At 42.5% G+C, this 72089-nt stretch overlaps 1 protein-coding gene, 4 long non-coding RNA genes and 1 pseudogene across 10 annotated transcripts; 1 reads left to right on the forward strand and 5 right to left on the reverse strand.

Moving 5' to 3' along the window:
• Positions 1–14838: 14838 nt before the first annotated feature.
• On the reverse strand, positions 14839–15636 carry LOC128445884 (uncharacterized). Its single transcript, XR_008339521.1, has 2 exons — positions 15328–15636; positions 14839–15146 (listed from the first exon to the last, which is right to left on the reverse strand). It is a non-coding gene; the product is annotated as an uncharacterized LOC128445884 (long non-coding RNA).
• A 2107-nt stretch (positions 15637–17743) lies between these two features.
• LOC128445880 (uncharacterized) lies at positions 17744–20418 on the reverse strand. Its single transcript, XM_053428768.1, has 4 exons — positions 20118–20418; positions 19772–20012; positions 19302–19439; positions 17744–18963 (listed from the first exon to the last, which is right to left on the reverse strand). Exons 1-4 carry the CDS (start codon positions 20384–20386, stop codon positions 18694–18696), a joined length of 918 nt encoding a protein of 305 aa, XP_053284743.1. The 5' UTR covers positions 20387–20418; the 3' UTR covers positions 17744–18693.
• Positions 20419–21340: 922 nt separating this feature from the next.
• Positions 21341–22914, reverse strand: LOC128445883 (uncharacterized). Its single transcript, XR_008339520.1, has 2 exons — positions 21846–22914; positions 21341–21664 (listed from the first exon to the last, which is right to left on the reverse strand). It is a non-coding gene; the product is annotated as an uncharacterized LOC128445883 (long non-coding RNA).
• A 156-nt stretch (positions 22915–23070) lies between these two features.
• LOC128445882 (uncharacterized) lies at positions 23071–28104 on the reverse strand. Of its 2 annotated transcripts, none has more exons than XR_008339518.1 (3): positions 27036–28104; positions 23576–26854; positions 23071–23394 (listed from the first exon to the last, which is right to left on the reverse strand). It is a non-coding gene; the product is annotated as an uncharacterized LOC128445882 (long non-coding RNA). The 2 variants fall into 2 exon arrangements; XR_008339519.1 differs by having other exon boundaries at positions 23576–26892.
• Positions 28105–28260: 156 nt separating this feature from the next.
• On the reverse strand, positions 28261–42411 carry LOC128445881 (uncharacterized). 5 transcript variants are annotated; one of them, XR_008339516.1, is made up of 5 exons: positions 42082–42411; positions 39817–39943; positions 38336–38432; positions 32224–38139; positions 28261–32042 (listed from the first exon to the last, which is right to left on the reverse strand). It is a non-coding gene; the product is annotated as an uncharacterized LOC128445881 (long non-coding RNA). The 5 variants fall into 5 exon arrangements; XR_008339515.1 differs by having other exon boundaries at positions 28261–32080; XR_008339517.1 differs by having other exon boundaries at positions 28261–30352; positions 30496–38139.
• Positions 42412–44266: 1855 nt separating this feature from the next.
• On the forward strand, positions 44267–54417 carry LOC128446516 (transmembrane O-methyltransferase homolog; annotated as a pseudogene).
• The last annotated feature ends 17672 nt before the right edge of the window (positions 54418–72089 follow it).

The raw sequence follows: 72089 nt of genomic DNA on the forward strand, positions 1-72089 counted from the left end.
GACCGTTTTTTTGTCACTAAAACTGCTCTCAAATCCCCAAACGGAGGTCCTCAGACATGATTTTTATATATTTGAGGTGGTGAGATTGTTTCCTTCGCAGACATGTCACTCTGAAATGTCTCGGACCTGTGCTTATATCCGCATCGAAAAATCAAGGAATTATTTCCGGATCCTTCTCCCATTGGAGCCCCATGTTAATTCTTAACAGAGAGACAACTATGCATCCAGAGAATATAGACTTAAAGAACGTGATGAACCCAGAAACACAAGTGAAGAAAACGTGCTGCTGCGTGAATCGCACCCTTGAGAGCCGATCCAGACAGCCAGCAAATCAACAAAGAAATAAAAAAAATCGGCATAAAATAGAACCATCGATGAACCCAGAGAAAATAACTATGCAGCCAGAGAATATAGACTTAAAGAACGTGATGAACCCAGAATCGCAAGTGAAGAAAACGTGCTGCTGCCCGAATCGCACACTTTGGAACCGATCCAGACAGCCAGCAAATCAACAAAGAAATTAAAAAAAAAAAAAAAAAAAAAAAATCGGACAAGAAATATAACTATCGATGAACAGAGAGAAAACAACTATGGAGCCAGAGAGTATAGACTTGAAGATAAAGAACGTGATGAACCCAGAATCGCAAGTGAAAAAAACGTACTGCTGCCCGAATCGCACCCTTGGAAACCGATCCAGACAGCCAGCAAATCAACAAAGAAATAAACAAATCCGACACAAAAGGCTAAAAGATAAATCAAATGACTTCTGGCTTGTATGGCTGTCAAGTGCCATTTAGCCCGCTCAGCAGTCCTCCTCATTACCTCGTCGCCCTCTATGAACGATAAATAGAATTATCGATGAACCCAGTGAAAATAACTAAGCATCACGAGAATATAGACTTAAAGAACGTGATGAACCCAGATCTAAAGTGAAAAAAACGTGCTGCTGCCTGTATCGCACCCTTGGAAGGAAATCCAGACAGCCAGTAAATCAACAAAGAAATAAAAAAAATCGGCATAAAATAGAACTATCGATGAACAGAGAGAAAACAACTATGCAGCCAGAGAATATAGACTTAAAGAACGTGATGAACCCAGAATCGCAAGTGAAGAAAACGTGCTGCTGCGTGAATCGCACCCTTGGGAGCCGATCCAGACAGCCAGCAAATCAACAAAGAAATAAAAAAATCGGACACAAAATAGAACTATCGATTAACCCAGAGAAAATAACTATGCAGCCAGAGAATATAGACTTAAAGAACGTGATGAACCCAGAATCGCAAGTGAAGAAAACGTGCTGCTGCGTGAATCGCACCCTTGGGAGCCGATCCAGACAGCCAGCAAATCAACAAAGAAATAAAAAATCGGACACAAAATAGAACTATCGATGAACCCAGAGAAAATAATAATGCAGCCAGAGAATATAGACTTAAAGAACATGAACCCAGAATCGCAACTGAAAGCATCAGTTATGCTGCTGCTTTGTAAATCTGACAGTACGCAATGGCTAACGATAAAGAAAAAATAAAACACAGGAATTACTCCTTTAGAACATTGTGGCACTCTTAATTATTAGCTGTATGTATTGGCTGGTAAAGTTATCACAGTGTTAAAACACAGTATACTGGATTGTGATAACTGTAATACGTTTGTAGGACACCAGATTGGAGGCAGTTATGTGGCTGAGATATGTAAATGTGATCTAGGAGTGTCTGACCGTCAGTTGTTGCAGCTGTGATAACTTGTTCATAGCCTCTGGCCTGAAACAGTTCATGAATAGCCTTCTTTCCTTTGCGAAGGAGGTCTTCGTTGAAGTCTCCACACACAATGACAGGCTGGTGATTCATAATGGCTAGAGAGTCCAGGAGGTTGGTCAAGTTTGGCAAAAAAACTCTCGAGGCTGAACTGGGGTGGTCTGTACACAGCTGCAATCAGTGCTTGGAACGGTTTCTCCACTTTGAGGACGACAAACTCCAGATCAGTCACATCTTGATTGAATCTTCGGGCCTCTGCTTGAATGTGGCTCTTAAGGTACACTGCAACCCCACCTCCATCTTTTCTTGCCATGTCTGGATACTTTGTGTAGGAAACATGTCTGCTGCGTGTAAACATGTTGTATCCTTCCAACTGGAACTCTGGGGACTCAACTGATCCAGACAAATGCGTTTCTGTTATGCACAAAACATCGGCAAGTCTCAGTTCATGGTGGCACTTCATGTCCTCAATGTGAGAAGGAAGTCCTTGTGCATTGTGGTGGATTAGGGTCATCGTTTGAGCCGTTTCATCTGCTACTTTGATGTTTTGCAACAGTGGCCTTGTGGTTTTGAACGATGCTTGTGTCATTTCTTGCATTGAAGCAGTGATTTGAGGAGCAGCATACATTTTCTTTTCATTGAGGTCAGTGATGTAAAGTCCTTGCAGGGAGGTGGTCCGACTGAGGGCAACATAGGACATTCCAGGCTCAAACACGCGCTTCAAGCCCACTACTGCAGACTGCATTGTCATGCCTTGCACTTTGTGAGCTGTGCAGGCAAAGGCCAGCTTCATTGGGAACTGCCTTCTAACCATTCCTTTTCTGCTGCTGTTTTCCTCACGCGTCTCTATGTACACCAAGTCATCTGATGTCCCTTTTATCTTTTAACGGAATTTGCGTCCGGCGGTTGGATTGTCCAAATTAAGTCCAACCAGTTTCACTGTGGTTTCTCCACTTTTCTCGGCTGTCACGATGTTGGCAATGGTTCCGAATGTGCCATTAACGAGCCCATCCTCCACATCCAGATTCCTGATGAGCATAACGCGTAGGCCGTGCGCAGCTTGTATGTTGTCAAGTAACTCTCTTTTGCCTCCTTTGACAGTTCCTATCTGGATCATTTGACCGGTGGTGGGGTCCTTTAGATAGTCCTCTGCCTTAATGTTTACAAAGTCAGGGTGGAGTGCAGTTACAGTTGCACAATTGTGGGCATCAACCTCTTTGTTCGTGGCAAATATATGCAGGACATTGGGTGGACAGTCTTTGATGTCAGTGACAGCCTGGTTGAGCAAAGCTTTGTCGTTGTTACAGAGTTCTTCTGTCTTTTGCTTAACCCGTATCCTGTTCAGGAGCTCTGCAAACACGAGATCATCTTTTTGACGCATGATCTGTGTCAGGTTGACCATTAGAAACTGGTCTTTCCAGAGGTCAAGCACAGACCCCTCGTAGACACAGAGTGGTTTGGCTCGACCGAGGGGCGGCAGTTGGTAGAAGTCTCCAACTGCCAGGACAGACATCCCTCCGAAAGGTTTCTTGTTTCCTTTGATCTGCTGAAATCTCCAGTGGACAAAGGAAAACAGCTCTTTTGAAACCATGGATATTTCATCTATTATGAGAATGTCTGCATTGGATAGCGTTGCTCTCATTTCATCCAGTGCATTTCCAAGTCCTTGATATGGTGGTTTCAAAGATCTTGGCAGTTTGAGGATGGAGTGCAACGTTTTTCCAGAGATGTTGAATGCTGCTGTGCAGGTGAATGCAGTCAGTAGCACTGCGGGCATGGACATGTCCGCGTGGTCGCGGAATCTGGGGAGTTGGCGCAGAATCTTCGTGGCCTCCTCATAGATGCACTTGATGACATGGGATTTTCCACAGCCAGCTCCCCCGGTGAAAAAGTAGAAGAACTGTTCTGGATTGTGGCCCCAGACACGCTTGAGGCACCACTCGCGAACAGTGTAGAAGATTGATGCCTGGGTTTCATTGAGACTTTGGTACAACTTTCTCACAAAGTCTGGGCTCAGCTTGGTGCCTCTATTGCTGGTACAGCTCCACCGCTGTCACGAGCGATTTCGTAGTCTGGCACATTGTCTCTCTCTTTCTCCTCATTGGGGTCTGATGCTGGTCGCTCGGCAATGCACTCCAAACGTTCCAGTTCGACCTCTGGTGCACAAGCCCTCCATGCATTTGAAAGTGGACCTCTTTCAGACACCTTTTCCAGGGCCTTCTGCATTTTTTTGCCATGGCCTTCGTATCGCTTCTTCATGGCATCGACCACTTCTTTTACTACGTAGTCCGATTTGATAGCACATTTGTAGTACTGCTCATATGTAGGGTACTGTTTGGTTTTGAGGTCATCGTTGCATCTGTGTGGCAAGTACAGTTTGAGCAATCTGCAGTAAAACTTCTCTGGTTCTTTCTTTTCTGAGAAGCGGGGAAATCTGATGATGGCAGGTTTTCCAACACTTCTTTTTTGAATGTATCCTCTGTCATTTAAAAGGGGAATTGCATTTGGGCCTTCAGCTTGTCGGCCATAGAGTATCCTGTACTCTGAAGCAAACTCGGCCAAACACGTGTTTTCGAGAGTCTTAGGTCTGTCTGCATATTTCTCCGGTAATCCCGACATCCAGACTTTGTCCGCATCAGGATCCATCGACTGTAACATGCTCATGGGAAGACTCATCTTCAGTGCGTTTTCGTTGGTCTGTACGAACACCACACTACGTGAACACTTTTTGAGTGGCAAGCTGCATGTCCGTGCCACAGACTCTTGAGCGCTGACCTCTCTGTGTTTGGAGTACGCCTGCATGATCTGCTTCATTTCGTCTTTCTCATTGACGTCTTTTTTCCGCACTTTACTAATGGCTTGATTCAGCGTCTGAGTCATCTCATGTTCCGGCTTGGAAATGTAGGACAACATGTAGGCGATGCAGCAGTACTCGTCTTGAACAAACTGAATGTCCATGTTAGCGTTCCAAACCCTCAGCAAATGGATATTGTATCCATTGACCCAACAGTCGATTGGACGACGCTTCATCACAATGACAGTGCCAGTGGTTAGATTCTCAACAATTGTCCTGAATTCTTGGTAGGTCATGTTGAATTTCACCAGCAGCTCTTCCAAAGAGAAGGGTGGGTTCTTGGATTTGTTAAGGAAAGTCCACAGTGGTCTGATTTTGTCCATGGCCTCCATTTGTATCTTCCGAAGAGGTCTGTTTTTAGAGTTGGACTTTTTGCCTTTGTGGTTTTTCCCACTTGTACTTTGTTTTTTCACTTCACCATCAACCTCATCATCTTCACGGTCGTCTGGGCAAGTGATGATGGTTTTGTCCATGGGTGTTTTAGGAAAATCAAATCTGCACACGTGGTTGCCTTTTCTGCACGATTTGGAATGATTTCGGCTGTGAACCTGAACCTCAGACACGATTTTGTAGAGCTCTGGGTCTGCATCTGGGTCAGGCATCTGGCACGTTACGTACTTGTCGATGAACTGGCACACTACATCGTCGACTCCAAACTCGGCTGCATCCTTAATCCAAACCACCAAGTGGATATGTGGGCTTCCTCTTGCTTGAAACTCCACTCGATAGAAGAAATCTTCTACTTCACCGACTGGCTGTCCGTCTGACAGTATCAGATCGTTCATTAGTACGTCAACCCTTTTTGCAAACATCCGCATTACGGTGACAGGGTTGCTGCGTAGAATGTCACATTTTGCATTCCAGTCGAGCTGGGAAAAGTCAACACTTTCACCTTGCTGAGCTTTGATTATCTCTATGAACTCTGGCCATCTCATCTCAGCAGCAGAAAACGTGATGAAGAATGTGGGCTTGCCCACCTGTCTGACCATGGCATAGAGATCTTTCAGTGCCTTTTCCCAATAAGCTGGAGTGCCTCGGAGAGGTTGCATGAATCGAGTTGCGTCCTTGTTCGTTATCAGTTTTTGCACCTCGTGATTATCTTGGAGCATGCGGTTGGAAATTTTGCGTCCATCTCTTGTGAATGGTTTTCCTTTCCGCAGTTGTATTGACATGCTGTTTTTTGCCATGTGGGTTTCTGTCACAAACTGCGAAAAGAACAGGTAACTCTGGTCCATTGCAAACCTCCTATCTGCTGAGAAGAGCCTTGCATTGAAGTACATGCTTAGGGACAGTTGAATTGGCCGGATCTCATCTAGTGTGTTCTGTCCAGTTGGGAACAGAACAGGGAAGGCCATGGCTTCTAGTTTTGGAATAGCGAAGAAGCCAACGGGTTTGTTACCTTGGGCGGGCGCAATGCTAAATATGCCATCGCCGTATGATAAAAGTTCCTGGGCAATGTCAGGTGGCTGCATGCAGGTGTCCAGGGCCAGACCAGGTCTAAGTTCCTCTTTTTCCTTCTCTGGGTCTGATTTTGACTGATCAGCCTGTTCACCGTTTGCAGCTTTGTTGGTTTCCATTTCTGGGTTCTTGGGCTGCTCAGCCCATTGGGTCTCATCTGTAGGTCTAATTTCCTCTCGGTCTAATTTTGATTCATCAGCCTCCACTGGCTGATCGTCTGTGTTGAATTTGGCACTCTCATCAATTGTAATGTCTTTATATTCCGAGTGCATCTCTTTGAGTGTTGCTAGTCCTGCCAGCACATTTTTCATATTGACAGTATAGAAGTACTGATGTCCTTTGTACTTGATGTTCCTTTTCAGTTTGACCTGCAACAGCTGGGCTTCACCGCTGGGTCTTGGGAGACAGTTCACTGTTGCATTTACTTCTGATGGCACACACACAATGGCGCCATGTACTGCTCTTTGCTGTCCTTTTGGTAATGCAACAATTTTGGCAAAAGGCAACACTTTGGCAATCAGCTGCCTTTCAAGCACATTTAATTCACTCAACTCTGGTGGGATGGTTGAAAGTTCTAATTCATTTGCCACTGCAATGGGTGGCATGCTTCCTCTTCTCAGGTGGCTGTTGCACGCATGGCAAATCCATTCCTGCTGTCTTTCTTTAGGGACAGTGCAGGTAGGCAAACATTCAGAGTCACAAACATGAACATATTTTCCTGTTAGGCAAGCTGCTACCACATGAGGTGTTTTGACAAATTTGGACCTGTTGCAGTGCACAACTTGATTACAAAAAAGTGCCCTGTGGCACACTGTACAGATATAGGTTGGGCCATCCTTGATTTTTTCACAGAACAAAGTCATTGCAGCTTGCAGCACCGGGTTGATCTCTGGCTGGGGTTTCACCACAGCCTGTGGGGTTTTGTGCATTACAATCCGTCTGTATTTCCTTCTTATTCTTAGTGCACGCTGCAACTTGTGATGAATTTTAAATTCAGCACTGGTAGCCAGCTTGTCTATTTTGTGGCGAGTACAGCGCAGGATGTGATGCATTCTGAATTCTGGGTCCCTGCGATAACTGGTTTTACCATGTTGTTTTTGTTTCTGCCTGTAATCCTGGTCACGTATCTGGATATGATGTACATCTTCTTAGTTTCTCTAAGATCAGAGTCTGTGGTATATCTCTGGGCCATGTATTTTTTCCGTCTGCACTGAAATTCAGGATTTGTCTTGTATCTTTTGACAGTGTATGATATCTTCTTGCCTCTAACACGAGGATCTACATAATGCTGTTCGGATGATAACAGCTTTTGTTTCCGGTAATGGTAGTCTTGGGTATATTTCGTTCTCAAAGCCTGCAGTTTCTTGATCCGGGTTTCTGAACGGCTGGCATACTTGGTTCTTTGATTTTGGTTCATGGTAATGCTTGCTAGTTGATAGTTAGTAGATTTACTTGCACGCCTTGCTTTTCTCCGACGTTGTTTGTTCAGTTTTGACACATTTCTTCCTGCTTCCAGATCTTTGGGTTGTGCTTTGAATGCATTGTTCTCTGGGCTTTTAGCTTCCACAATTAGTTGAGCTTGTGAAACATTTGGAGAAATGTTGAGCATATGCACATTTTGAACAGAGATCTCAGGAGTTTCAGCTTCTGGTATGTTGAAAACTGCTTGTGTCTTTGTTTCTGGGGTTTGCGCACTTGTGTCTGGATACAGTACAGCTGTAGCACTTTCTGGGGTTTCCACATCAGCTGCCTGCCCAGGACGTTCACTGGAATTGTCCGATTGAAAAGAAATGGGCACAAACTCATAGCTGGCATAACAACCACGGTCTTGAAACAGCTTGTGCAGGTGATTGATCAAGTCACTGAGATGATTGAAAGTCAGCATTACTGCAGTTCCTTCCGGGTGGGGAAAGCCTCTTCCACTTCTTGAGTGAGAGTCGAAAAGTCCAAAGCGTCCTGATCTGTCACGGAAAACTGCAAAGCACTCTGGAGATACAAAGAGTGCAGCATGGCTGACTTCTGCTGTCAGAGCCTCAAGTGTCTTGGCAAGAGGCAACCAACCAACAGGGCTGTGTTCTGGCACCTTCAGGCATCCACATCTCACTGAAGACATATGAACGCTGTAGATATTTGTGTCCGTTAAAACTTGCTTTGGCATTTCCTCTACCGTCAGATGGTCACTGACGTAGCTTTGGTCCAATAGAAGCTGGCGTTTGATTCCAACATAGAGTGAATCTCCCTGTTCAAGCACTCTGTCAAGGTGGGTCGTGTTGAACCGTATTCCCTCGTTGTGGTAGGCCAAAAACGTGAGAGCCATACAGGTGCACTGATGATTTCTTGAGAATGCACTGTATCTGTCATTATTCTGACTGTGCGTTGCCCTCACTGACCAAATGGCTCCTCTTTGTCTGGTTGGCATCTCGAACTGTGGGTCTTCATCTTCCCAGTGGTCAACCTGATCAAAGTATGAAATGAAGGATTGTAAACACAAAATGATAGCTTTCATCAATATCTTTAGCAAAACCACCTTCATTTTTAAAAGTCTGTCTCTGTGCAAGAGCATTAGCAAGTAGAAAAATTAAGATGGCATGCTGTTAAGACTACACTACAGGGGCGGTCATCCTTCCCCCCCCACCAGATGTGAATAGTATTTGTCATCGATTTAGTCAGAAGTGGAAAAATACTTTTAAGTCATTATAATTATGTTTTAATAACTAAGTAATTGTATTTCCCCCATTAGTGTGTCACTGAAAGGCCCTGAAAACTTAAACCAATGACTTTCTGGCTAGAAGCACTAGTCTCCTACATTCATATTTTATGTACCACAATTTGAACAATGGTTAGGGTCACAAACTTGCTTTTTATAACAGCTTTTGTCATGTTAGATTATGTTTCCAAAAATACATCACTGTCAATCAATTTATAAGATACCACAATCAGTTTACAGTTTGTACTCTAGAACATCAATTTGAGACTTTTTGGGGGAAACTTTGGTGTGTCTAGAATATTAAGAATGTGCATTATTAGGAGTTGAATACATATGTTCCGGGGAACCGCTGCGTTAAGACACGATAACATAAGCATTTTGACCCGCTGGGTGTCACTTTATTCAGCAAAAACTATCGCGTCATCAACATCCTTTTTCTGTTAGTTGCCATCGTTCACTGTGTGTGAGGAGCCGGGAGGACGTAAATAAACCAGCGTGGACTTCTTCTATATACCTCATGAGGTAGGCTTGTCTAAGCTCGACTTCCGTTGCGCCATCTACTGTTCTGGCGGTGAATTGTTTTCACAACAAAAAGGCTCGTAGAACTATAAATCAAAAAGGGTCCGTCCGATCCGTCAGTCATGCCGCAACGGACTCGGAGAAGCATACTGAGGCCTTTAGGACAATCACATCAAACATAGCTACGTATTTATTGTTTAGCTACCTCGCAATCAAGAACGGGTGGGCCGAGTGGGGTTGGATCAGCCAGGTCGAGCTTGGTCCAGCGCAATCATCTTTCCCTTCCTCGGCATCTCTGAAACAATTCCGGGATCAAAAACAATTGCCTTTTAACAATTTAAATTCAGAAATGTCAGTCGAAATGATGTATGATATTTAATTATTATAAATACCTTCAAACTAGTTTGTCGGGCCTGTATCCAGTAGATTGATGATCACAGTGAGAACAGAAAAGTAGTAATGTAAGGAGAAAAGGAGCAGAATAGTACAGCAAGGTGGATAGTTATAAATCTATGCAGCAAACCTACTCACCAAGATAAAAATATTTTTCCAGACGCTGGCCTTCCTAATCACACGTTAGCCTGCCTTGGTCTTGCTCGTCACATACACCGGCCTGCAATTTTCAGGTACAAGTTAAGAGTTTGTGTAGCCTGACAGGTGTGCTTTCTCCATTTAACGTCCTTTGTGCAGTACATGTTCTCGTCTACTCTAACTTACCGTGAAAATCCAGAAGCTGTGAAGGATGCCTAAACAGAGACTCAAAAAATATGTTAATTTCAATAATATGAACTTACAAATGCTTTAAACAAAAATGATTCTTGCTTTATAACTACAACCCTACACTAGCCCAACACTCTAAACTAAATGATATATCTAATCTAAACCCAATCTAATTTAATACTTCCCTCTAATCCCCAATTATAAATGTAATAAGAAACTTGTGATGAGCCTGTCTTGAAGATGCTGGACACAGGAACCTGAAAAGGACAGTACAGGGAATTACTGCTGGGTAGATATCATTGATGAGCAGATACGACAAAGAATGACAATGTGCCACACTCACACTGCTGAAGGTCGATGAAGGGCTGGAGATCGATGAAGAACTGGAAGCAGGAGGTCAAGAAGGGCTGGATGAAGGTCAATGAATTGAGTCTTTAAAAACAAATTTAAATAAAAAGACACGCGAGTATATCAGACTTGTTACTAAAATAGTTGGACCAGATGTATCAAAATCATTGATTATTATTTAAATTCATTATCATAAGTACACAAGTGTAGGCAGGATTTTCTGAATATATTTTACATTGATGTTGAATGCACTACTTGTAAGTCACTTCGGATAAAAGTGTCTGCCAAATGACATGTAACGTAATGTACATTGAAGAAATAATTGTCTGCCTTCAAAGTGAGCGCTATATCATCGAATCACCGGTCATGATTGGATGACTAATAAAATGAATAGAAACAGTCAAACAAGTCTATAGAAGCATGGACAATTGTATTGATTTAATACATATAAAGACAAACATTAATATGCATTTTTATTAGTATTTTATGTAAGTGACAGTATTCAACCAATACTCACCGGTAAAGCACTGCTGAATAGCCGTGAATCTGTGAGTGAAATGAATTATTAATGGAAGTGTAAAATGACATTAACACATACACATTCAGTGCTGTCAGTCATCTCAAAAACAATCTGAGCAATGCTGGCACACACTGTGCGTTAATGTTACTTAATATATAATTTTATATATATATATATATATATATATATATATATATATATATATATATAAAATCACATAGTGGTCTGGCCTACACATTTCTGGTAGGCTCTTTCACACCTACACTAACAGCAACTACTGTACATTTTAGTTAAACATCATTGAGAGCAGTGAAATCTTAAAATCATTCACCAATCAAAGCAATCAATGCAAATAGCAAGCAGGACACGCATTTAGTGCCAAGTAAAATACTGTGTTGCAACAATGTCCCCACTTAAGGTTCAGTGTGTAGAATTAAGTGACAATTAACAGTAAAGTTGCATGTTGCAGCTCAACACCCATTGCCCCACCCTCCCAAATATAAAAGAGAACCCGTATAAAACTTCAGCAGTCATTCAAACTCAAAAAAGTGTTTAGTTGGTTCACTCTGGGTTACTGCAAAAACATAGCGGCCCCCATAGAGAGGACCCACTCCCAATGTAAATACGTGTTTAAATATAAGGTATTTAAATATAAAGGGCTCATTCTAGAATAAAGATGACAATTTGTGCAATTTAGATGAAACAGTGAAAACATCACTAGGATTATCTAATATTCAATTTCTGCCAATAGATCCCTTTCATCTAAATATTAAAAACCTTATTTAGCAAGTCAGTGCATTAATAGCTCAGATTAAAATCACAGAACATGCACCTAAAACAATTATTTCACATCAGTTTTAGCAACGAGCAAGCATCAAGGTCCCACTTTCCAAGCAGCAGTTTTAGAAAATGTATCCAAACACACGGCAGAAACCCACAAAATACTCTTTAAAATATGCTCTCAGTAACACACATTGCAAGAAATAGTTTGCACCAAAAAAAATTACTAATTTCACACAGACTTGTGAGCACACAGAACTATAAGTTAGTATTACACAGACTATTATTATTAATTATACAGGTGAAATGGATAAAAATATACATAATTTAGAAAGTCATTGTTTGGTCAAACTACAGCTTTGTTTTATTCTATGAAGTGTTACAGTTTTCCGACTGTCCCTGAAGGCAGCACCAAACAAACTGTATCCGGGTGGGGGAATTCTGATCCCGTGTGAAAGATTAGTCATCAGCGTGAAACAGTTGCCACTGAGCAGTAAGGGTCGTTTACACACCTCCGCCGGAAGTGTATAAAATAAAATAATCTTTAGGGCGACTGAGGCATTTTTTGGTCACGTGCACACAAACATTTTAAAACAGAAATCCACACAATCATAATTAAACCAAAATACCAAGGCTCTCAGTAACATTATGTCAACACCAATGAACAATAAAACCAATAAACATAATTACACAAAAATATCCAGGCTCACAATAACACTATGTACACACCTATGAACAATAAAACCAATCACCCCGCTAGATTACTTGCTTTGTGAATGAGTTTTAAAAACACTTTAAGCATTAAACTACAACCCCAGCAGTTATCTGGTTCTGAAGTCCAACCCATCTTGGCGCTAATGCTCGGCTAAACAGGCTCTCTGAAGCTTCTGTCGGCCGAGAGGGACCAGGCTCCTTGCTCTCCCTTACTTGCAGGCCCACAGCTCCGCCTAATAGCTCCGAGCTAATATGCTAATGTCCCACGTGCGTACATTAGCATATTAGCTTAGCCTCCCGGTCAACTCATTCTCAAACTCTACAGCAACCAAATAAAACTCACCAAACCCGATTCGGTTAGTCTCCATATTGTTTCATGAAGCACTCAAACTGACGTCGGGTCGAAATAAACCCCATAATTCAGTGATTTAGATGTGGAAAATAGGATTTTTTCCCCTCAATGGCTCGTCTGACTGACATGAGCTAACGCTACTTAGCATCAAGCCAGCTACTCTCATTCATTTAAATTGCAATATATAATGACAAAAATATCACAGGAATCAATTTTTAGCAGCAGCAAACACAATACAATCCAGCAACCTAATTCTCATATTTGTCATGAAAGCATCAACACACAAACAGCACACAAACCCGCACATTACCATCATTTAGAAGCAGGTAACACAGGTAAATTATCATGTTACAGTATATTCATTTTAAACTTAAATTATGAGCCTGAAAAGTTAGCATTCTGGCAACACTTCAAGAAAGCGATCTTTCACTCACCTCAGAAAAAATCAGAGAGGCGGTGCAGGCGTTGAAGTTCAGTTTTGTGTGCAGTCAAGAAGTCACCAGCCAATCAGCTCCAATTATTTCATGAAATAACTAGAAAATTCCTCCTGCCGAGAAATTTCGAATGGGTGCCTAGAATTTGCCGGTTCCAGACTAAATATTTTTATTTTTTTGGGAAGAGAGACAGACTGTGTCAATTTGAGAGAGAGACAGAGAGAGACCCAGAGAGAGAGAGAGAGAGAGAGAATGGCTGGTATAAAGAGAGACAGAAAGACTGGCTGCTTTAAGAGAGAGATAGTAAGATCCAGAGAGAGAGAGACTGGTTTAAGAGAGAGAGAGAGAGACAGAGAGAGACTGGTTTAAGAGAGAGAGAGAGAGAGAGAAACTGGCTGGTATAAAAGAGAGAGCGACAGACTTGATCAGTAGCTTGCACTATCGCTAACACTGCATACACACTCACCCTCTGGGTCTCTATCCCTCTGCCCTACTGACTGGACCACCTATATTAATTATTAACACCTGTGCAGTAGTTTATTTATAGATCTCACTCTCCCCTTTCCCCTTTTGGCCTCCCTCCTCAGCGTGGGTGACTCGCTAATTACCGCAGGTGTGCGAGAATGAGAGGGAGACATCAGACCTCAGGACAAGGTCCCGAACAAAACGCTCTAAATCAAAATCTATAACTCCTACCCGTGAAATGAAAACACCGTAAAAATTACAAGGCTTGGACGAACAAGTACATATCTATATTATTGTTTAGAGCCAACAAATGAGGCCGTAAGAGCATTTTAGAAACGTACTTCTCATGTCATAATTCTCCTCCAAACAAAACCTTGTTACTCAAAAACTATAAGTCCTATCTGGAAAATGAACACATTGACTTAAGATATCATTGACAGTTGATTATTTAAAGAATTCAACAGTTCCCCCCTGAAAGACAAAGAAAAAAACTCAATGTTTGTGTCTTACCCACTTGGACTGGAACAAGCCATGTTGAGTTACTGTCCCTCTGCTCTACTAACTGAACTACCTGCAGTGCTGATTAACACCTGTGAAGTCTAAAAATAGATCTCACTGTCCCCTTTGGCCCCCCTCCCTCTGCGTGTGTGAGTCACTGATTACGACAGCTGCGACGTGAGAGAGGGAGACATCAGACCTCAGGAGAACGTCCCGAACAAAATGCTCTAATTCAAAAACTATAACTCCTATCCGAAAAATTAAAACACCGTGAGAATCACAAGGCTTGGACGAACAAGTACATATCTATATTATTGTTTAGAGTCAAAAAATGAGGCCGTGTGAGCAGTTTAGAAACGTACTTCTCATTTCATGAATCTCCTCCGAAAAAGTACATTGACTTCAATAGAGCGATTTATTTTCACACTCTAGCACTGTCATCAAACAAGTACTTGTTACTCAAAAACTATAAGTCCTATCTGGAATATGAAAACATTTTGAGAATCACAAGAGGTTACACTACAACCAGATATATTTTTTAGCGCGCCGAACTTTTAGGAAGAAGAAATAAGAATAATAAGAAGTATACAGAATAGTAATATGTAATGCTTTGCATGGCGCGTTGCTTAAGGGTCCAAGCAAGGGTTCACGCTTTGCAGGGCGAAGCCTGCAAAGCGTGAACCCTTGCCTAGACCCTTGCCTAGTGGTGCCAGCCATAATAACATTTATTCAAACATTAATAAGAGCGCAGAGACAGAGATGATGAAAAGTACAGTCAGGTGCAGAAAAACCTCAGCATCCTCTGAATATTTTCATAATTTAAAACATAATACTCAGAATTCAGTAAAGATTTCACTGATTCAAAACTCTGTTGTCGTCTTAACTGGATCATCAGTTTCTGGAGACAGAAACCTGATGAGTCCAGTTAACTGCAGAGGCCAGCAGGTCCACGTGTTCAGGAGGATGTGGATCAGAAGGAGAGGTTGATGAGCGTTGTTTTCCTTCTTGTCTTCTGGACTCCACCTGATGAGCGGAGAACTCAGGTCGATCAGCTGCTTTAACTAAACAAAAAATCTTTAGTTGAGCTTTTTGAAAACACAACTTAACATTTACTTTTTAATCATGATTTTTTACTTCATCTCCTCTAAATAAAACAATAAAATCTGATCTCATGATTTATGGTAAGAAAAGCTCCACTAATTACGAGTGTTCATCTCCATCAATGACAGTCGGGATGAGAAGCTTGATGGACAGATTCTGCCGTGGTCCCGCTTGAACGTTCCTTCTGGACAAACCAGCTGGTGATGCTTGTTGCTGGACAGACGTCACGTTGCCAGTGCAGAGTGCTCCCAGAGCCTCCAGTGCAATGCTTCTATCAACCATGTTTACAGTGAGCTCTCGTCCTACAGAAGTAATGAAGGATCTTTTCTGGAAGGAAACTGAGGGTTCAGAGCTCCTGTCCTCCGGCTGCATAGAATAAGGAAACCCAGTGATCTGTACGAGGACCTAGAGCTCATATTTATATGCAACACTTTGTGATACACACAGGTCAGGATTTGGGTGTGTCAAAGTTGAAAAGTTTCGAAAATGTTTTTCTTCACAGTAACCGGAATAATGTGATGAAATCTTCCAGAGAAATGGGGAAAGACACACACGTGTTCATACACATATTATGAGGACAGTGGATTAGTCATTTGCTTTAAGCCAGGGGTCTTCAACGTTTTTCAGGCCAAGGCCCCCGAAACTGGAGGACAGATGGAGCAGGGACCCCCTACTATATATATTGTATAAAATTGTGTTTTATATTAAACTGCCATATTTAAACATAGCTACCCTGTTATTGTGCATTCAATACTAAGCTATTCAATTATTACACGGGTTCATATATTCATGTTTTTAATTTAAAGGTACAGAGTGGCCATGCCACTGCCATTTATAAACATACATCTTGCATACATCACTGAGCTATTAAAGTAATTCACAGATTCATGTTTTTATTTTAAACATACATGTAGAAGAGACAGTGAATCCTCAAGCCATCTGTGGATGGCACACGTACTCCCACATTAGTGAGATGTCGGACCCTGATGGGCAGCACACAACTTATCTAACCTTGGACGAATGGAGGTTGTCAGGCAGAGGGTCATATCAGCCTCTTAATATGTTGGATGTATGTTAATCTGTATTTAAAGACATTTAAATTTGTGGGAAAAATCAACCAAACATTTCGCGACCTCCCTGCAGTATCGCCACTGACCCCCTAGGGGTCGCGGACCCCCTGTTGAAGACCTCTGCTTTAAGCATTGAATAAAATGGGACTCAAACTATTCACTGTTGGGCTACATGTGCATATTTATCGTGTAGGAAAAACATGTAGTACATAAAAAGCTAAGTATTATCAATAATGTTATATCAGATCTGTCTGGGATTTAACATTAATTCATTAGATGAAACTAAAAATTTTCAAAAAAAGTGAAATTTTTAAATGACAAACTTTATCACAAACTCTTGGCTGGCAATAGCATGTTGATAGTAATTGGAATATAAATATACTATAAGGTCACCACTACACAATGTGACGTGTTCATCCCTTACTTACTCCAAAAACATAAGCACTGTGGTCTGGCAGCCAGAGATCCCTTCACTTGCCACCCCCAATAAAAACACATTTGTTGTTGTGTTACAAATTTGAAGCAACATCAGCCCCAATCAATTCATTCACTAATGGATTGAAGTAACTTGAAGGAATATCACGAGAACAGAGAGCCAACACCTGAGATGAGATCAAGTCTGATAAGGCTACAGACTCGAAAGAGACAAACATGACACATTGAGAAGTCTCACTGACAGACCTCAAACGTCATCGGGATCATAAGCTGGAACAAGACGAGGCCACAAAATGTGGACACCCATGTGGTTATGTCCCATGTTAGGATGCAGGTTACTCTCCTGCCTTTGAGTCTGTGGTGGTGCAGAAGCCTCGCTCTCCCAGCCAGGCGGTATTTATCCTGCACCTGGGATCAAATAACAAATTAATTATATAAGGCAGCCATTTCTGTTTGTTTTTTTACTTGGGTAAATCTAAGATAACCTTGAAGGTTCAAGCTGCAGTTGTCCCAAATGGGCTCCATTTCTGAAACTATCACCTACACTGATATCGGCCGCAAAGACGTCAGAGGTTTTGAAGACTTGCAGACTGATTTGATTGGCTAATTCTTTGATGTGTCTGTACTCTGGGGAAGAGGGGACAAGGTTCAATGTGGGGTTTATATGTCAATGTGTAAAGAACAGTACACTCAGGATCAGGTTACACAGGCGTACCAATGTTTTAGACTGCAGCTTTAAGTAGTTTCACTTTCATTTCTGAGAAAAATACTCTCTGCCATGACATTGCATCAGGGTCTTCACTCCTGGCTGTCACCATTATCATCTGAACACAAGTACAAGTGGAATCATTTGATTTGTCCACCAAAACACAGTCTTTATCTGCAAGATTATGAAAAACAATTCTCACCTGGGAGTTTTTTTCCAAAACTCAAAGATGAAAAACTGTTAATTAAATGTTTTTTTTGTCTTAAGCTAAAATGGAAACCTTATTCTTACAATTAAAATGTCTTACACAAATATAAGGTTCTTTATTGTTTCATTTTCTTTTCACCCAAAGATATTTTCAATAGAAAAGCAGGAACAATAGAGCTTTTTGCAGACATGCACTGTACTCAAGGTAAACTGACATTCTCCAGAGGGGCTGTGTGGAAGTATGCAACTGTCCAAGTGAGAGTTTCTCCTGCCAGGCCCTGAGTAAAAACTCAGGCTAATGATGATGTTTCTGATACGCGTCAGATGTATAACTGAAAAAAATAAACAAAACAAAAAGAATATATCTGAGGATGAAAAAGCGGTGGCATACACTTAGAAGACACAATTGAAAGAGTTAACAGAGCTTTTGGGTGTGAGGGCCAATGATGTGTGGTAAACAAAAACACATGATCTCCTCAGCAGAAGTATGTTCTACCCCTTACTTGAGTGATCCCAAGTTTTCAGTGTTGTCTTGAACACGTCTGGAGAATCTCCTGCTGCGTTCTTCATATGTGAAATGGAAAACTTTGGAGAAACTCTTGACCCTATTCTCCGGACAATTTTTGGAGTTCATGTCAGAAACCTGCTTGTGATGCCTGTAAACAATCGTTATGGAGTGGAGGGACATCGATTTGAGAGACAAATTCATTTAAAACTTGATCTTATGCATCAAAGCTTTTTTTTTTAAAGGAGACAGAGCAGGTAGAATGCAGGTTGTTTATTCCATCCGTCTATACAGCACACATACAGATGAGATATTATTTTTCAATATTCATCTTGATATGTAAATCCCATTTGACAGCATCGGAGTACTTTGTTCGTATTACAATAAAAAGACAGGAATTGTTCTAAGCTCCACAACTGGCCAGATGTGTGTGTGTGTGTGTGTGTGTGTGTGTGTGTGTGTGTGTGTGTGTGTGTGTGTGTGTGTGTGTGTGTGTGTGTATATATATCTGTGTGTGTGTGAGAGAGAGAGAGAGATCTTCCTCTATCAGACCTCTTTCAGCAGAAGGCCATAAGGACGGATGGCCCTCTCTACCATCTCCTGCTCTTCATCTTCTGATGTTCCCTTTGGGATGGGGACCAGCCAGTAGAGGTCATTAAAATACTTCTTTCTGTACTCAGGGTCGATTCGATTCTGCAGAACCACTTTGTATGTTTTGCCATTCTTGCTGGAGGTGAACGTTTTGGCGTATTTGTTCGCCTCATTTATGTCCGGTGTGGAGTAAATCCCCCTGCCATAGACCTGCCCTGGTCCTGGCTGTTAAATAGAAGTATGAATTATAATTTATTAACATTCATGGAATTTGTACAATAACATTTATAACAAACATTTTAACAATTACAACAATGATTATATTACAGTACCATTATTGAAATAAAGTGTGTTATTGTCTGAGCAATGTTGACAGTAATCACATCCTGGTCTTTTTCTACTTTCTCTCTGGCCTTCAATGTTTTTGAAGCTTTCAAATTATATTTGTTAAATATGGTAAAGAAGAGAGGAGATATTTTTACATTTTGTGGTTTGAAAAAATTATAATGTGAATGTGTGATTCTACAGCATTCACACTGATAACAATGGATATGTAATCAAACCTGGTAGTGATCTCCGATGATGCCTCCGGCACCTGTCTTTGATGTCCCGTGGTAAGACACAGGCCACTCCCCGGGGCTCGACTGGATGCTACGGTACGTGGTTCCCAGCCAGGTAGTTCCAGGATACTTGTCCAGCACCTGTGACAAAGTGTTGACATCACATGCTTTGGATGGTTTCTGATGAAGCAGATATGTTTGTTGCCTCTTGGCATGCTTTGTGTTTTTGTGAGCAGGATTACATAAAATGTGAAGGACAGATTTGCACCAACTTGTTGGAGGATTGGGACATTGGGCCAGAGAAGAACAAATTCAATCCCATTCCTTAAAGGAGACAGTTTGGGAGATTTGGTTTCCACCCATCACTTTTCTCTTCCCCATTCCAATAAATAGTATTTTATGAAGAGCAGTTTCACAAAAAAATTGGAAAGACGTTCTGAAATTACAAGTCAACTTAACAAAGACACACCCACCTTGAGTCCAAATCGGTACCAACCACATGGACGCTCGTACTTCTCTCCACCTCTCCAATAGGTCTCAGTCTCAGTCAGGTTTTTGAAATCATAGTCATACTCTGGTGCAAAGAATTCTTCTTCATCCATAATGAGATTCTTCTGGATAATAACAACCGGTTCGTCCAGTTCGGGAAAGTCAGATCCACCACTGCCCTCCAGGATGGACTTGATGCTGTAGAAGCAGGATCTTGACACTTGGCTGTAGTGTGAAGGAAAGAGCTGTACATTAGAAAAATGCATTCAATAACTTCAAGGAATAAAATCTGATCTCATGATTTATAGTAAGAAAAGCTCCACTAATTACGAGTGTTCATCTCCATCAATGACAGTCGGGATGAGAAGCTTGATGGACAGATTCTGCCGTGGTCCCGCTTGAACGTTCCTTCTGGAAAAACCAGCTTGTGGGTCTTGTTGCTGGACAGACGTCACGTTGCCAGTGCAGAGTGCTCCCAGAGCCTCCAGTGCAATGCTTCTATCAACCATGTTTACAGTGAGCTCTCGTCCTAAAGAAGTAATGAAGGATCTTTTCTGGAAAGAAACTGAGGGTTCAGAGCTCCTGTCCTCTGGCTGCATGGAATAAGGAAACCCAGTGATCTGTACGAGGACCTAGAGCTCATATTTATATGCAAACACTTTGCGATAGACACATGTCAGGATTTGGGTGTGGCAAAAATAAAAAGTGTACAACCTGTTTTTCTTAACAGTAACAGGAACAGTCTGATGAAATCTTCCAGAGAAATTGGGACAGACACACACGTGTTCATAAACATATTATGAGGACAATGGATTAGTCATCTGCTTTAAGCATTAAATAAAATGGGACTAAAACTTCTCACTGTTCGGCTACATTTGCATATTTATCATGTCGTAAATTAAAAAGCTAAGTATTATCAATATTGTCATATCAGATCAGTCTGGGATATTACATTCATTCATTAGACAAAACTTTAAAAAAAAAAAGCTATATTTTATTTGCTAAATTTTTGATTGACAAACTCTATCACAAACTGTTGGCTGGCAATAGAATGTTGAAAGTAATTGGAATAGAAATATACAATAAGAGGTCACCTTGTTTTAAATGACAGGTAGTAATAGTTGAAGGTTCTGGTATTTTCTCTCTTGCTTCATACTTGTCTGGAAGCACAGACACTTACTGACAGTTGATTTCTCCAAGGAAGAATCTTTGTCTTTATTCTCTTTTAAGATACAAGCCCACACGCCAACATCAACCAACAACACAGTGTTCTGCAGATGATAAAAAGACCACAAATGCATTTGTCTTGCCATGTGTTCTTATATCTCAAAACAAAATAAATTGGGAAATTTGGTGCTGCTTGATTAGATTTAAGGGAACTGTTGGGCCTTGGTAGACGACTGTGCCGTACTAAGTGCCATTGTAGTTCTGAAGTGAAAACGACTTGTAGTCGTTTTAAACGGCCGGTTTCAGTTAGGTTATGATAGGGGCTCAGAAACTGTCAATTATCAGGTTTCAATGTGGTGGACAGAACAGAGACAGGAACATCAGTATACAGTAGTGACAATAACAACATTTATTCAAACATTAATAAGAGCCCAGAGACAGAGACGATGAAAAGTACAGTCAGGTGCAGAAAAACCTCAGCATCCTCTGAATATTTTCATAATTTAAAACATAATACTCAGAATTCAGTAAAGATTTCATTGATTCAAAACTCTGTTGTCGTCTTAACTGGATCATCATCAGTTTCTGGAGACAGAAACCTGATGAGTCCAGTTTACTGCAGAGGCCAGCAGGTCCACGTGTTCAGGAGGATGTGGATCAGAAGGAGAGGTTGATGAGCGTTGTTTTCCTTCTTGTCTTCTGGACTCCACCTGATGGGCGGAGAGCTCAGGTCGATCAGCTGCTTTAACTAAACAACACATCTTTAGTTGAGCTTTTTGAAAACACATCTTAACATTTACTTTTTAATCATGATTTTTTACTTCATCTCCTCTAAATAAAACAATAAAATCTGATCTCTTGATTTATGGTAAGAAAAACTCCACTAATTACGAGTGTTCATCTCCATCAATGACAGTCGGGATGAGAAGCTTGATGGACAGATTCTGCCGTGGTCCCACTTGAAGGTTCCTTCTGGACAAACCAGCTGGTGATGCTTGTTGCTGGACAGACGTCACGTTGCCAGTGCAGAGTGCTCCCAGAGCCTCCAGTGCAATGCTTCTATCAACCATGTTTACAGTGAGCTCTCGTCCTAAAGAAGTAATGAAGGATCTTTTCTGGAAGGAAACTGAGGGTTCGGAGCTCCTGTCCTCTGGCTGCATGGAATAAGGAAACCCAGTGATCTGTACGAGGACCTAGAGCTCATATTTGTATGCAAACACTTTGTGATACACACAGGTCAGGATTTGGGTGTGGCAAAAATAAAAAGTTTACAACCGGTTTTCTTATCATAGTAACAGGATCAGTGTGATGAAATGTTCCAGAGAAATGGGGACAGGCACACACGTGTTCATAAACATATTATGAGGAAAAAGGATTAGTCATCTGCTTTAAGCATTAAATAAAATGGGACTAAAACTTCTCACTGTTCGGCTACATTTGCATATTTATCATGTCGTAAATTAAAAAGCTAAGTATTATCAATATTGTCATATCAGATCCGTCTGGGATATTACATTCATGCATTAGACAAAACTTTAAAAAAAAAAAAGCTATATTTTATTTGCTAAATTTTTGATTGACAAACTCTATCACAAACTGTTGGCTGGCAATAGAATGTTGAAAGTAATTGGAATAGAAATATACAATAAGAGGTCACCTTGTTTTAAATGACAGGTAGTAATAGTTGAAGGTTCTGGTATTTTCTCTCTTGCTTCATACTTGTCTGGAAGCACAGACACTTACTGACAGTTGATTTCTCCAAGGAAGAATCTTTGTCTTTATTCTCTTTTAAGATACAAGCCCACACGCCAACATCAACCAACAACACAGTGTTCTGCAGATGATAAAAAGACCACAAATGCATTTGTCTTGCCATGTGTTCTTATATCTCAAAACAAAATAAATTGGGAAATTTGGTGCTGCTTGATTAGATTTAAGGGAACTGTTGGGCCTTGGTGGACGACTGTGATGTACTAAGTGCCATTGTAGTTCTGAAGTGAAAGCGACTTGTAGTCGTTTTAAACGGCCGGTTTCAGTTAGGTTATGATAGGGGCTCAGAAACTGTCAATTATCAGGTTTCAATGTGGTGGACAGAACAGAGACAGGAACATCAGTATACAGTAGTGACAATAACAACATTTATTCAAACATTAATAAGAGCCCAGAGACAGAGACGATGAAAAGTACAGTCAGGTGCAGAAAAACCTCAGCATCCTCTGAATATTTTCATAATTTAAAACATAATACTCAGAATTCAGTAAAGATTTCACTGATTCAAAACTCTGTTGTCGTCTTAACTGGATCATCATCAGTTTCTGGAGACAGAAACCTGATGAGTCCAGTTTACTGCAGAGGCCAGTAGGTCCACGTGTTCAGGAGGATGTGGATCAGAAGGAGAGGTTGATGAGCGTTGTTTTCCTTCTTGTCTTCTGGACTCCACCTGATGAGCGGAGAGCTCAGGTCGATCAGCTGCTTTAACTAAACAACACATCTTTAGTTGAGCTTTTTGAAAACACATCTTAACATTTACTTTTTAATCATGATTTTTTACTTCATCTCCTCTAAATAAAACAATAAAATCTGATCTCTTGATTTATGGTAAGAAAAACTCCACTAATTACGAGTGTTCATCTCCATCAATGACAGTCGGGAGGAGAAGCTTGATGGACAGATTCTGCCGTGGTCCCACTTGAAGGTTCCTTCTGGACAAACCAGCTGGTGATGCTTGTTGCTGGACAGACGTCACGTTGCCAGTGCAGAGTGCTCCCAGAGCCTCCAGTGCAATGCTTCTATCAACCATGTTTACAGTGAGCTCTCGTCCTAAAGAAGTAATGAAGGATCTTTTCTGGAAGGAAACTGAGGGTTCGGAGCTCCTGTCCTCTGGCTGCATGGAATAAGGAAACCCAGTGATCTGTACGAGGACCTAGAGCTCATATTTGTATGCAAACACTTTGTGATACACACAGGTCAGGATTTGGGTGTGGCAAAAATAAAAAGTTTACAACCGGTTTTCTTATCATAGTAACAGGATCAGTGTGATGAAATGTTCCAGAGAAATGGGGACAGGCACACACGTGTTCATAAACATATTATGAGGAAAAAGGATTAGTCATCTGCTTTAAGCATTAAATAAAATGGGACTAAAACTTCTCACTGTTCGGCTACATTTGCATATTTATCATGTCGTAAATTAAAAAGCTAAGTATTATCAATATTGTCATATCAGATCCGTCTGGGATATTACATTCATGCAATAGACAAAACTTTAAAAAAAAAAAAGCTATATTTTATTTGCTAAATTTTTGATTGACAAACTCTATCACAAACTGTTGGCTGGCAATAGAATGTTGAAAGTAATTGGAATAGAAATATACAATAAGAGGTCACCTTGTTTTAAATGACAGGTAGTAATAGTTGAAGGTTCTGGTATTTTCTCTCTTGCTTCATACTTGTCTGGAAGCACAGACACTTACTGACAGTTGATTTCTCCAAGGAAGAATCTTTGTCTTTATTCTCTTTTAAGATACAAGCCCACACGCCAACATCAACCAACAACACAGTGTTCTGCAGATGATAAAAAGACCACAAATGCATTTGTCTTGCCATGTGTTCTTATATCTCAAAACAAAATAAATTGGGAAATTTGGTGCTGCTTGATTAGATTTAAGGGAACTGTTGGGCCTTGGTGGACGACTGTGCCGTACTAAGTGCCATTGTAGTTCTGAAGTGAAAACGACTTGTAGTCGTTTTAAACGGCCGGTTTCAGTTAGGTTATGATAGGGGCTCAGAAACTGTCAATTATCAGGTTTCAATGTGGTGGACAGAACAGAGACAGGAACATCAGTATACAGTAGTGACAATAACAACATTTATTCAAACATTAATAAGAGCCCAGAGACAGAGACGATGAAAAGTACAGTCAGGTGCAGAAAAACCTCAGCATCCTCTGAATATTTTCATAATTTAAAACATAATACTCAGAATTCAGTAAAGATTTCACTGATTCAAAACTCTGTTGTCGTCTTAACTGGATCATCATCAGTTTCTGGAGACAGAAACCTGATGAGTCCAGTTTACTGCAGAGGCCAGTAGGTCCACGTGTTCAGGAGGATGTGGATCAGAAGGAGAGGTTGATGAGCGTTGTTTTCCTTCTTGTCTTCTGGACTCCACCTGATGAGCGGAGAGCTCAGGTCGATCAGCTGCTTTAACTAAACAACACATCTTTAGTTGAGCTTTTTGAAAACACATCTTAACATTTACTTTTTAATCATGATTTTTTACTTCATCTCCTCTAAATAAAACAATAAAATCTGATCTCATGATTTATGGTAAGAAAAGCTCCACTAATTACGAGTGTTCATCTCCATCAATGACAGTCGGGATGAGAAGCTTGATGGACAGATTCTGCCGTGGTCCCACTTGAAGGTTCCTTCTGGACAAACCAGCTGGTGATGCTTGTTGCTGGACAGACGTCACGTTGCCAGTGCAGAGTGCTCCCAGAGCCTCCAGTGCAATGCTTCTATCAACCATGTTTACAGTGAGCTCTCGTCCTACAGAAGTAATGAAGGATCTTTTCTGGAAGGAAACTGAGGGTCATGAACTCCTGTCCTCTGGCTGCATGGAATAAGGAAACCCAGTGATCTGTACGAGGACCTAGAGCTCATATTTGTATGCAAACACTTTGTGATACACACAGGTCAGGATTTGGGTGTGGCAAAAATAAAAAGTTTACAACCGGTTTTCTTATCATAGTAACAGGATCAGTGTGATGAAATGTTCCAGAGAAATGGGGACAGGCACACACGTGTTCATAAACATATTATGAGGAAAAAGGATTAGTCATCTGCTTTAAGCATTAAATAAAATGGGACTAAAACTTCTCACTGTTCGGCTACATTTGCATATTTATCATGTCGTAAATTAAAAAGCTAAGTATTATCAATATTGTCATATCAGATCCGTCTGGGATATTACATTCATGCATTAGACAAAACTTTAAAAAAAAAAAAGCTATATTTTATTTGCTAAATTTTTGATTGACAAACTCTATCACAAACTGTTGGCTGGCAATAGAATGTTGAAAGTAATTGGAATATAAATATACAATAAGAGGTCACCTTGTTTTAAATGACAGGTAGTAATAGTTGAAGGTTCTGGTATTTTCTCTCTTGCTTCATACTTGTCTGGAAGCACAGACACTTACTGACAGTTGATTTCTCCAAGGAAGAATCTTTGTCTTTATTCTCTTTTAAGATACAAGCCCACACGCCAACATCAACCAACAACACAGTGTTCTGCAGATGATAAAAAGACCACAAATGCATTTGTCTTGCCATGTGTTCTTATATCTCAAAACAAAATAAATTGGGAAATTTGGTGCTGCTTGATTAGATTTAAGGGAACTGTTGGGCCTTGGTGGACGACTGTGCCGTACTAAGTGCCATTGTAGTTCTGAAGTGAAAACGACTTGTAGTCGTTTTAAACGGCCGGTTTCAGTTAGGTTATGATAGGGGCTCAGAAACTGTCAATTATCAGGTTTCAATGTGGTGGACAGAACAGAGACAGGAACATCAGTATACAGTAGTGACAATAACAACATTTATTCAAACATTAATAAGAGCCCAGAGACAGAGACGATGAAAAGTACAGTCAGGTGCAGAAAAACCTCAGCATCCTCTGAATATTTTCATAATTTAAAACATAATACTCAGAATTCAGTAAAGATTTCATTGATTCAAAACTCTGTTGTCGTCTTAACTGGATCATCATCAGTTTCTGGAGACAGAAACCTGATGAGTCCAGTTTACTGCAGAGGCCAGCAGGTCCACGTGTTCAGGAGGATGTGGATCAGAAGGAGAGGTTGATGAGCGTTGTTTTCCTTCTTGTCTTCTGGACTCCACCTGATGGGCGGAGAGCTCAGGTCGATCAGCTGCTTTAACTAAACAACACATCTTTAGTTGAGCTTTTTGAAAACACATCTTAACATTTACTTTTTAATCATGATTTTTTACTTCATCTCCTCTAAATAAAACAATAAAATCTGATCTCTTGATTTATGGTAAGAAAAACTCCACTAATTACGAGTGTTCATCTCCATCAATGACAGTCGGGATGAGAAGCTTGATGGACAGATTCTGCCGTGGTCCCACTTGAAGGTTCCTTCTGGACAAACCAGCTGGTGATGCTTGTTGCTGGACAGACGTCACGTTGCCAGTGCAGAGTGCTCCCAGAGCCTCCAGTGCAATGCTTCTATCAACCATGTTTACAGTGAGCTCTCGTCCTAAAGAAGTAATGAAGGATCTTTTCTGGAAGGAAACTGAGGGTTCGGAGCTCCTGTCCTCTGGCTGCATGGAATAAGGAAACCCAGTGATCTGTACGAGGACCTAGAGCTCATATTTGTATGCAAACACTTTGTGATACACACAGGTCAGGATTTGGGTGTGGCAAAAATAAAAAGTTTACAACCGGTTTTCTTATCATAGTAACAGGATCAGTGTGATGAAATGTTCCAGAGAAATGGGGACAGGCACACACGTGTTCATAAACATATTATGAGGAAAAAGGATTAGTCATCTGCTTTAAGCATTAAATAAAATGGGACTAAAACTTCTCACTGTTCGGCTACATTTGCATATTTATCATGTCGTAAATTAAAAAGCTAAGTATTATCAATATTGTCATATCAGATCCGTCTGGGATATTACATTCATGCATTAGACAAAACTTTAAAAAAAAAAAAGCTATATTTTATTTGCTAAATTTTTGATTGACAAACTCTATCACAAACTGTTGGCTGGCAATAGAATGTTGAAAGTAATTGGAATAGAAATATACAATAAGAGGTCACCTTGTTTTAAATGACAGGTAGTAATAGTTGAAGGTTCTGGTATTTTCTCTCTTGCTTCATACTTGTCTGGAAGCACAGACACTTACTGACAGTTGATTTCTCCAAGGAAGAATCTTTGTCTTTATTCTCTTTTAAGATACAAGCCCACACGCCAACATCAACCAACAACACAGTGTTCTGCAGATGATAAAAAGACCACAAATGCATTTGTCTTGCCATGTGTTCTTATATCTCAAAACAAAATAAATTGGGAAATTTGGTGCTGCTTGATTAGATTTAAGGGAACTGTTGGGCCTTGGTGGACGACTGTGATGTACTAAGTGCCATTGTAGTTCTGAAGTGAAAGCGACTTGTAGTCGTTTTAAACGGCCGGTTTCAGTTAGGTTATGATAGGGGCTCAGAAACTGTCAATTATCAGGTTTCAATGTGGTGGACAGAACAGAGACAGGAACATCAGTATACAGTAGTGACAATAACAACATTTATTCAAACATTAATAAGAGCCCAGAGACAGAGACGATGAAAAGTACAGTCAGGTGCAGAAAAACCTCAGCATCCTCTGAATATTTTCATAATTTAAAACATAATACTCAGAATTCAGTAAAGATTTCACTGATTCAAAACTCTGTTGTCGTCTTAACTGGATCATCATCAGTTTCTGGAGACAGAAACCTGATGAGTCCAGTTTACTGCAGAGGCCAGCAGGTCCACGTGTTCAGGAGGATGTGGATCAGAAGGAGAGGTTGATGAGCGTTGTTTTCCTTCTTGTCTTCTGGACTCCACCTGATGAGCGGAGAGCTCAGGTCGATCAGCTGCTTTAACTAAACAACACATCTTTAGTTGAGCTTTTTGAAAACACATCTTAACATTTACTTTTTAATCATGATTTTTTACTTCATCTCCTCTAAATAAAACAATAAAATCTGATCTCATGATTTATGGTAAGAAAAGCTCCACTAATTACGAGTGTTCATCTCCATCAATGACAGTCGGGATGAGAAGCTTGATGGACAGATTCTGCCGTGGTCCCACTTGAAGGTTCCTTCTGGACAAACCAGCTGGTGATGCTTGTTGCTGGACAGACGTCACGTTGCCAGTGCAGAGTGCTCCCAGAGCCTCCAGTGCAATGCTTCTATCAACCATGTTTACAGTGAGCTCTCGTCCTACAGAAGTAATGAAGGATCTTTTCTGGAAGGAAACTGAGGGTCATGAACTCCTGTCCTCTGGCTGCATGGAATAAGGAAACCCAGTGATCTGTACGAGGACCTAGAGCTCATATTTGTATGCAAACACTTTGTGATACACACAGGTCAGGATTTGGGTGTGGCAAAAATAAAAAGTTTACAACCGGTTTTCTTATCATAGTAACAGGATCAGTGTGATGAAATGTTCCAGAGAAATGGGGACAGGCACACACGTGTTCATAAACATATTATGAGGAAAAAGGATTAGTCATCTGCTTTAAGCATTAAATAAAATGGGACTAAAACTTCTCACTGTTCGGCTACATTTGCATATTTATCATGTCGTAAATTAAAAAGCTAAGTATTATCAATATTGTCATATCAGATCCGTCTGGGATATTACATTCATGCATTAGACAAAACTTTAAAAAAAAAAAAGCTATATTTTATTTGCTAAATTTTTGATTGACAAACTCTATCACAAACTGTTGGCTGGCAATAGAATGTTGAAAGTAATTGGAATATAAATATACAATAAGAGGTCACCTTGTTTTAAATGACAGGTAGTAATAGTTGAAGGTTCTGGTATTTTCTCTCTTGCTTCATACTTGTCTGGAAGCACAGACACTTACTGACAGTTGATTTCTCCAAGGAAGAATCTTTGTCTTTATTCTCTTTTAAGATACAAGCCCACACGCCAACATCAACCAACAACACAGTGTTCTGCAGATGATAAAAAGACCACAAATGCATTTGTCTTGCCATGTGTTCTTATATCTCAAAACAAAATAAATTGGGAAATTTGGTGCTGCTTGATTAGATTTAAGGGAACTGTTGGGCCTTGGTGGACGACTGTGCTGTACTAAGTGCCATTGTAGTTCTGAAGTGAAAGCGACTTGTAGTCGTTTTAAACGGCCGGTTTCAGTTAGGTTATGATAGGGGCTCAGAAACTGTCAATTATCAGGTTTCAATGTGGTGGACAGAACAGAGACAGGAACATCAGTATACAGTAGTGACAATAACAACATTTATTCAAACATTAATAAGAGCCCAGAGACAGAGACGATGAAAAGTACAGTCAGGTGCAGAAAAACCTCAGCATCCTCTGAATATTTTCATAATTTAAAACATAATACTCAGAATTCAGTAAAGATTTCACTGATTCAAAACTCTGTTGTCGTCTTAACTGGATCATCATCAGTTTCTGGAGACAGAAACCTGATGAGTCCAGTTTACTGCAGAGGCCAGTAGGTCCACGTGTTCAGGAGGATGTGGATCAGAAGGAGAGGTTGATGAGCGTTGTTTTCCTTCTTGTCTTCTGGACTCCACCTGATGAGCGGAGAGCTCAGGTCGATCAGCTGCTTTAACTAAACAACACATCTTTAGTTGAGCTTTTTGAAAACACATCTTAACATTTACTTTTTAATCATGATTTTTTACTTCATCTCCTCTAAATAAAACAATAAAATCTGATCTCATGATTTATGGTAAGAAAAGCTCCACTAATTACGAGTGTTCATCTCCATCAATGACAGTCGGGATGAGAAGCTTGATGGACAGATTCTGCCGTGGTCCCACTTGAAGGTTCCTTCTGGACAAACCAGCTGGTGATGCTTGTTGCTGGACAGACGTCACGTTGCCAGTGCAGAGTGCTCCCAGAGCCTCCAGTGCAATGCTTCTATCAACCATGTTTACAGTGAGCTCTCGTCCTACAGAAGTAATGAAGGATCTTTTCTGGAAGGAAACTGAGGGTCATGAACTCCTGTCCTCTGGCTGCATGGAATAAGGAAACCCAGTGATCTGTACGAGGACCTAGAGCTCATATTTATATGCAAACACTTTGCGATAGACACATGTCAGGATTTGGGTGTGGCAAAAATAAAAAGTGTACAACCTGTTTTTCTTAACAGTAACAGGATCAGTGTGATGAAATGTTCCAGATAAATGGGGACAGACACACACGTGTTCATAAACATATTATGAGGAAAATGGATTAGTCATCTGCTTTAAGCATTAAATAAAATGGGACTAAAACTTCTCACTGTTCGGCTACATGTGCATATTTATCATGTCGTAAATTAAAAAGCTAAGTATTATCAATATTGTCATATCAGATCCGTCTGGGATATTATATTCTTGCATTAGACAAAACTTTTTTAAAAAAAAGCTATATTTTATTTGCTAAATTTTTGATTGACAAACTCTATCACAAACTGTTGGCTGGCAATAGAATGTTGAAAGTAATTGGAATAGAAATATACAATAAGAGGTCACCTTGTTTTAAATGACAGGTAGTAATAGTTGAAGGTTCTGGTATTTTCTCTCTTGCTTCATACTTGTCTGGAAGCACAGACACTTACTGACAGTTGATTTCTCCAAGGAAGAATCTTTGTCTTTATTCTCTTTAAAGATACAAGCCCACACGCCAACATCAACCAACAACACAGTGTTCTGCAGATGATAAAAAGACCACAAATGCATTTGTCTTGCCATGTGTTCTTATATCTCAAAACAAAATAAATTGGGAAATTTGGTGCTGCTTGATTAGATTTAAGGGAACTGTTGGGCCTTGGTGGACGACTGTGCCGTACTAAGTGCCATTGTAGTTCTGAAGTGAAAACGACTTGTAGTCGTTTTAAACGGCCGGTTTCAGTTAGGTTATGATAGGGGCTCAGAAACTGTCAATTATCAGGTTTCAATGTGGTGGACAGAATAGAGACAAGAACATCAGTATACAGTAGTGACAATAACAACATTTATTCAAACATTAATAAGAGCCCAGAGACAGAGACGATGAAAAGTACAGTCAGGTGCAGAAAAACCTCAGCATCCTCTGAATATTTTCATAATTTAAAACATAATACTCAGAATTCAGTAAAGATTTCACTGATTCAAAACTCTGTTGTCGTCTTAACTGGATCATCATCAGTTTCTGGAGACAGAAACCTGATGAGTCCAGTTTACTGCAGAGGCCAGCAGGTCCACGTGTTCAGGAGGATGTGGATCAGAAGGAGAGGTTGATGAGCGTTGTTTTCCTTCTTGTCTTCTGGACTCCACCTGATGAGCGGAGAGCTCAGGTCGATCAGCTGCTTTAACTAAACAACACATCTTTAGTTGAGCTTTTTGAAAACACATCTTAACATTTACTTTTTAATCATGATTTTTTACTTCATCTCCTCTAAATAAAACAATAAAATCTGATCTCATGATTTATGGTAAGAAAAGCTCCACTAATTACGAGTGTTCATCTCCATCAATGACAGTCGGGATGAGAAGCTTGATGGACAGATTCTGCCGTGGTCCCACTTGAAGGTTCCTTCTGGACAAACCAGCTGGTGATGCTTGTTGCTGGACAGACGTCACGTTGCCAGTGCAGAGTGCTCCCAGAGCCTCCAGTGCAATGCTTCTATCAACCATGTTTACAGTGAGCTCTCGTCCTACAGAAGTAATGAAGGATCTTTTCTGGAAGGAAACTGAGGGTCATGAACTCCTGTCCTCTGGCTGCATGGAATAAGGAAACCCAGTGATCTGTACGAGGACCTAGAGCTCATATTTATATGCAAACACTTTGCGATAGACACATGTCAGGATTTGGGTGTGGCAAAAATAAAAAGTGTACAACCTGTTTTTCTTAACAGTAACAGGAACAGTCTGATGAAATCTTCCAGAGAAATGGGGACAGACACACACGTGTTCATAAACATATTATGAGGAAAATGGATTAGTCATCTGCTTTAAGCATTAAATAAAATGGGACTAAAACTTCTCACTGTTCGGCTACATTTGCATATTTATCATGTCGTAAAGTAAAAAGCTAAGTATTATCAATATTGTCATATCAGATCCGTCTGGGATATTACATTCATGCATTAGACAAAACTTTAAAAAAAAAAAGCTATATTTTATTTGCTAAATTTTTGATTGACAAACTCTATCACAAACTGTTGGCTGGCAATAGAATGTTGAAAGTAATTGGAATAGAAATATACAATAAGAGGTCACCTTGTTTTAAATGACAGGTAGTAATAGTTGAAGGTTCTGGTATTTTCTCTCTTGCTTCATACTTGTCTGGAAGCACAGACACTTACTGACAGTTGATTTCTCCAAGGAAGAATCTTTGTCTTTATTCTCTTTTAAGATACAAGCCCACACGCCAACATCAACCAACAACACAGTGTTCTGCAGATGATAAAAAGACCACAAATGCATTTGTCTTGCCATGTGTTCTTATATCTCAAAACAAAATAAATTGGGAAATTTGGTGCTGCTTGATTAGATTTAAGGGAACTGTTGGGCCTTGGTAGACGACTGTGCCGTACTAAGTGCCATTGTAGTTCTGAAGTGAAAGCGACTTGTAGTCGTTTTAAACGGCCGGTTTCAGTTAGGTTATGATAGGGACTCAGAGACTGTCAATTTTTAGGTTTCAATGTGGTGGACAGAACAGAGACAGGAACATCAGTATACAGTAGTGACAACTAGAAAATTCCTCCTGCCGAGAAATTTCGAATGGGTGCCTAGAATTTGCCGGTTCCAGACTAAACATTTTTATTTTTTTGGGAAGAGAGACAGACTGTGTCAATTTGAGAGAGAGACAGAGAGAGACCCAGAGAGAGAGAGAGAGAATGGCTAGTATAAAGAGAAAGAAAGAGAGACAGAAAGACTGGCTGCTTTAAGAGAGAGATAGTAAGATCCAGAGAGAGAGAGACTGGTTTAAGAGAGAGAGAGAGAGAGAGAGAGAGAGAGAGAGAGAGAGAGACTGGTTTAAGAGAGAGAGAGAGAGAGAGAGAAACTGGCTGGTATAAAAGAGAGAGCGACAGACTTGATCAGTAGCTTGCACTGTCGCTAACACTGCATACACACTCACCCTCTGGGTCTCTATCCCTCTGCCCTACTGACTGGACCACCTATATTAATTATTAACACCTGTGCAGTAGTTTATTTATAGATCTCACTCTCCCCTTTCCCCTTTTGGCCTCCCTCCTCAGCGTGTGTGACTCGCTAATTACCGCAGGTGTGCGAGAATGAGAGGGAGACATCAGACCTCAGGAGAAGGTCCCGAACAAAACGCTCTAATTCAAAATCTATAACTCCTACCCGTGAAATGAAAACACCGTAAAAATTACAAGGCTTGGACGAACAAGTACATATCTATATTATTGTTTAGAGCCAACAAATGAGGCCGTAAGAGCATTTTGGCTCCAATGAGAGAAGGATCCGGAAATAATTCCTCGATTTTTTGATGCGGATATAAGCACATGTCCGAGAGATTTGAGAGTGACATGTCTGCGAAGGAAACAATCTCACGACCTCAAATATCTAAAAATCATGTCTGAGGACCTCCGTTTGGGGATTTGAGAGCAGTTTTAGTGCACCCGGGGCACCTGAAAACGGCTCTTTTTCGCACTGTCGCTCTTTTGGTAGAGCGAGCTTGACTCCCATTGTACGTTTTCGGCCACGTTATCGCGATTTTTGAGCGAACCGGGGGACGAATTGAAAATTTGAATAATAGCACACGATTCAACGTAATTCCGCAGGTTTATTTGTAGGTCTCGTGATTGTGCGACAAAATTTGTAGGAGGAGAAGCGCGCCGAACTTTTAGGAAGAAGAAATAAGAATAACTAGAAAATTCCTCCTGCCGAGAAATTTCGAATGGGTGCCTAGAATTTTCCGGTTCCAGACTAAATATTAGTTTTTGGGTGAAGAGAGACAGACTGTGTCAATTTTAGAGAGAGAGAGATACCCAGAGAGAGAGAGATAGACTGGCTGGTATAAAAGAGAGATAAAGAGAGACAGACTGGCTGCTTTAAGAGAGAGAGACAGACCCATATATATATATATAGAGAGAGAGAGAGAGCGAGAGAGAGAGAGACAGACAGACAGACAGACAGACAGACAGACAGACAGACAGACAGACAGACAGACTTGATCAGTAGGTGGCGCTATCAGTAACGCTGCATACACACTCATAGGTCTCTTCAGGTCAGGAATCTGATGAAGTGTGTGCGATTTGGGACCAATTGCTAAAACTTAATTTTCGCCTTGAACACTAGGTGGCACCATCCCTATCAATGAATACACCCTTATATATCTGTTCAGGTCTGGCATCTGATGAAGTGTGTCCAATTTGGGGCAGATTGCTCAGCCTTCATTTTAAGACTGACCACTAGGTGGCGCTATCACTATTAGTGTGTATGCAGTAATAGTCTTAACTTCATCAGGTGATGACTCCGATCATGTGACAGAATTTTGGGGTCGATTGCTAAAACTTCATTGTCACACAGACCACTAGGTGGCGCTATCCCTATCACTTCATTCACACTTAAACAGGAATCGGATGAAGAGCCAATCACATCGTAGTTCAAATCATTGAGGGTTGTATATTTAAAGAGTTCAAGTCCCCTTCTGAAAAACAATGTTAGACCTGCCCTCACCTGAACTTGATCTCTCCACCTCTGGGTCACTGCCCCTCTGCTCTACCCACTGAACCACCTGTGTTGATTAAAACCTTTGAAGTAGTTTATAAATAGATCTCACTGTCACCTTTCCCCCTCTGGCCCCCCTCCTCAGCGTGTGTGACCTCACTAACCACGCACCTGTGACACAGAGTGACAGATTGGACCTGAGGAGAAGGTCCCAAACAAAATGCTCTGATTGAAAATCTAAAACTCCTATCAGAGAAATGAAAACACCCTGAGAACCACAACATTTGGACTAACAAGTACATATCTATATCATTATTTAGAGCCAAACAATGAAGCCATGCGAGCAGTTTAGAAACGTAGTTCTCATTTCATAAATCTCATCCTTTTGCTATCATCAGTTATCAAACAAATACTTGTTACTCAAAAACTATAAGTCCTATCTGGAAAATAAACACATTTTGAGAACCACAAGGCTTGACACTACAACCAGATATATTAATATATTTGTTCAAAAGTAATTTTTGGCCTCTATTGGTTTTGAACTCACAACTAGCGGATCACTGAGTCAGCGGCAGACCCACTAATCCAATCACATTGACTTTAGATATCATTGACAGTTGATTATTTAAAGAATTCAACAGTTCCCCCCTGAAAGACAAAGAAAAAATTAAATGTTTGTGTCTTACCCACACTTGGGCTGGAACACGCCATGTTGAGTTACTGTCCCTCTGCTCTACTAACTGAACTACCTGCAGTGCTGATTAACACCTGTGAAGTCTAAAAATAGATCTCACTGTCCCCTTTGGCCCCCCTCCCTCTGCGTGTGTGAGTCACTGATTACGACAGCTGCGACGTGAGAGAGGGAGACATCAGACCTCAGGAGAACGTCCCGAACAAAATGCTCTAATTCAAAAACTATAACTCCTATCCGAAAAATTAAAACACCGTGAGAATCACAAGGCTTGGACGAACAAGTACATATCTATATTATTGTTTAGAGTCAAAAAATGAGGCCGTGTGAGCAGTTTAGAAACGTACTTCTCATTTCATGAATCTCCTCCGAAAAAGTACATTGACTTCAATAGAGCGATTTATTTTCACACTCTAGCACTGTCATCAAACAAGTACTTGTTACTCAAAAACTATAAGTCCTATCTGGAATATGAAAACATTTTGAGAATCACAAGAGGTTACACTACAACCAGATATATTTTTTAGTCGTGAGGGCTAAGAAATGGAGCCGTGGGAGCGATTTACGTTTTATTTTTCAGTTTTAATCTTTTCAGAAAAATCTTCAGAATTAACATGAGGCTCCAATGAGAGAAGGATCCGGAAATAATTCCTCGATTTTTCGATGCGGATATAAGCACATGTTCGAGAGATTTGAGAGTGACATGTCTCCGAAGGAAACAATCTCACGACCTCAAATATCTAAAAATCATGTCTGAGGACCTCCGTTTGGGGATTTGAGAGCAGTTTTAGTGACGAAAAAAGGGTCTAAAAACACTGATTTTCAGCCTCTCGCTCTGTTGGTAGAGAGACCTTGAGTCCCATTCGTCATTTTTTGTCGCGTTATCGCGATTTTTGAGCGAACCGGGGGACGAATCAAAAATCTGAATAATAGCACACTAATCGACGTAATTCCGCAGGTTTATTTGTAGGTCTCGTGATTGTGCGACAAAATTTGTGGGAGGAGAAGCGTATCGAAATTTTACGGAAGAAGAAATAAGAATAATAAGTATACAGAATAGTAATATGTAGTGCACTGCCAAGTGGTGCCTGCACCTAGCCTGGATGCCAGACGAACTTAGCCCCGCCCACAACAGATTTGGTCGGGCAGTTCGGTCTGGAGTCGCTCCATTGGGAAAAAATTATGGGGCGTGTTTCAACTGACCAGGAAGTAAAATTCCTCTTCGCTCAATTGGATAGACCTACAACCAATCAGAGCAACGTAGTATGTGACGTATGCTAAGCAACGCATTGTGAGTTATTTACTAACGCCGGGTTCACACCGGACGCTTCAGCGCAGCGCCAAGCCTTAAATAACAGCTGGCTCCCATCCACTCCCATGTTAAAACTTTGTGCCCTATAATTTCTAAGGTCTCAACCTTTATATGTTCTATTATGATTTGGGGCATCACAAATAAAATTAGTAAAATTGAATTGGTTATTTTGTGATTTCAGGAAATAAAAGCATAAAAAAGCTCAAGAAACTTGAACTTGAGAACCTTGTCTTTATACCGTAATATCTTAGGTGCAGTTAAGTGCAATAACCTGTGATTTCCATTTGTCATTATGTTTCTGAGAGCAGCAGAGGAGAAAAACTTTCCAATCCAAAAGTTTCCTCGTCTCCGCAGATCTGCTGCAGTTCTTTGATAGGAAAACAAATGAGTGTATGATGTGAATGTGGCAGTGAGACATTAAGTGGTTGGAGGTTGTAAATCAGACCCTGATTAAATCAGTCTGGGCCAGAGTTGTCCATTTGCCTCGAGTGCAAAACTGACCTGATTTTGGCGATTTTCCCCGACAGGTCTGTACATCACTGGAAGTCTTACTGCACCGTGGCACATTTCACACCATTAAAGCCATCTGTGGGTCGACTGAACTTCCAGTAGACAATCTTCGATAGCACTTTTAATGCTCGTGCTACTTGCAGATAATGAGAATAAAGTGTTGACGGCGTTATCCTGTCATCCGGAGGTGTTAGCATCCGCTTTCCTCTTTCTGGTCCCTTCGAGAAAAAAAAATAAAACCTGCCCATTTCTTCACTTTCTGACTTTTCACTTTTCTCTTTTTAAAACAGGGATTTAAATAAGTGAAAGCACCAAATGCTTTGTTCTTTTCTCTCTCGCAGCAGCTCATCAGGCGAGTGCTTTTTCTTCCTTTTGAGAAGTCAAACCTGTCAAGGCCAGTTTAAGACTGAATACCTTTTCTCCTGTTTCCTCCCTCCTCTGTGCTGCTGGGCGGTAGACGGGAGGAAGGCGGGAGGTAGAAGGTCACCGAGCTGCAGTATCTCCGGCTGCGCTATAATCGAGTAGAAATGGACAGAGAAATCAACGTTTTAATGAACTAATGCACTTATACCCTGAAAACATTTTGTGCTGCTATTAGTAGATGTCAAACCAGGAACTTAAAGTCATCTATTGTGAAATTTAATGTGTAACCTGCATCTAAGTACCACTTACTTTTGTTGACCGAGAGATGCTGCTGCATTTTACTGCACCCAGAGTTATTAATTACTTGATCTTTGTATTTTCCGTGAGGCGTCTTCTCTTTGTGTCACTACATTTTTGTAGTTTTTACTACCTACACTAAATAATCTTCTGCCACAATACAAATGCAGTTGATGGGATGATGAATTCGGCAGTAACAATGTCCCAAAGCGCATTTAGTGCTTTTATTCATGCTCTCACATTCAAGGTTAACGAACAACAGCTTGCTGAGTTCATTCATAGCACATAATGACGTCTAAAAGAATCTTTTCAAATGAAATGGAACTCGTCTGCTCCAGGTCTAGGAAATCGTAGACCAAAATGGCGGATCATGTCAAAGCACACAGCGCATTAGACCTAATTGCTTTAACGACGAGGATTGACACTTCTAATTTAACGTAATTTTGAAGACGTGAGAGATGTTTTTCCTACTGGCTGCAGTGCAGGTCATAAACCTTGCTTTAGGGGATATGGACAAAAGAAGTTGGGTTTTATTTACCTCTGCCAAAGAAGTTGTTTTCATTGGGGCTTTTTGGTTTTCTGTCTGTAAACAGGATTACACAAAACCACCCAATGGATTACCACAAAATTTAGTGGCAGGATGTGATACGGGTAAGAGAAGAAGCGATTAAATCTGGTGTGGATCCAGATCAGGGGGCAGATCCAGGGAATATGTATCACTTCCTTTAACATTGTGAGATCATGAATAGCGATTTAAAATATCATATTTATATTTGTGTACAATTTAAAGCATCTTGACTGAATTTAACGGGACACCTGGGTGTTGATGGAGGTATGAGCTCCAGTTAGTGACATCTAAGTTTACTATTTTATGCAATAAAAAAGGGTGAAATGTCATGATTTGCGGCTGAGATTGGCTTGCGATTGGTCGAGCCCATGTAAAGGCGGGACCTTGATTCCGCGGTTGCACGCTAAGATCTCTTCTGCGCAGACTCTGTCTCTAAATGCGTAAAAAAAAAAAAAAAACGCTAAATGCCAGCTCCTCTATCCGGGGTTATTTCAGCTTCATTACTGAGGAAGTGGAGAGGCATTGTCCATCTTTACATAATACATCATATTTGTGAAATACTTATTTTAACCAGCACCCATTATCTTTAAGGTAAACATAACGGTCTGATAGTTCGTATCCAAAAGAAGGGAAAAATGGAGAAATATTTCAATAGACCAGGTCACACCTCTTTGTGTGTCTGTCTGTCACTTGTGATGATACATAAACACAACAACTTGTTGCTTGCACCGCTGAACTTTTCTGCACTGGCTCGTAAGCCGTCCTCTCGCCCATAGTCAGTCCCTTTATTGTTCCTGAAAGGTAAAAGTGAGAGAGAGTGTTACAGTGCAGCAGTGGAATATGAAATCCAATCAATTGCTCATTGTACAGCAGCTTGTTCAGTATTCACAGCACATTTGGAAATCGCACTGCATTCCTCTATCACAGGTAGAACACGGAGCTCGACCTGGTTTTTCAGTTTATTCCAACGCCTCTGTGATTCTAGGTCAGTAGTGGCTTTTTAAAGATGTGATACGAGCCTCGGAGGAGAGCGCTGCTGCTAAGTAGGCCTGTTATGGCCTCTGATAATCTGACACTGAGGAATTGACCTGTATTAATACCAATAAGAATAAGATCAGTGTTCTCTGCTAAATGATCCCCACCTCAGGATCAGGGCAGACAGACGCACATTATGAATCCAGTATCGATACACTTTTGCCACATTTCTTAAGTTATTCGGACCTGAACAGTGATGAAGATGACTTTGAGTTTGTTTGATTCACTCACTTAAACACGTTTAAATGAAACACATGAGACGAGACATGACGCACAAAGGACATCACGGTTAAAGTGACTGGAACGATCCGGATTCATGATCCGATACAGACACATGTGACCACTTTTGTTAGTGTGAAGAGCGACAAATGGGCAGACACAAACACACAAACACACACACTACTGCAGACTATGACCCAACATAGTGTTTTAACTTTAAAGAAGCGACGCCCTGTTTATCCAGGATAGAAAATATGAATTCAGCAGTTTTTTTTTTAAACATCAGTTAAACGTGTGAGTGATATGAAAAGAGCAGAGTCGCTTGTTGACCTGAGGCACCACATCAATACAGGGCCGCTGCCAAGAGAGGCTCTGCCAGAGGGGCCACCCGGATACTGACCGTCAAATTAATCAAAATATAAACAACACTTGATTTTACAAATATATAATTCTAATGTTCACAAAACACATCGCTGTCCTCAGCCTGTTCCTTGCTGCAGCTCCTCTTTTCAGCCTCTGTCTGAAACACTTACCAGGGGCCCGATTAGCTGCTACATGTGCATTATGAATTGAAAGAGCATCACATGTCTCCTTTAAGAACCTTTGTGCTGCTGCTTAACGTGGACACTTGTCAAGATATACCTGGTTTCAAGTATTTAACTTTCCATTTTAATCAAAGGACAGATCTGGGATCAACGGTCACATGTGGGTGAGCAACATATTGATGCGCCTCAGAAACCAACAGTTGATGAGTGAAAAACAAAAACACAAAGCTCCAGCAAAAGAAATAGAGACACATGAGGCCCCACAATCTCTACCAACACCCCTGCTGCACTGCATCACCCACTTCATACAAAGGCTTCGTGCCACAGTGGGCTTCAGATCAGCCTTTTCATCCTCTAGGTGAAAGGCTGCAAAGCGGGGACCACGTCCTGCTCACACGCAGCAGATAATGTGGCGGCCGCCGGTGTTTTGAGTCCCGACAGGCGGACGGCTCGGGATGACAAAGTCAACTGCACACGGGGGCAGGCGGGTTTCGTGATTGAAAATTCTCCCGGAACAAAAAACCTCGCTTGTGTGATTATTGTTCGCCCGGGCTCTCGATGAGGCAAAAAAAAAAAATCCATTCCACATGATGCATTCATTGTTTGCGGGCAAACAGGCGGCCGGCCCCACAGCAGCTACTGTACAAAACTCCCCCCCCCCAGACCTACACAACACCAGTTAGAGCCTGCTGCAACACACAGGAAGGTCCCTCACAAGTGTGTGCAGCATCCTGGCAAGGAATGTGGAGACACTGCACTGCTTAGGCTGCATCAGTGTGGTTCAATAACACAACTTTTTGTTTTGGTTATAGTTGTTAATTTAAAGGAATTTCAAATTGCACGTGATTAAATTCACCATATCCTTTATAATTACTCCATCATGCATCATCTTGACCCCCCTCAGGAACTTCATGGGGGCTGATAATAAGTATTTCCCTGCTGGTTGAGGCACATTTCAACAGGTGACGAGGCAATACAGACAAAAGAGCAAAGTGCTGTTTCAAGGGAGACATCGGGTTTTAAACCAGTAACTAATCTCACTGGGAGACCGCACAACACAACACACCTGCGTCAAAAGGGAAGCAGAGACCTGCAGAGTTAGAAAGCAGCATTTCACCGGATCCTGGACTCACCTCGATCCATGTCTGCGCCTCCTGGAACGCGGAGTCTACGGCAGAGTCGCTGGCCGGGTGATGCTGATGAGACTGTCCTGTGTCTGCAGCCGGACTTGCCATTGGCGAGTGGGCTCAGCTTCTCCTCAACTAGTAAAAGCCTGGGAACGTGCGATGTGCAGAGGCAGCTCGGTGCCGCAGGTATTCCACAGAATGCAGCCGTGCACCGCGTCAGGCGAGTCGGTCACAGGCTACTCCGTTGTGCGGATGGAGGTGTTTGCAGCAGCAGGAGGTGGAGGAAGGAGGTGGAGGAGGAGGAGAAGGAGGACGGGGCTGTTGCTGCTCCACAGACGCTCCTGGTGGAAATATGTGCACGGACGAGCAGCGTCGAGTCAAACACAGTCACTACTGGTGTGACTTCCGGTTAAGACAGCACAAAATAAAAGATCCAGCATGAGAACATGCTGAATCCTTCAGTTCCCACTTTTGTCCACAAGGTGACAGTATTGTACTGCTCAGCTTGAGCTGATGTTGTGATCTGACCAGAATATTATTATGATGATGATTATTATTATAATAAACATAATTACCATTATTTGTATCTTATATCACTCTCACTCTCACTCTATTTATCTATCTATCTATCTATCTTCCGTAATTGTTATCATTGTTTGGAGAAAAGATAAATTACATTTTTTACATATATTTATATCTGTCTTCGTTTCCAATATGTCATAATCTCAAAAGTTGGAAGGGGTTTCAATTTATATTTATATACTAAATATTTCAAGCAATTCTGCAGCTATATGATAAACTAGGGCTACGTTGAGTCAAATTTACAACTTGGATGCAGTAAAATAATGTCTGTTATCAAAAGTCAGGTCAAAGAGATGTGTTTTAAACTCATATGTATGATTTCCACACTTCCACCAGCTCTCAGGTCCTCAGAGTCAAAAGCTGCCAGTACCAGTTCACTGACCAGTACCAGAGGAGCCAAGGAGCCGTATTGGTTCTGTGAGCATATGAAACATGTCTGCATGGTCCATGAAGAGCCAACTGGGACCAGTGCAGAGGTCAGGGCTGGTGTGAACTCTTTCCTGGTTCTGGTAACCGTCGGGCTGCAGAGTTCTGAATCAGCTGTAGATAATATCTGACAGTTTGGGGGTCGACCTCTCATTCGACATTACACAAGTCAAACCTGCTCAAAATGAGAGAAATACAATCTGTTGTTCTGTGTCAGGGATTAATGAGTTCTGTGTCTGTGTTCTGTGATGCATCTCTTAAATATGTTTTTTTTCTTGAAACAAATCTGGTTTTAATATCAGGAATACTCTCAATGTTTACGAGTTGTATTGCAATTTATTATTAGAATAATTTCCACTCATTGCCTTTTAGTCGTCCATCCGCCTGTTTTTATTTTGGTGACGAACCCGCTTTACTTCCGGTTACAATCAAGCAAACTTGTGTTAACTGGATGACAGGACTTGCACAACTCACTGCAGTGTGTGCGCGTGTTTGCGTGTGTGTGTGTCACTGACACCATCTGCATCTTCTAATATTTGTTTATTAATATTTTCTCACGCTTTGATCAGTTCGACTCTGCAGCAAATTATAGTTTCTCTCATTCTTGTTGAAAGAGTTACGTTAGACATAAATAAGTAAATAAAATAGCAAGTAAAAAGTAAAAAATATTGTAAAATATAGCCAATGCTATAAAATATGAAAAATACAAAGACATGTATACGCACCTACTACTACAAAGAGAATATTATGGGTCGATAAAGTAGAAGAATAAAGTGCAGTGGCAGGATGATTGGACAGTATAGCTATAACACATGAATATATATTTTTAACTTTACACTGTATATATTAGTTCTGTTCTATCAATATTTTCAATATTTTTTATGTTCGATTTATATGTATGTATGTATGTATGTATTGCATGTTTAAGTATCATTACTTCACTGACTTACATTTTTTGGGGACTAATGAATGATCATATTATCTTATATATATATAGAGAGAGAGACTAATATAAATATAAAGGGAGGTGAATATACATATTCTACTTCTATTAAGGTCAGATGTTGCCAGTTTAACTTCCCCTGCAGAACCAGTTTCCCACATGCTTGTTGTACTTCAACGTGTTTGCTGCCCTCTAGTGGAATCCCGCAGCATCACTGAGAAGCAGGGGGAGGAGCCTGTGTGTGTTTCGAGGTGTCTATTTCCTGGAGAGTGGAATCGGATTAACGTGCTTTTCCTTCTCGTTGGATTCTTTTCACTCAGGATTTGATTCAGAGGTCAAACGATCCAGGTTTGATTCCCAGCGGCTGTCACGTGCTGCTCGTGTGTTTGACTGACAGGAGGCACAGTGACAGACCCCCACCTGTGTTTGACAGGACTGATCCTGGAGCAGCTACTGGGTGAGAAGCTGCTCTGTCACTTTTCACAATTAAAAGTTTCCTTGTTCGTGTTCACATGTTTCTATCAAACAAAGAGTGAGTTTGTTATTATTCTGCACTGAAACACAAAGGTCTATTCATATGACCACTGTACAAACATTGAGACAAAGTTGGACATGAAGTCATTGAAAAGGTTTGTTTTCAACATAAAGTTTCTAAAAGTCATAATTCATGTTTAAACTTGAAGGTTTGTTCAATAAATAGACGTGATAATAATTTTTATGAGAGTCTGTTTCTGTTTCTAAGTTTGAACCCTTGTTCGGTTTGATGGAAAAATACAATTATTAAGATGTTATAATATCAGAAAGGATGACTGGAAATCTTCAGATTGATTTAAAAAAAAACTTCACACTCAGTCCTGTGCTTTGAAAGAACCACATATTACCTGCAGGGGGCGCTAAAGAACAATGTTTTTCTCATATTTTACAAACAACTAATACAAGTTTGAAAACGCTCAACCACTGATAAGTTAAGCATTAAACGTATAAGCCAAAAATAATTGCTAGTTATTTTGTATGAAATCATTAATAAGATAATATATCAAGAATCCGAATCTGGATCCAACAGGAGCCATCTTCAATGAGCTCAAATTGATGATCAAGACTTTTCTTGTTCAGACAAATCAATAACCAATGTGTCGCTTTGCTGAAGTCAAACAGTTTTAAATCATTTTCTACATCTTGTGTTTACAGATCTTTGAGATTTGTCCCAGTTTCCCCAGCAGCCATTAACATGTGGCTAGTTGCTATTTCCGTGCCGCTGCTTCCTGCCATCGTCCTGGCGTCCCGTTGGTACCACGTCCAACTGTCCTCGCTATGTCTCAGAGCTCTGGGCTGGGTGCTGAGGCTGCTGCAGCGGGGAGGGGCGTGTCCGGGGCACACACTCCTTCGTCTTCTCCAACTGCACCCATGGCAAAGTGGACAGTGTCCTGGAGACCTTTGACCTCTACGCTGAGACGCACCCCTCCTTATCCATTGGTCCAGAAATAGGTAAGTTAATGCATCTAAAGTTGTGATATTTAACTATTCAGACCAGTAGAATCGGAAATCTGTGACCTCTGTGCAGGGCCGGCCCAAGCCTTTCGGGGGCCCTAAGCAGAATTTGATATTGGGGCCCCCCCTCCCACCTAGCGGAGTCATTTGCGCTCGACGATTATTGACAAAAATGTCACACTACAATGAATTAATTGACATTATCAATTGTATTAATACTGAATTACGTAGATGTGATTTCCTGTATTTTTTATATGGCCAGCTGGAGAAGGGAAATACCTAAATTTAAGCATATTCATAGCATTTTGCTTTTTGACTTATTGAGATGGTGACTTGGGCTTGGGCTTCAGTGCCCCTTGACCTCTTGGGCCTGGAAGGCTCATTCAGTTGCTCTCATGCCAAAAATATTCTAGACTTTTGTCCCTTGATAGACCCCTGTATTATTATAGTCGTTATTTACACCAAAACAGTCACCTTTTAACCTTAGAGGGCACTTAGATCACAGATTTATTTTAAACTTTCATATTCAAAGTAAAGCATCAAGTGTGGTTTACTGAAGTTAAATTGTAAAATAATTAAATACAACAGCATTTGTATTTTTTTTTAAAGTATCAGTTTAATAAACAGATCTTTCAACAGATTTATAAATGTGCAATCTTAAACTGAAATCAAAATACACAAACATTAGTATTATCAAAAATAACATTAAAAAATAAAAAATAAATAATGATAGTGCCTCTGTATTCCAAACAAACGATCACAAACATATTAAATAAATAATTTGCAACTGTGCAAATGCGTATTAAGTTATCAATTTCCAATTACAAAATAAAACCAAAATAGACAAGCATGAATATAATAAAAAATAGAACGTTACATAGATACATAGATTAAATAATGAAAGTGACTCAGTATTCAATTAACCTTTTAAACTAACTATTTGGAACTTCTAAAATCAAACTGTTTCAAAACATTCAAATAAACGATAATAACAATAACCTGTAGGGACATTAGATACAAAAATAGAATCATAACATAACACAAGATATTTCAGAGTTAAGTAAGGCAACACAAAACAAAAACTGTTAGATTAACTGACCTGTTATGCCGGCAGAGGTTGAAGTCGGTGTATCAGTGACTGTCAATGCTGGTAACTGTTCCTCAATGGGTAAAAGTTCTTCCTCACTTTCAGGTGACTGTAAGTCTGCTGGGGGTGAACCTGCAAAGATAAAATAAATAAATCAACAAATAAAAAAAATGTAATTATTTTTTTTTTAATGTGTCATGTCATATTAAAAGACTATGTAGCCATTTGCCATCAAGAAAAACCTCACCTGCTGTATCATCAGCTGTGGAGGCACTGACACTTGATGACACATCGGGGGCAGGTACAGTTGGTTGTGCTCCAAAATACTTCAACAGTGTTCCTGAAAAAATAACATTGCAAAAGTGCATAGTTGATAGTGAGTTTATGAAAAATGAGTTTATTTTGCCATCATTACTTACACTCATCAACAAACAATTCCACACCTAACCATTCCTATTCTAGTGAGGCAAAATAAGGCACAGCCTAATTGTAGTGTGGTGAACACTTAACATCCTAAATATAATATTAATACAATATAAGTATATTTTTATCACAGACGTCTCCTCACTTCAACATGGTGTTTTCTCATAAAGACCAATAGGCCATCTCTCAACAAAGATCTTAGAGCAGAGCGCACATTGTGCTCCATCTTTGGCTGAGATGTCACTTTTACTAACGTGCACAGGCACAGCAATGCTAGCTTGCATCCCTTACACCTAGAAGGTTAAGTTCACCTTTGGCTGTTTCCTCCAATATAAACCGATATCTCACGGACTAAGACTCTGCACTTGTGTGTACGGTCACATACGGTTATAACGAACTTTGATAACGGGGCTAGCGGGCTAGCCACCATGCTAACTGCGGTGGGAACAGCGCAAAAACCCGCTGACTTTAATCCCACGGCTCATGACACTGTTTCTCAAACACCGTCAGGTTAGAAGCAAACACTTGGTAGTAGCTAGTATCGGGTGTCCGTGCTGACTGTGTGTGGAAGCTAGGGGAGCTAGCTGCCTCCGTGTAGCTTCAACCTGTTGCAGCTGTTGAATTAGCAACGCAGTTTGGAAACAAGACCGGGGAACCGCTGCGCTAAGACACGATAACAAAAGCATTTTGACCCGCTGGGTGTCACTTTATTCAGCAAAAACTGTCGCGTCATCAACATCCTTTTTCTGTTAGTTGCCATCGTTCACTGTGTGTGAGGATCCGGGAGGACGTAAATAAACCAGCGTGGACTTCTTCTATATACCTCATGAGGTAGGCTTGTCTAAGCTCGACTTCCGTCTCGCCATCTACTGTTCTGGCGGTGAATTGTTTTCACAACAAAAAGGCTCGTAGAACTATAAATCAAAAAGGGTCCGTCCGATCCGTCCGTCCGTCATTCCGAAACGGACTCGGAGAAGCATACTGAGGCCTTTAGTCACTGTCAGACTCACCACTATGTCACATTTATAAAACAGTACTGTTTTCATGTAGCTAGCTACTAGTGCTAATGTCCACCTCAGTCAGCGAGCTAACGTTAGATTAAGCCTGGCAAGAGCTAGCAGTACATGTTTGATTGAACATCCTAAACACTGCCAATATCGTTGACATCTGATATACACCTAGATAAATGTATATTAATGAGATACATACACTGTTGATGAATATAGCTCATGTGATGGCAAATATAAGATGACATTAACTCGCTAGCTAGCTAGCTAACTCCTATGATAGCTTGAGCTGCTCCTCCCTCAAATGAGTTCAAAACATATTTTAAATAATCATGCAATCATACCTTTATCTTGCTCTTTTTTCTCATCTTCTGTCCTTTTCTTTTTCCGTTTTTGGGCACCAGAGAGATACGTCCTTTTAGATGACATGCTTATATATGTCCCTTCCAACTTAACCTTGAGTATTATGCAGTGTCTGTCTATGACCGCGAATTATCTGTCAGCAGATTGAGCACGCAGTTGATATGCAAGACTTGAACGCTGGCAGATATATTGATCGTAAAATCAGAATTTTCTTGTATAGATGTATTCTTTATTTCATTCAATCAGGTCACTTGTTTAAGTTATTTAATATTATTATTATTTTTAATTATTTTTAATTATAATTTTTTTTTTCCGATAGGGGGCCCCCTGGCGGTCAGGAGGCCCCAAGCGCCCGCTTGTATCGCTTATGCCTCGGGCCGGGCCTGCCTCTGTGGATCTAAAGTTGTTGACGTCCGAATGTGATTCTATGAATCTCGTGAAGTTTATGCTGCAGATATCAGAGATTTGCTCACAGACTGGGGTTACAACTACACAACATCAAACGGAGTGGCGCTGAGTGAATGGGCCTCCAACACCGATGCCCTGCTACTGTACGACCCCAAGGAGCCGCCAAGCTTCTTCTCTGCACGCTGGAACACCTCTACCAACCCGGACCTGGCCTTCGCTGTGTGCCGGAGCAATGACCCGAAACCGGAGAGACGCGTCCTAGACAGGTTTCCCCGCTCACACCACCGACCGTCCATCATTAAAGTCCCATCACTGGTGCAACCGGTACCAGGGAAACCTGTCAAAAGATGGAACTTTCGAAAGGCCAACTGGGAGTCATTTGCTCAGGAGACAGAAAGAAGGATTGCTAGTCTGCCAGAACCTGATGCAGCCAACGTGGACACCGCCTATGAAGCCTACTGTAAGGTCCTCCTAGGAGCGGCAAAAAAGACCATCCAACGCGGCTACAACAGGAACTACATCCCTGGCTGGGACGAGGAGTGCAGCCGCCTCCTGAGCACCCACCAGAGGGCTATCTCCAGGGAAGATGTGGATGCGACTGAAGAAGCACTGCTTCAGAGACTGGACACCACACGCAGAGACAGATGGACTGAAGTTGTTGAGTCAATTGACTTTACCCACTCTAGTCGGAAGGCGTGGCAAACCATCAACCGGCTAACAGGCAGATGCACAAAGCCCCCAAGCTGCCCAGTCACAGCAGATGCCATCGCGTCCGAGCTCCTGAAAAACGGTCGCTTCCCAGACGCAGACAAAGATGTTGCCCGTCTGATAACGCAGGAGGTGACTTCCCTCTCCAGGGTGGCCAGTGCGGATTCCAACCTCTCAGGAGAATTCACTGCAGACGAACTCAGTAAGGCCATGAGCAAGCTCAAGCCAGGCAAAGCTCCAGGACGTGACAACATCCACCCAGAGTTTGTTATGCACCAGAGCACAATAACATCCAGCTGGCTCTGTGCATTCTTCTCATCCTGCTACCAGAGATGCAAGCTGCCCAAGATCTGGCGCCGTGCTTCTGTAATCGCCCTGCCAAAGCCAAACAAACCTGCGGAAGACCCCAAGGCATACCGACCCATATCGCTGCTCTGTGTTCCATTTAAAATCCTGGAAAGAATGATCCACTGCCGCATTGAGCCAGTGATTGACCCACATCTTCCACAGGAACAGGCCGGTTTCCGTCGCGGTAGGTCCACAGTGGACCAGGTTACACTTCTGTCTCGAGACATCGAGGACAACTTCCAGGATAATGAGAAAGCTGGGGTAGTGTACCTGGACTTGACCGCCGCGTACGATACCGTCTGGCACCGCGGACTTCACCTGAAGCTGTTGAGGACAATAACCGATCGACATATGGTGAAATTCATCATGGAGACGTTGTCTAACCGCAGTTTTGTCCTACAGACCAGCGATGGCCAGCGCAGTAGGCTAAGAAGACTACGGAACGGTGTCCCACAGGGCTCGGTCCTTTCTCCGATGCTGTTTAATATTTACATCTATGATCTACCAGACACAGCATCCAGAAAGTACGGCTACGCAGACGATCTCGCAATCATGCTGAGAAGACCCACATGGAAGGCAATGGAAGACGGTCTCAACCAAGACATGGTCGTCCTAGTAGCCTACCTACGAAAGAGGCGCCTGCAACTCAGCACCGGCAAGACTGTTACAGCAGCATACCATCTCTGCAACAGAGACGCCAAGAGGGCACTAGAGGTATACACCAACCACAAGCGCCTGGAGTCCCAGCAAGCGCCTAAATACCTTGGTGTGCGTCTGGACCAGACACTGACCTTCAAACAACATCTCGAAGATGTCCGGGCAAAGACAATATCAAGGGTCGCACTGATCCGTCGCCTCGCTGGCACAACCTGGGGAGCCACTGCCAAGACACTACGGGTATCCACCCAAGCCCTGGTCTTTTCAGCAGCGGAGTACTGTGCCCCAGTATGGAGCAGAAGTCCACACACGAAAATGGTGGATGTGGCTATCAACAACGCCCTCCGGATCATCACTGGATGCCTGAAGCCTACCCCAATCGTCCTGCTGCCAGTCCTAGCAGGAATCGCACCGGCTGGCCTACGACGAGAGGCTGCCACTCTCGTCCTGGCAAGGAAAGCACGGAAGCATGACTGGCACATCCTCCATGACACCACAGAGACAGCAGCTCCTCTGAGCAGACTCAAGTCCCGCCACCCTTACAACAAGGCGGCACAAGAGTTGCTCCGGTCCACCACTGAGGACCTGTCCAAAGATGGATGGCTGGCGGCAGCCTGGAAACAGGAGTGGGAGAGGGCTGGGCCAACCCAAATCCACCACTACATCTTGGATCCAGGAGATGGAGCCACAGGAGACCTTCTTCCACGCCGGCAATGGACTCTGCTGAACCGTCTGCGTACTGGGGTCGGTTGGTTCAAATCTTCAATGAAGAAGTGGGGCCTGGCAGACAGCGCTGCATGCGAGTGTGGTGCCCCTGAACAGACTGTCGAACATATTATGACCACCTGCCCCCTACACAGACCACCCTCGGAAGCCGGCCTCTTTGACGTGGGACCAGAGACAAGGGCATGGCTACAAGACACTGAGTTGGACCTCTGATGTTACACGAGAGAGAGATTTGCTGTTCGTGAAGTGTCCAGAGAGTGGCGCTCTTTCCCCTTGCAGTTTAAGCCACAGCAGCAGGTTCTTTATCTGGTTCTATATTAAATAAACCAGAACTGAACAAAATATTTACTCAGGCTGTATTTCAAGCAGCAACAATAATAATTTTATTTCAATAATGAACCTGTAGTTTATTAAAAGACATCATTTAAAGATTACAAATCTTTAACTTTGAAAATGTGCTTTAACAGTAGAAATCCTAATAGGAATCACTAACTTCCACCCATTGTATATATGATATTAATTACTTTGACACTTGTGAAATAAATGTAATTATGTTCTGGCCACAGTTTGGTAGAAAATCATTAGAAAATGAAAATGCTGCTTCCATGTGTTAACCAGGACAAGATTGATCTGGTTTCCCTAATACTCTCTGTACAGTTACTGGTATTATAGTGTGTGTGTGTGTGTGTGTGTGTGTGTGTTTATTATGTTGATGAGGATGGTTTGATAAAGCCTTGTTCGTTCTGACCCAGGTGAGGCGTTGGATGCTGTGGTCAAGCGGGTGCGTCCCTCTCGGGTGTTGGAGCTGGGGACTCACTGTGGCTACAGCTCAGTGCGCCTGCTGCGTCTGCTGCCCCCTGTTGGCAGACTGATCACAGTGGAGATGGACCCCCTCACAGCAGAGCTGGGGGAGGAAGTCATACTTGTGTCTGGATTCAAACACCACCAGGTACAGTGCCTTGCATAAGTATTCACCCCCTTTGGACTTTTCTACATTTTGTCATGGTATAACCACAGATTAAAATTTATTTCATCGTGAGTTTATGTAATGGACCAACACAAAATAGTGCATCATTTGGAAGTGGGGGGAAATATTACATGGATTTCACAATTATTTACAAATAAAAATCTGAAAAGTGTTGAGTGCATATGTATTCACCCCCTTTACTGTGAAACCCCTAACAAAGATCTGGTGCGACCAATTGCATTCACAAGTCACATTTGCAAGTCACATAATTAGTAAATAGGGTCCACCTGTCTGCAATTTAATCTCAGTATAAATACACCTGTTCTGTGACGGACTCAGAGTTTGTTGGAGATCATTACTGAACAAACAGCATCATGAAGACCAAGGAGCTCACCAAACAGGTCAGGGATAAAGTTGTGGAGAAATATGAAGCAGGGTTAGGTTATAAAAAAATATCCAGAGCTTTGAACATCTCTCTGAGCACCATAAAATCCATCATAAGAAAATGGAAAGAATATGGCACAACCGCAAACCTACCAAGAGGAGGCCGTCCACCCAAACTGAAGAGTCGGACAAGGAGAAAATGAATCAGAGAAGCAACCAGGAGGCCCATGGTTACTCTGGAGGAGTTGCAGAGATCCACAGCTGAGGTGGGAGAATCTGTCCACAGGACAACTATTAGTCGTCTACTCCACAAATCTGGCCTTTATGGAAGAGTGGCAAGAAGAAAGCCATTGTTGAAAGGGATCCATAAAAAATCCCGTTTGGAGTTTGCCAGAAGCCATGTGGGAGACACAGCAAACATGTGGAAGAAGGTGCTCTGGTCAGATGAGACCAAAATTGAACTTTTTGGCCTCAATGCAAAACGCTATGTGTGGCGAAAACCCAACACTGCCCATCACCCTGAGCACACCATCCCAACAGTGAAACATGGTGGTGGTAGCATCATGCTGTGGGGATGCTTCTCTTCAGCAGGTACAGGGAAACTGGTCAGAATAGAGGGAAAGATGGATGGAGCCAAATACAGGGAAATCCTTGAAGAAAATCTGATGCAGTCTGCAAAAGACTTGAGACTGGGGCGGAGGTTCATCTTCCAGCAGGACAATGACCCTAGACATACAGCCAGAGCTACAAAGGAATGGTTTGGATTAAAGAATGTTAATGTCTTAAAATGGCCCAGTCAAAGCCCAGACCTCAATCCAATAGAGAATCTATGGCAAGACTTGAAGATTGCGGTTCACAGACGGTCTCCATCCATTCTGACTGAGCTTCATCTTTTTTGCCAAGAAGAATGGACAAACCTTTCCATCTCTAGATGTGCAAAGCTGGTAGAGACATACCCCAAAAGACTTGCAGCTGTAATTGCAGCGAAAGGGGGTTCTACCAAGTATTGACACAGGGGGGTGAATACTTATGCACCCAACAGATGTCAACTTTTTTGTTCTCATTATTGTTTGTGTCACAATAAAATTTATTTTGCACCTCCAAAGTACTATGCATGTTTTGTTGATCAAACGGGAAAAAGTTTATTTAAGTCTATTTGAATTCCAGTTAGTAACAGTACATAATGGGAAAAAGTCCAAGGGGGATGAATACTTATGCAAGGCACTGTACATCCCAGCTTCAGTTAAAGACTGGTTATCAAATAGGAAATGGATCTAACTGAGTTTTCCTGACGTCCTCAGTTCCAGGTGTTGACGTCGAGCTCAGCCGAGGCCGTCCCAGCGTTACGCTCACATCTGGAGCCTGATGGGAGTAAAGGGTTCAACCTGGTGCTGATGGACCACGATCCTCTGCTGTACCTGGCCGACCTGCAGGCGCTGCAGAGAGAGGAGCTGCTGTGTCGCTCCGGCTGCTCCGTCCTCTTCATCGACAGGAAGAGACGAGCGGGAGGTCTCAGAGGAATCCTGGATCACGTCAGAGCGAGATCTGACTCCTCCTGCAGCGTCAGGACTGAGCTTCCATCTTTACTGGAGGTCTTGTACCAGAAGGAACGTGCTGAGGGAGAAGCTGAGGGAATCTGAAGACAAGGTGCTTGTCAACGAACAGTTTTATAAACTTAAAAGAAATGGAAGATGAAGACATGCTGAATGGATTACTTGAAAATCTACTTTTAATGCTGGATAATTAAATTACAAATAAGTTAATAATATTGAAACGAGCGATATCTGTGTCAAAGAGTTTATAAATAAAACAGCCACACAGCTAATTAGTCTCTTGTGCTTGAGGTTGACTTATTTATTAAATCGAATCAATCAAATATCTTATCTGAAATAAATGAATATGATATCAATATGATATTGATCTTAATGTTAAATGTGCTAACTTCAGGGATATTTACAGCAGAAAATAACATAATAAATATCAAACAAACAAGCGGACAGGGGGTGAAAACATAACCTCCTTGTGGACATAGATACTGGATGTAGAGCCCAGAGTGACCACTTGATGGCGGCCTCTACTTTTTTTAAAGTAACAGAAACTTGCACATTGAACTGGGTATGACTCAAATGTTCACAAACTGGTTTGATGGGGAAACCTTTAAAGGACAATTCCACCCAGTTTAAGAGTTTACATGTGGCTCAGTGACCATCAACACGTTTTGCTTTTGGTATTTATCATGTCATCAGTCTCATATTTCCTGAGTCAGCAGATCCATCCACCCCCCCCCCTCCCTCTTGTGCATGTTGTGTTATTTACTTTCAGACTCAGTGTTTACAATTAAATAAATAAAGCAAGATTGGGGGAAATTGCTCCCAGTCGCTCCCCCCACTCCTTTGTTTCTACTAACATCAGCAATCTTCCTCTAAGTGGCCATAACGTCTGAGACCCAGTGGTCCAGGGAGCTTCTCAAACGAGGGGGGGAATCTGTGTTGTCTTCAGGGTGTGGGGGGGGGGGGACTCAGGTGGAGTTTTCTGACCTGAGCCTCTAATGGCACCGCCGAGGCTCTTCAGAGCAGCAGGAAAGCCATTACACGGTTTAGAGACAATTTAGTGCAGAATTTAAATAAATAATATTTGCGCAATAACATGATTTAATTAGATGCAACATTTGCCGGGGCCTGGGGGTGTGCCCGACCCCGGGTCACAGCGTGGTGGATGCTGCAGTAGGTGAGATGATTCTAACTCGGAGAGCGTGTGCTGCAGTGAAAGGGAGACAGAGACTCAGGGGGCAGGGGGGGGGGGCTGCACGTTTAAATTAGACATGCAGGTTAGTTAATACACAGACACTGGATGAGAGTGGTGTAAATCCGTCCAGCTGCAAAACAGGTAATTGTGCTGGCAGCATGTTGACGAGATGCATGAATTCTTTATAGCCTCAGACACGGATCACTGTCGGCACATCTGTGGGAAGCAGCTTCTGTTGAATATGACTTTGAGGGAAAGAAACACTGATTTCCTGGAAACTCTGATGCCACCGGGGTCGTTCATTATGAATTAGCTGAGCTGAATACTGTCGGACACAAGATACACAAAGTTACAGGGATCACAGTTCCACATGGAGTACTGACAGGAGGCTCTGCTCTCTACTAGTAACAGTGCTTGTACTAAGGAGGATTACAGAAGCATTATCAAGTTAGTATATAAATATTATTGGATAATTAGATCGAAAGTATTGTGGCAAGACAAGGAAAGGCAGAGACGCAGGTACTGTTTACTGTGGTTTATTCAGTAGCAAGGAAGAACTGGCACATGTTCCCCATACGGGAAGTATATATAGCTACAGCCTCTAACATTACCCATCAACCCACTGGGTGAGAGGACACACCCCTGAGTGCACGCCACACAGCCCCCCCCCCGAACACCCAGAGGGAAAAAAAAAATGGGACAAAAGTCAGTACCTCTCAGGGGGTTTAACGAGGCGACCATAACGGCTACGCCGACCCCCGTCCGCCAACGCAGGGGTGGAACAGGCAGAAGGGACATCATTTACAACAGGCACAGGATCAGGAGGCACAACTGGAGAAAACAACACAGGGGTCTTAGAAGGGGCGCGACCACGACGGGGAACCCGGGCCGGTAGCACCTCTTCGCCGGCCAACAGATGAGCTGGCTTAAGCCTGTCTAACGAAACGCGCTCCCTGCGCCCGCCCATGTCCAGAATGAAACTTTTAGAACCCGCCTCTAACACTCTAAACGGGCAGTCATACGGGGGCTGGAGGGGAAACCGGTGAGCATCGTGACGCACGAAAACAAACCGAGTGGTCGCGAGATCCGTTGGCACGAAAGACCGAGGAGAAAAATGATGCACGGGCACCGGTGCACAAGCGGCCTGTGACGCAGGACGCGCAACAGGAACCGGAAAGGGGGCCGAGTTCTGAGGCAGAAACTCCCCTGGGACGCGGAGCGGCTGACCGAGCACCAACTCTGCAGGCGAGGCATCCAGGTCAGCCTTAGGAGCCGAGCGCAACCCGAGCATCACCCACGGCAACCGATCCAACCAGTTCGCGTCTGAGAGCGCAGCCCGCAATGACGCCTTAAGCGACCGGTGAAAACGTTCACACAAACCGTTAGCCTGGGGGTGGTAGGCAGTGGTACGGTGAACCTGTGTGCCCAAAGACTTTGCTAGCGCCGAGCAGAGATCCGAAATGAACTGCGGGCCTCTGTCAGAGGTGATATCAGACGGTGCACCAAAACGTGAGACCCAAGCTGAAAGAAAAGCGTGTGCCACGTCCGCAGATGTCGTGGAAGACAGAGGAACCGCCTCTGGCCACCTAGTGGTCCGATCTACCATGGTAAGGAGATGAGGCCCCACAAGGTCGATATGCACATGATCAAAACGCTTGGCCGGAATCAAAAATGGCTCGAGGGGCGCCCTAGTGTGCTGGTGAACTTTTGCGCGCTGACACGCCACACATGTGGCCGCCCACTCTTTGACCTCTTTGCGAAGGCCAGGCCACACAAACTTCGAAGACACCAACTTCACCGACGCCCGGACACCCGGATGAGAAAGAGAGTGCACCATATCAAAGACCCGACGGCGCCAAGCAACCGGCACCACCGGGCGGGGGCGGCCCGTGGAGACGTCGCAAAGGAGGGCAGGCCCACCATTTTGCACCACTGCCTCCTCCAGCTCCAGACCGGTACTCGCAGTTCTCAGTGCAACGATACCCGGGTCCCCAGGTTGATCGGCAGCCAGTGCTGAAAAATCAACCCCAAGATGCACAGGGCACACCAGCACCCGCGACAGGCAGTCTGCCACCGGGGTTCGCTTTACCCGCCACATGTTGGATGTCCGTTGTGAATTCGGAGATCGCCGCTAGATGGCGCTGCTGGCGAGCAGACCATGGCTCTGTCACCTTCGCCATAGCAAACGTCAATGGTTTGTGGTCAACATAGGCTGTGAAAGGGCGGCCTTCCAGCAGGAAACGGAAATGACGCGTAGCCAGGTACAACGCTAACAGTTCCCGGTCAAACACGCTGTATTTTCGCTCACTGTCTCGCAAACCGCGGCTAAAAAATGCAAGGGGCTGCCACGCACCCGCAACACGCTGTTCAACAACTGCACCGACAGCCACATCCGAAGCATCGGTCGTGAGGGCGATGGGCGCCCTAGACGCGGGGTGCGCCAGAAGCGCCGCGTTAGCCAGGGCAGCCTTAGCCCCCTCAAAAGCCTGGATCCTCACAGGGGTCCAGTCAACCTGGTCCTTGGCTTTCTTAAGCTTCAAAGCACCATACAATGGTTGCAGGAGTTGGGCCGCACGAGGCAAGAAACGATTGTAAAAGTTTACCATACCCAAAAACTCCTGTAGCGACCTGACCGAGACCGGACGGGGAAAATCCGCAACTGCATGCACCTTCGAGGGCAAAGGAACCGCACCCTGCGACGAAATGCGATGGCCCAAAAAGTCTATGACAGACAGCCCAAACTGGCACTTGGCTGTGTTGACAATGAGACCATGTCCATCAAGGCGCTGGAAAACCTGCCTAAGGTGCGACAAATGCTCATCAACCGACGGGCTGGCCACCAAGATGTCGTCCAAATAGACGAAAACAAACGCGAGGTCACGTAACACAGAGTCCATCAAGCGCTGAAACGTCTGCGCTGCGCCTTTAAGGCCGAACGGCATTCGCAGGAACTCGAAAAGCCCAAACGGTGTAATGACTGCAGTCTTGGGCACGTCCTCTGCCCGCACAGGCACCTGATGATAACCTCGCACCAAATCGATTTTAGAAAAAATTGTCATGCCCGCCAGACGAATCGAAAAATCCTGAACATGCGGAATGGGATAACGGTCATGGGCCGTAATGTTATTTAAACGGCGGAAGTCACCGCACGGCCGCCAAGACCCGTCCGCCTTGGGCACCATGTGGAGCGGCGAAGCCCACGGGCTGTTGGACCGCCTAACGATCCCCAAACGCTCCATGGTAGCAAACTCCTCCTTCGCGGTGGCTAACTTCACGGTGTCGAGTCGACGCGAACGTGCGAAAACGGGCGTACCCGCAGTGGGAATGAAATGTTCCAAGCCGTGTTTAGTAACCGCGGCAGAAAATGCGGGCGTTGTCAGCGAAGGAAATTCCGCCAGTAAGCGCTGGAAGACATCCTTTGACGCCGCGAAATTAGCGTGTGTTAACGGCCCGGGTCCCCCTGTCTGACACGGAAAAGACGCAAAAGACACAGCATCAATGAGCCTGCGATTAGCTACATCCACTAACAACCCATTAGTGCACAGAAAATCTGCTCCGATAATAGGAACAGTAATGGAGGCTACAACAAAGTCACACAGAAATTTGCGTCCATTGAAACACACAGTCACAGACTTGGTACCAAACGTCTCTATAGCCGAACCGTTAGCCGCTGTCAGACGCGGACCACTGCCACAGGCCGAGAGGTCCGTAGCTGCAGGAGGGAGAAGGCTCTTCTGCGAGCCGGAGTCCACCAGGAACTGATTACCTGATATGGAGTCATGAACGAACAGCAGCTCCTCTTGCTCGCCAGCACCCACGGCTGCTACCGAGCGCCGGCTCTTCCGTTTCCCGGTGCCTCGAACGCGCACGGAGGAACGCAGCGGCGCGCCTTGCTGCCGAAGCGCTGATGGAAGAAACACAGCTGGCCGCGCTGTCTGCGGGTGGAAACTGCAGCCGTCAATGCCGGAACCTCGTCCTCCAACGTCGGCTGCAAGGACTCCACGGCCACACTCTGCACGGAGACGTTCCTCGAAGTCAGCAGGATCCGGTCCGCCTGCTCAGCCAATCCACAGAAGTCGCCGGCCGCCAAACAAGAAGAGTTGGCGAGGGCTGCGCGCACCTGCAGCGGGAGCTGGCGCAGAAAGATGTGCGGGAACAGGAAACCATCATCCTCGGAGCCCAGCAACGACAGCATCTCGTCCATCAGGTCCACTGCCGAACCATCGCCCAAACCGGGAAGCGACAGTAGCTTGTCCGCTCTCTCCGCGGCTGACAAGCTGTAGCGCCGGAGGAGAAGCTGCTTGAGGGCGGCGTACTTTCCGCGCAGCGGCGGGGCTCGCAGGAGCTGCATCACGCGCCGGGTGGATTGCTGGTCCAAAGCCGCGACCACCAAAAAATACCTGGAGTCATCTGCCGTTACTCCTCGCAGATGGAAAAGAGCCTCGACGTGCAGAAACCACGGCGCGGGGTCGTTCTGCCAAAACTCCGGCAGTTTAACGTGCTCCGCGGAGCTGGTCGGTCGCGGAAGCTGCGGCGCCATGGTCGTTGTGGAGACACGGTCCACGGGCGCCGGGGAAGAAAATACGTCTTCCCCCGATGAGGAAGGGACACTATCCTCCTCTACCTCGAACATGTCCAAAAAACGGGGTCACCAATGTGGCAAGACAAGGAAAGGCAGAGACGCAGGTACTGTTTACTGTGGTTTATTCAGTAGCAAGGAAGAACTGGCACATGTTCCCCATACGGGAAGTATATATAGCTACAGCCTCTAACATTACCCATCAACCCACTGGGTGAGAGGACACACCCCTGAGTGCACGCAACAGTATATTACAGCATTTAACATCAAGACACAAAAGATTTAAGTCTTTGGATAGAAGCATATATACTCAGTAGAGCTCATATCCACGTAGGCCCAACAGTCCAACCACTGAAACCAGTGATTACCTCTGACTGCCCAGGATGTAATCCCTGGTCTCAGTGGTAATTTGTACCTTATTTTAAATCTATTTAAGCGAGATTACAGAAAAAACAACCAAACAGTTTCCTACAAGACTTGGTGGAAGGAAAACACACAAGCTTGAACAACAACGTCACAACTCGGTAAATTGTAAACTTCTGAGGAGGAGGTGATGTTTGATTTAAAAAAGAAAATCTGGGATATTTAGTGAGTTGATATCTATGAGTGAGTGAGGTTTCGAGCACTGTGATTGGATATAATGGGACTGTGTTGCCTCTGGGGAGGTATGATCTCTACTGAGTTCTATTCATGTTGTTGTTATTAATATAAACAGGTTTATGAACTAACATATGTACAAATATCAGATTTTTTTAACAAAGAATTTATTTACATATAACAACAAGTCGTTTTCTTTATTCTGCCCTGAACCAGATTTGTGCGAAGAAACTGCACTTGTGTATTTATCTGTTAACCCATGAAGCTATTTCCATCTTTATATTTACTCACTCTCTGTATTGGAGACAAATTGGCTGCACTGCACTTTGACATGATGAATTTCTGACACCAGCCAAGTCGCTGAATGGCCGGTGTGTGTCTGTGATTACACAGAGCAGACCGACTTTAATGATCGCTCATTAGCTTCCAGCACCATCTCCCACAATGCAACGTGCTGGAGCCGAAAGGTGGTCAATTTCTCAGCTGTCAGAGGTGATTTAACGTTTCCCTCGCTGTCCTTTCAGAGCAGCGCCAGTGTACACAATGATGTACAACCAAATGTAAACACCGGGCTCCATGACCACCCAACCCCTTCGCCCCTTCCTCAAAGTAGAAAAAGAAAAAAATTAATGGCTTCAGTTTTCTGGGTTCCTCCTCCGTCGGGCTATGAACTGCACTCTGTGCCACGGAGGCTGGAGAGCGGATGTAAACACAGCTTTCAATTATAAATCAAACCCTAAAAGAGCCTTGCACCGCTGCCCCCGGGCTCCCGGCACAAAGGCCCTTCATACCCAAACACCCCACAATGCACTGGTGGGAACCTCTGGCCATTCACCACCATGAGTTCACATCGGAGACAGAAACGTCTTCAGTGGCAGGGAAATGCAGAGAATGTCATATTCATCTGTTGCATTGTGTTATGATCCCAGGCTGCTCTGAAAGGAGACCTGAGGGCAGAGCCGCTGGAATTTGTCATAACATGTTGGCGGTTTTACATCATTTCATCAAAAATACGTATAAAAGAGGAATTCATATATTTTTTGACCCAGGCCCTGATGTGTTTATAAATATTCATGTGTGAATTAATCATATTCAAAGTTGCAGTTGCCCCATGTAATAAAAACTCCTACTACCACTTTTTTGTTCATCCATGTCCCATTTGCTAACGTGGAGGAGGTGGGATTTATGACCTATACTGCAGCCAGCCACCAGGGGAAAGATAAGTTGGCCTCTCTTTTAGCAGGGTGTTCATATCGTTTGTCTTTATAAACAGTCAATGGTTTAAACACTGAAACAACTTGGGTACAGTCGTGGTCGTGTTTTAAAGTTTCCGCAGATACGAAAAACACGATCTGATGCTACGCCTGAGAGGTCAAGTTGCGTCACATGACCACTAGAGGTCCCCGTCAGGTAAACAAGAGCCCAGTCCCCTTTAAAAACATGAGGAAAGGGTTTTCTCCTCATGTAAGTCCAGTTTTTAGTCGACCCATCATCTTCACTGACCTCCTCCATCTGCAGCTCTGTATCATCATCATCGCACCGTCTCCTCCTGATGAAGAGGAGTCACTGCTCCTCCAGGTGCTGCAGCGCTTTGGAAGCTGGGTTCGAGGGAGGTGGAGCTTTGAACAGCGGCTGAAACAACCGACGCCGTCTTTTCTTTTCCTTGGAGGACGCCCACAGGTAAACATGAGTCATCCGGGAATCAAACAGTGAATGAGGACAGTTGTGTCCAGCTGCTTAAAGCCACTTACATGTAAAAAAAACAAAAAAAAAACAGGGACAGGGATGAATAAATGATCAATAAAGCAAAATGAAGATGACAACTTTTATATATTCATCCTTAAAGTGCAGATTTAATGAGATGTAAGTTTTTTGTGACTTTTCACATTGTAAAACAAATTGTTGAGTGTAATATAGTAAATTTGGTAAAAGAAAATAAAGTTAACTGTCACATTTATATTTCCTTTTAGTGTGTTTTTCTCTGACATGATTGGTACAACAATCCTCTGTAAGCTTTTAATGCTTTCTGTGAATCCCCCCCCCCCCACACACACTTGTCAGTCGCGTCTAACAGCAGCAAAAACACTTGTTTACAGATTCACAACATGTTTCTTGTCCGGAGGTGAAAGAACAAAGCGTCTGGTTCATCACCTGAAGTGGGCAGAGCCAGAGGAGAGAGGAGAATCCTGATGCCTCTCCAGAGACCAGGGGACTTCCATATTTGGTTCACTGTGACAACAACACACACACACACACACACACCCACAAGCATGTCAGGGTTGTGTAATGATTTTGTGTCCTCACATGTGATCGCTGTCACCTGTTCCTCAAACATGTGACATCTCTGGAGCAGAGGAAGCCTCATTTTTTATCTGTCCAATGTAAGTTTACCTTATTACGCTGGTTTGAAAGAAAGAGTTTAGAGTTTCCTCCATGTATCTGTACAATGCATTAATTTATCTATATGTAATCATCTTTCTTTATGGCTGCAGAGCGGAGGTTTTTAAACTAGATCAGCACATACAACTCCATCTAGATCCATTAATTATTCTCTGGGAAAACGGCGAAAGAGAGTGAAAGTAAAATCTTTAACACGTCCCTTTGTTTGGATCAAACTTCGATGGGATCTTTCTTGGTCCGTTAACAAACAAACACCATCAGACACGGTGGGATGAAGATAAAGTCAAGTGTGCAACCGAGCTAATTAGCTCTTGGTGCTACGACCTCGTTCCATTCACACTTAGCTCAGATTAGTTTCCTGCTACTTTCAGCTATTGAAAAAACTCACGTTCTCTCTTTTAATCAATGGATCTGACAACATCAAGTGACTCCACCTCCTGCTTCTGACCCAGACTTCAACCTGCAACTCACACAATCCCCCCCCACCCCCCCCCACACACACACACACAACCACACGCACACAACCACACATGCACACCGCTTCCTGTGGAGTGGGGAAGATTGAGAGAAAATAGACCTCCTGTCATGTGGAGTCTTAAGAGGTTTGAAGCCTCTTTCAGATTGTTCTTTCTCTGCTCCAGGTTGAAGAGACCTCCTCCTCCACCTCCTCCTCGACCTCCTTCTGAGGATTTTGTTTTTGTGGCAGATGGAGACGTGCACTTCAGAGCAGGTTTGGTGCTCAGGGAACATCGGACAAGATTTTAGGGCTTTGTTAGAGACACAGATTTGTCTTGTGATGCTGTTTGGAGCTAACTGAATTCACTCTGATGCTGAATACATTAATACATATCTAATTTATTGCTGGACAAAAAAGGTGTCTTAAGGTAAAGTGAATTTTTTAGTTGAGGTAACTGGAGTCAGTGGAAATGGAGGCTGGACGGGAAATAACAGAAGGAACCAGATTTCTGCCCACAGCTCGCATTAGTTCTGTAGTAACATACGTCTGAGATACATACAGGTAAATACTAATATTAATTGTCTGATAATCTAAAACCTGGAGCATGAATGATTTAAAGCTGATACCGACCAAACCAGTTTGACTTTATGATCTGAACCACTGTCACGTGGTGGTATGAACACAGAGGTGCACGTGTTCCTAATAAAGTGCTCGCTCAGTGTATAATCATGACAAGGAGGCAAAGTGTCTTTGTCTATCCACTTTCTGTTGTGACAAGGTCCACATAGGAGAGAGGAGCAGGGGGGAGCAGGGAGGAGCAGAGAGGAGGACTGAAGAGGAGAGAGGAGCAGAGAGGAGGAGAGAGGAGCAGAGAGGAGGAAAGAGGAGGAAAGAGGAGGAGAGAGGAGCAGAGAGGAGGAAAGAGGAGCAGAGAGGAGCAGAGAGGAGGAGAGAGGAGCAGAGAGGAGCAGAGGGATAAAGCCTCCAGGACAGACAGAGGGTCGATTAGGGACGAGGAGGACGGGGAATATTCTTGGTGAAACGATGGGACAAAATTAATTACTCCAATAAACGTACATCGACAGAACATCTTACGAGGACCTGAGCACTGACAGTGGGAGGCCCTATTGATTAAATTAGCAGAGAGTTAGAAAGTGGTGAACATTTACGTATTCTGGAGGAATTTTCAATGGGCGTCGCAAAATGTCTCAATGGTGCCCCCCGAGACCCCTGGAACGTGTTCACATTGACCAATCTTCAAAAAAATCGATGTCATGACCAGACAAACAAAAAAGCCTCAGGTGCAATTGATAAAACGCAACAGGAAGCCTGCTATTTTGCATTTAGTGGCCATTTTGACCATTTTCCACATTTTTTATTTGATAAACTTGTACCAGGGCTTTCATCAGATCAACTTCAAATTGAGATGAATGTCATCAAAACAAGATGGAGATAAAGTTATTAAAAGATACATTTTTCGTCACACGGTGTTACCGTGCCGTGGCCTCAAAGTTTGATTACACGCCATTAAAACATGATATTCTGGACCATGAATCCATTGATGCTGAGCCGTAAACAAACAACTCCACTCCTGCAGTGTCAGTGTTCAAAGATCGAAGGAATCTTTATGTCTTGCAAAGGTGACGTCTCTCTCTCTCTCTTTCTCTCAGAATTGGACATTTTCTCAAACATTGAGGTACTTCGAAGGTTCACCCCTCGCCAAAGGAGACGATGTTGTCATAACTCCACCGTGCATTGTCCTATCACCACCAAACTTCTGTCTCATGATCACAGTCCAAGCCTGAACAGCTCTATGTGTCAATATTTACTCAGTCATTATTTTTTTTTCTTAAGGCAAAACGATGCAACGCTTCAAAGTGCTCGGGCCTGGGTGGTGGTGGGGAGTAGTTACCATGCAAATCAACAGGGGGAGCTAGGTTTAAACTTGAGACTTAAAATGCCTCCGATGAACAGCTGAGAACATCAGCGTGAAGTATGACCGCAGGCAAGACAATGAGACGACACATGTGACATGCTTCACACGGCAAAACTTAAACAGACGACACAACAGCAGCAGCCATGTAAGCGTGGTTCTTTTGGTTGTTTTTTTTCTTTCTAAATGACCAACCGAGAAGCACATCTGATGTCATTCCACACACAGTACATGTGGACACGGGTTCGGTGTGAGGACAGAACGTGATGGAGGATGGTTGGGTTGGATTCAGACAGTGTTCATGAGTTTCCTGTGCAGCACTTGGACACACAGCGAGTACCTGAGTCAGACTGACACCTCCTGCAGCAGCTGGTTTCTGTAGGGTTCAAATTTGACATTTGACTGCACTTTGAAGACATTTCTAAGACACTGAGTGAGTGGCAACAGACAATTGATGCTTCCCGTGTTTATGAGGCGACTGGATGGGTGAGGACTACAAATCAATTCACACTCCAAATCAAAAAAACTACCAAGAAAAGGTGAGAATGAACTATACTACACTCAAATGAATTCAAATCATGTATATAATGGGATCGAACCAAAAAACTTTTGATAGTTTGGGTGCAAAGTAACGACAAATTAAGGATTGTTCATCGCTGCTAATGACATGCAGTCTTATCTGGCACAAGGTAACGTTTCTTTGAAGAATGTTTAAAAAAAACCCAACAGTGTTATTATCAGTTATTGTTTTATTGTGATACCTAGCAGGATATGTGACATGGATTAAATGGCTCTAGTGCACGCAGTTCAATCTCCCAAAGCAATCAACCAAGTAATACATATTTGACTTTAAATTCCAAAAATAGCGAGGCAAAGAATTTCTTCGACAAACGTTTACTGAAAATTTTATTCAAGTTTCCCTTTTTTCCTGTGAACCAAAACAGGCCAACTGCAGATACAAAAAAAAGCAATTGCAGTACAGTTCATTGCAGATAACAGCATGCAGATAGTGTCAGGCGTGTTGGTTTATCCCAAATAAGAGATGAGCCGGACTGGTCTAATTCAAGTATTTATTGAGAACAGAAGGGGTTTGATATAATTACAGCAGTAGATTCAATGTGATTGTTTTAAAATATGGGAGGAGAGTCACCGCAGATCAATTTGGTTCTCCCTTATTGGTCCATAGCTGTAATCCCCCGCCTCTTGTCAACGAATCCAGGAAGTGACAAGAAGCCGTCTCTGTCACGCTGCTACTCTCAGCTGCCAGTACACAGCATATTGTATGTCACAAATTCACAGTCTTCAAAACAGGCAGCGGCTCTTAGCAGACCTTTTATCAATACAGGTGACTAAACACCCATGTGACACACACCTTCTAATGTCAAGATTAAACACTAGAAGTTAAAAGGTTATTATTAAATCATTTGTGTGAAGGCCCTTTATCTGTCTCAATCGGCTCCAGCCCCCACCCTCCTTTCATGTGGTTTACAGTTTCTGTTTCCATAATCCTCTTCACCTACAGGCCACAAGAGAAGCTAAGATTTTACATTCTCACAATAGTCGAAAGAAATTGTGCTCTTTCTATGGCCTTCTTTTCTTTCAGCTCCTGCTCTCTTTTCTCGTTCTCGATCTTCTCCTGCTTCTTCTTTTCTTTCAGCTCCTGCTCTCTTTTCTCGTTCTCTATCTTCTCCTGCTTCTTCTTTTCTTTAAGCTCCTGCTCTCTTTTCTCGTTCTCTATCTTCTCCTGCTTCTTCTTTTCTTTTAACTCCTGCTCTCTTTTCTCGTTCTCTATCTTCTCCTGCTTCTTCTTTTCTTTCAGCTCCTGCTCTCTTTTCTCCTTCTCCTGCTTCTTCTTTTCTTTCAGCTCCTGCTCTCTTTTCTCGTTCTCTATCTTCTCCTGCTTCTTCTTTTCTTTTAACTCCTTCTCTCTTTTCTCTTTCTCAATTTTCTCCTGCTTCATCTTGTCTTTCAGCTCCTCCACTCTTTTGTATTTCTCTATCTTCTCCTGCTTCTCCCTCTCTTTCAGCTCCTTCTCTCTTTTGTATTTTTCTATCTTCTCCTGCTTCTGCTCCATCTCTCTTTGTTCTTTCTCTGTCTTCTTTTCTTTCAGCTCCAGCTCTCTTTTCTCGTTCTCTATCTTCTCCTGCTTCTTCTTTTCTTTCAGCTCCTGCTCTCTGTTCTCGTTCTCTATCTTCTCCTGCTTCTTCTTTTCTTTTAACTCCTTCTCTCTTTTCTCTTTCTCAATTTTCTCCTGCTTCATCTTGTCTTTCAGCTCCTCCTCTCTTTTGTATTTCTCTATCTTCTCCTGCTTCTTCCTCCCTCTCATCTCCATCTCTCTTTCCTCTTCCGCTAATCTCTCCTCTATCATCTTGTCTTTCAGCTCCTCCACTCTTTTGTATTTCTCTATCTTCTCCTGCTTTTCCCTCTCTTTCAGCACCTTCTCTCTTTTGTATTTCTCTATCTTCTCCTGCTTCTTCCTCCCTCTCATCTCCATCTCTCTTTCCTCTTCCGCTAATCTCTCCTCTATCATCTTGTCTTTCAGCTCCTCCACTCTTTTGTATTTCTCTATCTTCTCCTGCTTTTCCCTCTCTTTCAGCACCTTCTCTCTTTTGTATTTTTCTATCTTCTCCTGCTTCTCCCTCTCTTTCTGCTCCATCTCTCTTTGTTCTTTCTCTGTCTTCTCCTGCTTCTTCTGAGCTTTTCTTTCATCCGCCCTTCTTCTGGCTTTGTCGCTGTCTGACATGAGGGCCAGCTCCTGAAAAGACAGAGATGACATGTGTTCCATTATTTTCACTCCAAATGTCTAAATCTGAAACAAACTCACATTCCAACAAGTTATCGTTCAAATAAAACTGAGCTGATGTCACTTACCTGAAGCTTAATAGACTTCACGATGAGGAGCCTAATATCCTCCTCCATCTTCTGAACTTTTTCTTGTGAGTCTTCCTGCACGTTGAGCAACTTCTTCTCCGTTGCTTCAACCAGACTCTTCAGCTCTTTGATTTTTTTAAGGCAGGTCTCTTTCTCCATCTGATCACTCCTGACCTGATCCTCCAGAATGTTCAATTGGATGTCCGAGTTGTCTTCAAGGCTCTCCAGCGCCTTGATTCTTACAGTGCAGACGACATCCTCAGAATTCCTGCTCCATAGCCTAGACATATCCGTGATAGTGGGATTGCATATAAAAGTATTGAGGATCTGATCCTCTACGGCCGTCAGTTTTTCTGTGAGCTCAACATTTTTCTGCAATTCCTCTTGCACGTTGAGCCACCTTTTCTCGGAGGTTTCAACCAGACGGTTCAGCTCTTTGATTTTTTGAAGGCAGGTCTCTTTCTCCACCTGCTCACTCCTGAGCTGATCCTCCTTCGTTTCTACAAGGCGCTCCAGCTCCTTGATGCTTTTAGAGCATACGACAGTCTCAGAATTCCCGCTCCAAAGCTTACTCACATCCGTGACAGTGAGATTGCCTAAACAATTATTGTGGATCTGAGCCTCTGCGATCTTCAATCTGGCCATGAGTTGTTCATTCTCATTGACCAGCTGGGTCTTTTGCCTCTTGAGAGTAGCGATGATCAATTTACTGTTCATTTTCTTCAGCTCAGACTTTCTGAAGAAAAGACAGAGTACATCATTTGACACTAGCAATTGAGATCATTGGCATTCCTTTGCTGAATCTAGACTATACCCCATCCTATGATGAGTCATCTGAAGGTATATGATATTTATCTATTTATCTATCGAAAGCCTATCACAATAATTATTTAGTTTTTAACTCTTTTCTGTCTTTTCAAACAATATTTCAACTAATGAAGAAGTGGGAGAAATTAAGCAGCATTTACCAGGCCAAGATTCTGTTTCAGATGCAGCAGACAAAAGCTTAAATAGATAGAGTACATCATTTGACACTAGCAATTGAGATCATTGGCATTCCTTTGCTGAATCCAGACTATACCCCATCCTATGATGAGTCATCTGAAGGTATATGATATTTATCTATTATCATAACCTCGGCATTCCTTTGCTGAAACCTTTCCTTCAAAGGATGGGGTATAGTGTGTATACTGAAGGTGTGATCATAGACCATCCAGCAACTCAAGGATATCAAAGTCAAACACAGAAATACCTCTTATGTTACATAATTGACAGACATTGTATTATTATGTCAATATTCATGTATTATCATAACCTTTTTGAGTGAAATTATGAATAAATATCATATATTCAATAGTTTGTTAATCTGTTTGTTTTCTGAAAAATCGAAAGCCTATCACAATAATTATTATAATAAGTTTTTAGCTCTTTTCTGTCTTTTCAAACAATATTTCAACTAATGAGGAAGTGGGAGAAATTAAGCAGCATTTACCAGGCCAAGATTCTGTTTCAGATGCAGCAGACAAAAGCTTAAATAGATAGAGTATCGTTGTAGTAATAGTCGTATTCTTATTATAAACCAGTTGAAGCAGTCAGTTTTAACGTTTGATTCATTCTTCTAAGATTCTTTATGATCCATCTTCCTTCACATTTACATTTTTCCAGTTATTATACTGATTCTTTCTTTCAAGGTTTATAGTTTCAATGTCTGAGTTGATTTTCTAAACTCAAACTGTTTCTGTCTCTGTTGTCTGACATGAACATGAAGTTCTACAGTCTGTATAATAATAATAATAATAATAATAATGTGATCCAGGACACCTGCACTGTGATCCAGGTACACTCCTACTCTGGAGGACACAGGACCTGACACTGGAGTCTTGATGCTGTTGTAATAAAAGTTATAACTGTTTCCATCACAATGATTGTATCCAAATACACATTCATCTGAGTTTCCTGCTCTTCTGATATCTTGTATGTGACTGCTACAGGAACTCCTCCTCCCACCCCAACCTCCACCTCCCAGTAACAACGTCCAGTCAGACTCTCTCTACTCAGGACCTGATAATAACCAGTGAATCTGTCCGGGTGATTAGAATAAGACTGTTCTTCTCTCATTAATGCTACTTTTTTTCCCCTCAGATAATAACAGATGTTTGTGTGCTGTGTTTGGATCCAGTGTGATTTCCTGTGAATATCTTAAGAAGTCAGCTCTGGTCTCTAGCTCTGGTTGATGCAGTAAAACATCCACTTGAGACACAATCTGTAAAATCTCTGTCTCTGTCTCACTCAGAATGTCCTGTAGTCGACCTCTGACCTGGGACACAGCTGCTGTCACGTCCTCAAAGTTCCTCAGAGGACGGATCCTGATGCTGGATGAGTGTGTAGATCCACTGAGTGGTGACAGTGAGGGGTAGTTGTGTAGAAACTGGTTGTGATCCTCTGTGTCTGCGAGCTGCTTTAGTTGATGGTCTTTTCTCCAGCAGACGGATCAGCTCAGTGAAGATCTCCTCACTGTCCTCCACTGCTTTATCAGCAGAGCCGTTGACGGCCTCCTCCTCCTGTTGAAGCAGCTTCACGTCTTTCTCTGTGTCCTGGACTCTCTGCTGGATTGTTTGCCTCCTCAGCCCGAGCTCTCTCTTCCTCTCAGTCCTTTCTGCTGCAGCTGACACTGTGTCGTGGTCTTTATGTTCATCCATAACAGATACACTGCTGATCAGTGCGGCAAAATATCTTCTTCACCTCGTCTTGACGAGAGCAGATGTTCTCCTGGAGCTTCTCCGAGGGCTCCACCAGCTTGTGCTTCTTAAATGCAGCTGACTGAAGATGAGGCTGGAGGTGTTTTTCACAATAAGAGGCCAAACAATTCAAACAGGACTTGAGAGCTTTCAGTTTTCTCCCAGTGCAGACATCACAGGCCACATCTTCAGGTCCAGTTATCATTGACCTTTATTATATTATTCAAGCATTTGTGCTTATACGCTCTCTCTGTGTGTGTGTGTGTGTGTGTGTGTCTGTGAATACATGTGGCCCAATGTTCATTTTCTTGTTCAGTATGGATCGGACCCGACTGTTTTATTCATGGATCAGTTGTGTTTTTGCATCAACAACCTTTGGAAGCGTTTCGATCTCAGCACAAAAAACACGCACACAAAGAAAAGGTGGCTCTGAAAAACTGAGAATGCATTGATCTATAAGTTACCAGTGAAATAAGAGATGAAAAGCCACTGAAGAATCCTCACAGGAGAGCAGAGAAAATGATTATCTGACTAAAAGGTGCAGGGGAACATTCTCCAGCACCCGTATCCATCATTTAAGGAAACAAAGGGGGAATAAATTATTCATAAACCGGCAATAAAATGTTAACAGGAAAGGGCAAGTGTGTGAAATCAAAAGTGACGAGTAAGATTTCACATGACAAGTCATCATTACAATTCTTTGAGTTTAGTGAACTTTCTGATAAATAGTAATAAACCTTAACATGAAATCTGTTGTTTTACATCACAACCACAATTTGACATTAACACAGTATTTCAATAAACTTCTCACCACCACCAGCATATAACTTGTAAATGGCTTGAGGCGGGACACTGAGAATTTCAAACATGATTTGAATGTGATGACTGTCATGATGTTATATGATTTGTTGTTCATACATTTGATGTTTAAAATTGGACTCAAGACTTAAAAAATTTGACTTAAATCATTCTCACACAAGCCTTTTGTTTATACAGGCAGCTTGTGCTGTGAACAAAGAACAGTGGTGCTTGTAGCTGAATGCTAGGATGATATATACTAACAATAATATAATAAAATGCTTTCAATGACAAAAGTACATATTAGTATTAAGCTTCTAGAGCTGTAAAGTTTTCCAAAAATTCGATTCGAAAGAATATGACAATTTGCTAGAATATA

This window comes from Pleuronectes platessa, chromosome 8 (assembly GCF_947347685.1).
Source record: "Pleuronectes platessa chromosome 8, fPlePla1.1, whole genome shotgun sequence".
NCBI lineage: Eukaryota > Metazoa > Chordata > Actinopteri > Pleuronectiformes > Pleuronectidae > Pleuronectes > Pleuronectes platessa.

Bases quoted from the DNA above. Each gene is read 5' to 3' on its own strand.
- LOC128445880 (XM_053428768.1), bottom strand. From the start codon at position 20,386: ATGCAGCCAGAGGACAGGAGCTCTGAACCCTCAGTTTCTTTCCAGAAA. The intron at 20,013-20,117 runs GTAATTAGTGGA...TTCACACTACAG, and splicing joins ATTGATGGAGATGAACACTC to CCAAGTGTCAAGATCCTGCT. The intron at 18,964-19,301 runs GTTTGATTACAT...TCTATTTAACAG, and splicing joins TCATCGGAGATCACTACCAG to CCAGGACCAGGGCAGGTCTA.